Source organism: Ranitomeya variabilis, chromosome 1 (genome assembly GCF_051348905.1).
Source record: "Ranitomeya variabilis isolate aRanVar5 chromosome 1, aRanVar5.hap1, whole genome shotgun sequence".
Lineage (NCBI taxonomy): Eukaryota > Metazoa > Chordata > Amphibia > Anura > Dendrobatidae > Ranitomeya > Ranitomeya variabilis.
Window position 1 is genome coordinate 551,027,809 of NC_135232.1, and position 60,948 is coordinate 551,088,756.

Here is a 60,948-nt window from a genome sequence, read left to right on the forward strand (position 1 = left end):
ACCATCACTGATATATACCTGACAGGAGCCCATACATTCCGATATCATCACTGATATATACCTGACAGGGGCCCATACATTCTGATATCATCACTGATATATACCTGACAGGGGCCCATACATTCCGATACCATCACTGATATATACCTGACAGGGGCCCATACATTCCGATACCATCACTGATATATACGTGACAGGGGCCCGTACATTCCGATACCATCACTAATATATACCTGACAGGAGCCCATACATTCCGATATCATCACTGATATATACCTGACAGGGGCCCGTACATTCTGATATCATCACTGATATATACCTGACAGGGGCCCATACATTCCGATATCATCACTGATATATACCTGACAGGGGCCCATACATTCTGATATCATCAGTAATATATACCTGACAGGGGCCCATACATTCTGATATCATCACTAATATATACCTGACAGGGGCCCATACATTCTGATATCATCACTGATATATACCTGACAGGGGCCCATACATTCCGATACCATCACTGATATATACCTGACAGGAGCCCATACATTCCGATACCATCACTGATATATACCTGACAGGAGCCCATACATTCTGATATCATCACTGATATATACCTGACAGGAGCCCATACATTCTGATATCATCACTGATATATACCTGACAGGAGCCCATACATTCTGATACCATCACTGATATATACCTGACAGGGGCCCATACATTCTGATATCATCACTGATATATACCTGATAGGAGCCCATACATTCTGATATCATCACTGATATATACCTGACAGGGGCCCGTACATTCTGATATCATCACTGATATATACCTGACAGGGGCCCATACATTCTGATATCATCACTGATATATACCTGACAGGGGCCCATACATTCCGATACCATCACTGATATATACCTGACAGGGGCCCGTACATTCCGATATCATCACTGATATATACCTGACAGGGGCCCGTACATTCCGATATCATCACTGATATATACCTGACAGGGGCCCATACATTCCGATACCATCACTGATATATACCTGACAGGGGCCCATACATTCCGATACCATCACTGATATATACCTGACAGGGGCCCGTACATTCCGATACCATCACTAATATATACCTGACAGGAGCCCATACATTCCGATATCATCACTGATATATACCTGACAGGGGCCCATACATTCTGATATCATCACTGATATATACCTGACAGGGGCCCATACATTCCGATACCATCACTGATATATACCTGACAGGGGCCCATACATTCCGATACCATCACTGATATATACCTGACAGGGGCCCATACATTCTGCTACCATCACTAATATATACCTGACAGGGGCCCGTACATTCCGATACCATCACTGATATATACCTGACAGGAGCCCATACATTCCGATACCATCACTGATATATACCTGACAGGGGCCCGTACATTCCGATACCATCACTAATATATACCTGACAGGAGCCCGTACATTCCGATATCATCACTGATATATACCTGACAGGGGCCCGTACATTCCGATATCATCACTGATATATACCTGACAGGGGCCCATACATTCCGATACCATCACTGATATATACCTGACAGGGGCCCATACATTCTGATATCATCACTGATATATACCTGACAGGGGCCCATACATTCTGCTACCATCACTAATATATACCTGACAGGGGCCCATACATTCCGATATCATCACTGATATATACCTGACAGGGGCCCATACATTCTGATACCATCACTAATATATATACCTGACAGGGGCCCATACATTCTGATACCATCACTGATATATACCTGACAGGAGCCCGTACATTCTGATATCATCACTGATATATACCTGACAGGGGCCCATACATTCCGATATCATCACTGATATATACCTGACAGGGGCCCATACATTCTGCTACCATCACTAATATATACCTGACAGGAGCCCATACATTCTGATACCATCACTGATATATACCTGACAGGGGCCCATACATTCTGATATCATCACTGATATATACCTGACAGGGGCCCATACATTCTGCTACCATCACTAATATATACCTGACAGGGGCCCATACATTCCGATATCATCACTGATATATACCTGACAGGGGCCCATACATTCTGATACCATCACTAATATATATACCTGACAGGGGCCCATACATTCTGATACCATCACTGATATATACCTGACAGGAGCCCGTACATTCTGATACCATCACTGATATATACCTGACAGGGGCCCATACATTCTGATACCATCACTGATATATACCTGACAGGGGCCCATACATTCTGATACCATCACTGATATATACCTGACAGGGGCCCGTACATTCTGATATCATCACTGATATATACCTGACAGAGGCCCATACATTCTGATATCATCACTGATATATACCTGACAGAGGCCCATACATTCTGATATCATCACTGATATATACCTGACAGGGGCCCATACATTCTGATACCATCACTAATATACACCTGACAGGGGCCCATACATTCTGATATCATCACTAATATATACCTGACAGGAGCCCATACATTCTGATACCATCACTGATATATACCTGACAGGAGCCCATACATTCTGATACCATCACTGATATATACCTGACAGGAGCCAATACATTCTGATATCATCACTAATATATACCTGACAGGGGCCCGTACATTCTGATATCATCACTGATATATACCTGACAGAGGCCCATACATTCTGATATCATCACTGATATATACCTGACAGAGGCCCATACATTCTGATACCATCACTGATATATACCTGACAGGAGCCAATACATTCTGATATCATCACTAATATATACCTGACAGGGGCCCATACATTCTGATACCATCACTAATATATACCTGACAGGAGCCCGTACATTCTGATACTATCACTGATATATACCTGACAGGGGCCCATACATTCCGATATCATCACTGATATATACCTGACAGGAGCCCATACATTCCGATACCATCACTGATATATACCTGACAGGAGCCCATACATTCTGATATCATCACTGATATATACCTGACAGGAGCCCATACATTCTGATATCATCACTGATATATACCTGATAGGAGCCCATACATTCTGATATCATCACTGATATATACCTGACAGAGGCCCATACATTCTGATACCATCACTGATATATACCTGACAGAGGCCCATACATTCTGATATCATCACTGATATATACCTGATAGGAGCCCATACATTCTGATATCATCACTGATATATACCTGACAGGGGCCCGTACATTCTGATATCATCACTGATATATACCTGACAGGGGCCCGTACATTCTGATACCATCACTGATATATACCTGACAGGGGCCCATACATTCCGATACCATCACTGATATATACCTGACAGGAGCCCATACATTCCGATACCATCACTGATATATACCTGACAGGAGCCCATACATTCTGATATCATCACTGATATATACCTGACAGGAGCCCATACATTCTGATATCATCACTGATATATACCTGACAGGGGCCCATACATTCTGATACCATCACTGATATATACCTGACAGGGGCCCATACATTCCGATACCATCACTGATATATACCTGACAGGGGCCCATACATTCCGATACCATCACTGATATATACCTGACAGGAGCCCATACATTCCGATATCATCACTGATATATACCTGACAGGGGCCCATACATTCTGATATCATCACTGATATATACCTGACAGGGGCCCATACATTCCGATACCATCACTGATATATACCTGACAGGGGCCCATACATTCCGATACCATCACTGATATATACGTGACAGGGGCCCGTACATTCCGATACCATCACTAATATATACCTGACAGGAGCCCATACATTCCGATATCATCACTGATATATACCTGACAGGGGCCCGTACATTCTGATATCATCACTGATATATACCTGACAGGGGCCCATACATTCCGATATCATCACTGATATATACCTGACAGGGGCCCATACATTCTGATATCATCACTGATATATACCTGACAGGAGCCCATACATTCTGATACCATCACTGATATATACCTGACAGGGGCCCATACATTCTGATATCATCACTGATATATACCTGACAGGGGCCCATACATTCTGATATCATCACTGATATATACCTGATAGGAGCCCATACATTCCGATACCATCACTGATATATACCTGACAGGGGCCCATACATTCCGATACCATCACTGATATATACCTGACAGGGGCCCGTACATTCCGATATCATCACTGATATATACCTGACAGAGGCCCATACATTCCGATATCATCACTGATATATACCTGACAGGAGCCCATACATTCTGATATCATCACTGATATATACCTCACAGGGGCCCATACATTCTGATATCATCACTACTGTAATATATACCTCACAGGGGCCCATACATTCTGATATCATCAGTAATATATACCTGACAGGGGCCCACACATTCTGATATCATCACTAATATATATACCTCACAGGGGCCCATACATTCCGATACCATCACTGATATATACCTGACAGGGGCCCATACATTCTGATATCATCACTAATATATATACCTCACAGGGGCCCATACATTCCGATACCATCACTGATATATACCTGACAGGGGCCCATACATTCCGATATCATCACTGATATATACCTGACAGAGGCCCATACATTCCGATATCATCACTGATATATACCTGACAGAGGCCCATACATTCTGATATCATCACTGATATATACCTGACAGGAGCCCGTACATTCTGATATCATCACTGATATATACCTGACAGGAGCCCATACATTCCGATACCATCACTAATATATACCTGACAGGAGCCCATACATTCTGATATCATCACTAATATATACCTGACAGGGGCCCATACATTCTGATATCATCACTGATATATACCTCACAGGGGCCCATACATTCTGATATCATCAGTAATATATACCTGACAGGGGCCCATACATTCTGATATCATCACTGATATATACCTCACAGGGGCCCATACATTCTGATATCATCAGTAATATATACCTGACAGGGGCCCATACATTCTGATATCATCACTAATATATACCTGACAGGGGCCCATACATTCTGATATCATCACTGATATATACCTGACAGGGGCCCATACATTCCGATACCATCACTGATATATACCTGACAGGAGCCCATACATTCCGATACCATCACTGATATATACCTGACAGGAGCCCATACATTCTGATATCATCACTGATATATACCTGACAGGAGCCCATACATTCTGATATCATCACTGATATATACCTGACAGGAGCCCATACATTCTGATACCATCACTGATATATACCTGACAGGGGCCCATACATTCTGATATCATCACTGATATATACCTGATAGGAGCCCATACATTCTGATATCATCACTGATATATACCTGACAGGGGCCCGTACATTCTGATATCATCACTGATATATACCTGACAGGGGCCCATACATTCTGATATCATCACTGATATATACCTGACAGGGGCCCATACATTCCGATACCATCACTGATATATACCTGACAGGGGCCCGTACATTCCGATATCATCACTGATATATACCTGACAGGGGCCCGTACATTCCGATATCATCACTGATATATACCTGACAGGGGCCCATACATTCCGATACCATCACTGATATATACCTGACAGGGGCCCATACATTCCGATACCATCACTGATATATACCTGACAGGGGCCCGTACATTCCGATACCATCACTAATATATACCTGACAGGAGCCCATACATTCCGATATCATCACTGATATATACCTGACAGGGGCCCATACATTCTGATATCATCACTGATATATACCTGACAGGGGCCCATACATTCCGATACCATCACTGATATATACCTGACAGGGGCCCATACATTCCGATACCATCACTGATATATACCTGACAGGGGCCCGTACATTCCGATACCATCACTGATATATACCTGACAGGAGCCCATACATTCCGATATCATCACTGATATATACCTGACAGGGGCCCGTACATTCTGATATCATCACTGATATATACCTGACAGGGGCCCATACATTCCGATATCATCACTGATATATACCTGACAGGGGCCCATACATTCTGATATCATCACTGATATATACCTGACAGAGGCCCATACATTCTGATACCATCACTGATATATACCTGACAGAGGCCCATACATTCTGATATCATCACTGATATATACCTGACAGGAGCCCATACATTCTGATACCATCACTGATATATACCTGACAGGGGCCCATACATTCTGATATCATCACTGATATATACCTGACAGGGGCCCATACATTCTGATATCATCACTGATATATACCTGATAGGAGCCCATACATTCCGATACCATCACTGATATATACCTGACAGGGGCCCATACATTCCGATACCATCACTGATATATACCTGACAGGGGCCCATACATTCCGATACCATCACTGATATATACGTGACAGGGGCCCGTACATTCCGATACCATCACTAATATATACCTGACAGGAGCCCATACATTCCGATATCATCACTGATATATACCTGACAGGGGCCCGTACATTCTGATATCATCACTGATATATACCTGACAGGGGCCCATACATTCCGATATCATCACTGATATATACCTGACAGGGGCCCATACATTCTGATATCATCAGTAATATATACCTGACAGGGGCCCATACATTCTGATATCATCACTAATATATACCTGACAGGGGCCCATACATTCTGATATCATCACTGATATATACCTGACAGGGGCCCATACATTCCGATACCATCACTGATATATACCTGACAGGAGCCCATACATTCCGATACCATCACTGATATATACCTGACAGGAGCCCATACATTCTGATATCATCACTGATATATACCTGACAGGAGCCCATACATTCTGATATCATCACTGATATATACCTGACAGGAGCCCATACATTCTGATACCATCACTGATATATACCTGACAGGGGCCCATACATTCTGATATCATCACTGATATATACCTGATAGGAGCCCATACATTCTGATATCATCACTGATATATACCTGACAGGGGCCCGTACATTCTGATATCATCACTGATATATACCTGACAGGGGCCCATACATTCTGATATCATCACTGATATATACCTGACAGGGGCCCATACATTCCGATACCATCACTGATATATACCTGACAGGGGCCCGTACATTCCGATATCATCACTGATATATACCTGACAGGGGCCCGTACATTCCGATATCATCACTGATATATACCTGACAGGGGCCCATACATTCCGATACCATCACTGATATATACCTGACAGGGGCCCATACATTCCGATACCATCACTGATATATACCTGACAGGGGCCCGTACATTCCGATACCATCACTAATATATACCTGACAGGAGCCCATACATTCCGATATCATCACTGATATATACCTGACAGGGGCCCATACATTCTGATATCATCACTGATATATACCTGACAGGGGCCCATACATTCCGATACCATCACTGATATATACCTGACAGGGGCCCATACATTCCGATACCATCACTGATATATACCTGACAGGGGCCCGTACATTCCGATACCATCACTGATATATACCTGACAGGAGCCCATACATTCCGATACCATCACTGATATATACCTGACAGGGGCCCGTACATTCCGATACCATCACTAATATATACCTGACAGGAGCCCGTACATTCCGATATCATCACTGATATATACCTGACAGGGGCCCGTACATTCCGATATCATCACTGATATATACCTGACAGGGGCCCATACATTCCGATACCATCACTGATATATACCTGACAGGGGCCCATACATTCTGATATCATCACTGATATATACCTGACAGGGGCCCATACATTCTGCTACCATCACTAATATATACCTGACAGGGGCCCATACATTCCGATATCATCACTGATATATACCTGACAGGGGCCCATACATTCTGATACCATCACTAATATATATACCTGACAGGGGCCCATACATTCTGATACCATCACTGATATATACCTGACAGGAGCCCGTACATTCTGATATCATCACTGATATATACCTGACAGGGGCCCATACATTCCGATATCATCACTGATATATACCTGACAGGGGCCCATACATTCTGCTACCATCACTAATATATACCTGACAGGAGCCCATACATTCTGATACCATCACTGATATATACCTGACAGGGGCCCATACATTCTGATATCATCACTGATATATACCTGACAGGGGCCCATACATTCTGCTACCATCACTAATATATACCTGACAGGGGCCCATACATTCCGATATCATCACTGATATATACCTGACAGGGGCCCATACATTCTGATACCATCACTAATATATATACCTGACAGGGGCCCATACATTCTGATACCATCACTGATATATACCTGACAGGAGCCCGTACATTCTGATACCATCACTGATATATACCTGACAGGGGCCCATACATTCTGATACCATCACTGATATATACCTGACAGGGGCCCATACATTCTGATACCATCACTGATATATACCTGACAGGGGCCCGTACATTCTGATATCATCACTGATATATACCTGACAGAGGCCCATACATTCTGATATCATCACTGATATATACCTGACAGAGGCCCATACATTCTGATATCATCACTGATATATACCTGACAGGGGCCCATACATTCTGATACCATCACTAATATACACCTGACAGGGGCCCATACATTCTGATATCATCACTAATATATACCTGACAGGAGCCCATACATTCTGATACCATCACTGATATATACCTGACAGGAGCCCATACATTCTGATACCATCACTGATATATACCTGACAGGAGCCAATACATTCTGATATCATCACTAATATATACCTGACAGGGGCCCGTACATTCTGATATCATCACTGATATATACCTGACAGAGGCCCATACATTCTGATATCATCACTGATATATACCTGACAGAGGCCCATACATTCTGATACCATCACTGATATATACCTGACAGGAGCCAATACATTCTGATATCATCACTAATATATACCTGACAGGGGCCCATACATTCTGATACCATCACTAATATATACCTGACAGGAGCCCGTACATTCTGATACTATCACTGATATATACCTGACAGGGGCCCATACATTCCGATATCATCACTGATATATACCTGACAGGAGCCCATACATTCCGATACCATCACTGATATATACCTGACAGGAGCCCATACATTCTGATATCATCACTGATATATACCTGACAGGAGCCCATACATTCTGATATCATCACTGATATATACCTGATAGGAGCCCATACATTCTGATATCATCACTGATATATACCTGACAGAGGCCCATACATTCTGATACCATCACTGATATATACCTGACAGAGGCCCATACATTCTGATATCATCACTGATATATACCTGATAGGAGCCCATACATTCTGATATCATCACTGATATATACCTGACAGGGGCCCGTACATTCTGATATCATCACTGATATATACCTGACAGGGGCCCGTACATTCTGATACCATCACTGATATATACCTGACAGGGGCCCATACATTCCGATACCATCACTGATATATACCTGACAGGAGCCCATACATTCCGATACCATCACTGATATATACCTGACAGGAGCCCATACATTCTGATATCATCACTGATATATACCTGACAGGAGCCCATACATTCTGATATCATCACTGATATATACCTGACAGGGGCCCATACATTCTGATACCATCACTGATATATACCTGACAGGGGCCCATACATTCCGATACCATCACTGATATATACCTGACAGGGGCCCATACATTCCGATACCATCACTGATATATACCTGACAGGAGCCCATACATTCCGATATCATCACTGATATATACCTGACAGGGGCCCATACATTCTGATATCATCACTGATATATACCTGACAGGGGCCCATACATTCCGATACCATCACTGATATATACCTGACAGGGGCCCATACATTCCGATACCATCACTGATATATACGTGACAGGGGCCCGTACATTCCGATACCATCACTAATATATACCTGACAGGAGCCCATACATTCCGATATCATCACTGATATATACCTGACAGGGGCCCGTACATTCTGATATCATCACTGATATATACCTGACAGGGGCCCATACATTCCGATATCATCACTGATATATACCTGACAGGGGCCCATACATTCTGATATCATCACTGATATATACCTGACAGGAGCCCATACATTCTGATACCATCACTGATATATACCTGACAGGGGCCCATACATTCTGATATCATCACTGATATATACCTGACAGGGGCCCATACATTCTGATATCATCACTGATATATACCTGATAGGAGCCCATACATTCCGATACCATCACTGATATATACCTGACAGGGGCCCATACATTCCGATACCATCACTGATATATACCTGACAGGGGCCCGTACATTCCGATATCATCACTGATATATACCTGACAGAGGCCCATACATTCCGATATCATCACTGATATATACCTGACAGGAGCCCATACATTCTGATATCATCACTGATATATACCTCACAGGGGCCCATACATTCTGATATCATCACTACTGTAATATATACCTCACAGGGGCCCATACATTCTGATATCATCAGTAATATATACCTGACAGGGGCCCACACATTCTGATATCATCACTAATATATATACCTCACAGGGGCCCATACATTCCGATACCATCACTGATATATACCTGACAGGGGCCCATACATTCTGATATCATCACTAATATATATACCTCACAGGGGCCCATACATTCCGATACCATCACTGATATATACCTGACAGGGGCCCATACATTCCGATATCATCACTGATATATACCTGACAGAGGCCCATACATTCCGATATCATCACTGATATATACCTGACAGAGGCCCATACATTCTGATATCATCACTGATATATACCTGACAGGAGCCCGTACATTCTGATATCATCACTGATATATACCTGACAGGAGCCCATACATTCCGATACCATCACTAATATATACCTGACAGGAGCCCATACATTCTGATATCATCACTAATATATACCTGACAGGGGCCCATACATTCTGATATCATCACTGATATATACCTCACAGGGGCCCATACATTCTGATATCATCAGTAATATATACCTGACAGGGGCCCATACATTCTGATATCATCACTGATATATACCTCACAGGGGCCCATACATTCTGATATCATCAGTAATATATACCTGACAGGGGCCCATACATTCTGATATCATCACTAATATATACCTGACAGGGGCCCATACATTCTGATATCATCACTGATATATACCTGACAGGGGCCCATACATTCCGATACCATCACTGATATATACCTGACAGGAGCCCATACATTCCGATACCATCACTGATATATACCTGACAGGAGCCCATACATTCTGATATCATCACTGATATATACCTGACAGGAGCCCATACATTCTGATATCATCACTGATATATACCTGACAGGAGCCCATACATTCTGATACCATCACTGATATATACCTGACAGGGGCCCATACATTCTGATATCATCACTGATATATACCTGATAGGAGCCCATACATTCTGATATCATCACTGATATATACCTGACAGGGGCCCGTACATTCTGATATCATCACTGATATATACCTGACAGGGGCCCATACATTCTGATATCATCACTGATATATACCTGACAGGGGCCCATACATTCCGATACCATCACTGATATATACCTGACAGGGGCCCGTACATTCCGATATCATCACTGATATATACCTGACAGGGGCCCGTACATTCCGATATCATCACTGATATATACCTGACAGGGGCCCATACATTCCGATACCATCACTGATATATACCTGACAGGGGCCCATACATTCCGATACCATCACTGATATATACCTGACAGGGGCCCGTACATTCCGATACCATCACTAATATATACCTGACAGGAGCCCATACATTCCGATATCATCACTGATATATACCTGACAGGGGCCCATACATTCTGATATCATCACTGATATATACCTGACAGGGGCCCATACATTCCGATACCATCACTGATATATACCTGACAGGGGCCCATACATTCCGATACCATCACTGATATATACCTGACAGGGGCCCGTACATTCCGATACCATCACTGATATATACCTGACAGGAGCCCATACATTCCGATATCATCACTGATATATACCTGACAGGGGCCCGTACATTCTGATATCATCACTGATATATACCTGACAGGGGCCCATACATTCCGATATCATCACTGATATATACCTGACAGGGGCCCATACATTCTGATATCATCACTGATATATACCTGACAGAGGCCCATACATTCTGATACCATCACTGATATATACCTGACAGAGGCCCATACATTCTGATATCATCACTGATATATACCTGACAGGAGCCCATACATTCTGATACCATCACTGATATATACCTGACAGGGGCCCATACATTCTGATATCATCACTGATATATACCTGACAGGGGCCCATACATTCTGATATCATCACTGATATATACCTGATAGGAGCCCATACATTCCGATACCATCACTGATATATACCTGACAGGGGCCCATACATTCCGATACCATCACTGATATATACCTGACAGGGGCCCGTACATTCCGATATCATCACTGATATATACCTGACAGAGGCCCATACATTCTGATACCATCACTGATATATACCTGACAGGGGCCCATACATTCCGATATCATCACTGATATATACCTGACAGGAGCCCATACATTCTGATATCATCACTGATATATACCTCACAGGGGCCCATACATTCTGATACCATCACTGATATATACCTGACAGGGGCCCATACATTCCGATATCATCACTGATATATACCTGATAGGAGCCCATACATTCTGATATCATCACTAATATATACCTCACAGAGGCCCATACATTCTGATATCATCACTGATATATACCTGACAGGAGCCCATACATTCTGATATCATCACTGATATATACCTCACAGGGGCCCATACATTCTGATATCATCACTACTGTAATATATACCTCACAGGGGCCCATACATTCTGATATCATCACTAATACATACCTCACAGGGGCCCATACATTCCGATACCATCACTGATATATACCTGACAGGGGCCCATACATTCCGATATCATCACTGATATATACCTGACAGAGGCCCATACATTCTGATATCATCACTGATATATACCTGACAGAGGCCCATACATTCCGATACCATCACTAATATATACCTGACAGGAGCCCATACATTCCGATACCATCACTGATATATACCTGACAGGGGCCCATACATTCTGATATCATCACTGATATATACCTCACAGGGGCCCATACATTCTGATACCATCACTGATATATACCTGACAGGAGCCCATACATTCTGATATCATCACTGATATATACCTCACAGGGGCCCATACATTCTGATACCATCACTGATATATACCTGACAGAGGCCCATACATTCTGCTACCATCACTAATATATACCTGACAGGGGCCCATACATTCTGCTACCATCACTAATATATACCTGACAGAGGCCCATACATTCTGCTACCATCACTAATATATACCTGACAGAGGCCCATACATTCTGCTACCATCACTAATATATACCTGACAGAGGCCCATACATTCTGCTACCATCACTAATATATACCTGACAGGGGCCCATACATTCTGCTACCATCACTGATATATACCTGACAGGGGCCCATACATTCTGCTACCATCACTAATATATACCTGACAGAGGCCCATACATTCTGCTACCATCACTGATATATACCTGACAGGGGCCCATACATTCTGCTACCATCACTAATATATACCTGACAGAGGCCCATACATTCTGCTACCATCACTGATATATACCTGACAGGAGCCCATACATTCTGATACCATCACTGATATATACCTGACAGAGGCCCATACATTCTGATACCATCACTGATATATACCTGACAGAGGCCCATACATTCTGATACCATCACTGATATATACCTGACAGGAGCCCATACATTCCGATACCATCACTGATATATACCTGACAGGGGCCCATACATTCTGATATCATCACTGATATATACCTGACAGGGGCCCATACATTCTGATACCATCACTGATATATACCTGACAGGAGCCCGTACATTCTGATACCATCACTGATATATACCTGACAGGAGCCCATACATTCTGATACCATCACTGATATATACCTGACAGGAGCCCATACATTCTGATACCATCACTGATATATACCTGACAGAGGCCCATACATTCTGATACCATCACTGATATATACCTGACAGAGGCCCATACATTCTGATACCATCACTGATATATACCTGACAGAGGCCCATACATTCCGATACCATCACTGATATATACCTGACAGGGGCCCATACATTCTGATATCATCACTGATATATACCTGACAGGGGCCCATACATTCTGCTACCATCACTAATATATACCTGACAGGGGCCCATACATTCCGATATCATCACTGATATATACCTGACAGGGGCCCATACATTCTGATACCATCACTAATATATATACCTGACAGGGGCCCATACATTCTGATACCATCACTGATATATACCTGACAGGAGCCCGTACATTCTGATATCATCACTGATATATACCTGACAGGGGCCCATACATTCCGATATCATCACTGATATATACCTGACAGGGGCCCATACATTCTGCTACCATCACTAATATATACCTGACAGGAGCCCATACATTCTGATACCATCACTGATATATACCTGACAGGGGCCCATACATTCTGATATCATCACTGATATATACCTGACAGGGGCCCATACATTCTGCTACCATCACTAATATATACCTGACAGGGGCCCATACATTCCGATATCATCACTGATATATACCTGACAGGGGCCCATACATTCTGATACCATCACTAATATATATACCTGACAGGGGCCCATACATTCTGATACCATCACTGATATATACCTGACAGGAGCCCGTACATTCTGATACCATCACTGATATATACCTGACAGGGGCCCATACATTCTGATACCATCACTGATATATACCTGACAGGGGCCCATACATTCTGATACCATCACTGATATATACCTGACAGGGGCCCGTACATTCTGATATCATCACTGATATATACCTGACAGAGGCCCATACATTCTGATATCATCACTGATATATACCTGACAGAGGCCCATACATTCTGATATCATCACTGATATATACCTGACAGGGGCCCATACATTCTGATACCATCACTAATATACACCTGACAGGGGCCCATACATTCTGATATCATCACTAATATATACCTGACAGGAGCCCATACATTCTGATACCATCACTGATATATACCTGACAGGAGCCCATACATTCTGATACCATCACTGATATATACCTGACAGGAGCCAATACATTCTGATATCATCACTAATATATACCTGACAGGGGCCCGTACATTCTGATATCATCACTGATATATACCTGACAGAGGCCCATACATTCTGATATCATCACTGATATATACCTGACAGAGGCCCATACATTCTGATACCATCACTGATATATACCTGACAGGAGCCAATACATTCTGATATCATCACTAATATATACCTGACAGGGGCCCATACATTCTGATACCATCACTAATATATACCTGACAGGAGCCCGTACATTCTGATACTATCACTGATATATACCTGACAGGGGCCCATACATTCCGATATCATCACTGATATATACCTGACAGGAGCCCATACATTCTGATATCATCACTGATATATACCTGATAGGAGCCCATACATTCTGATATCATCACTGATATATACCTGACAGAGGCCCATACATTCTGATACCATCACTGATATATACCTGACAGGGGCCCATACATTCCGATACCATCACTGATATATACCTGACAGGAGCCCATACATTCTGATATCATCACTGATATATACCTGACAGGGGCCCATACATTCTGATACCATCACTGATATATACCTGACAGGGGCCCATACATTCCGATACCATCACTGATATATACCTGACAGGGGCCCATACATTCCGATACCATCACTGATATATACCTGACAGGAGCCCATACATTCCGATATCATCACTGATATATACCTGACAGGGGCCCATACATTCTGATATCATCACTGATATATACCTGACAGGGGCCCATACATTCCGATACCATCACTGATATATACCTGACAGGGGCCCATACATTCCGATACCATCACTGATATATACGTGACAGGGGCCCGTACATTCCGATACCATCACTAATATATACCTGACAGGAGCCCATACATTCCGATATCATCACTGATATATACCTGACAGGGGCCCGTACATTCTGATATCATCACTGATATATACCTGACAGGGGCCCATACATTCCGATATCATCACTGATATATACCTGACAGGGGCCCATACATTCTGATATCATCAGTAATATATACCTGACAGGGGCCCATACATTCTGATATCATCACTAATATATACCTGACAGGGGCCCATACATTCTGATATCATCACTGATATATACCTGACAGGGGCCCATACATTCCGATACCATCACTGATATATACCTGACAGGAGCCCATACATTCCGATACCATCACTGATATATACCTGACAGGAGCCCATACATTCTGATATCATCACTGATATATACCTGACAGGAGCCCATACATTCTGATATCATCACTGATATATACCTGACAGGAGCCCATACATTCTGATACCATCACTGATATATACCTGACAGGGGCCCATACATTCTGATATCATCACTGATATATACCTGATAGGAGCCCATACATTCTGATATCATCACTGATATATACCTGACAGGGGCCCGTACATTCTGATATCATCACTGATATATACCTGACAGGGGCCCATACATTCTGATATCATCACTGATATATACCTGACAGGGGCCCATACATTCCGATACCATCACTGATATATACCTGACAGGGGCCCGTACATTCCGATATCATCACTGATATATACCTGACAGGGGCCCGTACATTCCGATATCATCACTGATATATACCTGACAGGGGCCCATACATTCCGATACCATCACTGATATATACCTGACAGGGGCCCATACATTCCGATACCATCACTGATATATACCTGACAGGGGCCCGTACATTCCGATACCATCACTAATATATACCTGACAGGAGCCCATACATTCCGATATCATCACTGATATATACCTGACAGGGGCCCATACATTCTGATATCATCACTGATATATACCTGACAGGGGCCCATACATTCCGATACCATCACTGATATATACCTGACAGGGGCCCATACATTCCGATACCATCACTGATATATACCTGACAGGGGCCCGTACATTCCGATACCATCACTGATATATACCTGACAGGAGCCCATACATTCCGATACCATCACTGATATATACCTGACAGGGGCCCGTACATTCCGATACCATCACTAATATATACCTGACAGGAGCCCGTACATTCCGATATCATCACTGATATATACCTGACAGGGGCCCGTACATTCCGATATCATCACTGATATATACCTGACAGGGGCCCATACATTCCGATACCATCACTGATATATACCTGACAGGGGCCCATACATTCTGATATCATCACTGATATATACCTGACAGGGGCCCATACATTCTGCTACCATCACTAATATATACCTGACAGGGGCCCATACATTCCGATATCATCACTGATATATACCTGACAGGGGCCCATACATTCTGATACCATCACTAATATATATAGCTGACAGGGGCCCATACATTCTGATACCATCACTGATATATACCTGACAGGAGCCCGTACATTCTGATATCATCACTGATATATACCTGACAGGGGCCCATACATTCCGATATCATCACTGATATATACCTGACAGGGGCCCATACATTCTGCTACCATCACTAATATATACCTGACAGGAGCCCATACATTCTGATACCATCACTGATATATACCTGACAGGGGCCCATACATTCTGATATCATCACTGATATATACCTGACAGGGGCCCATACATTCTGCTACCATCACTAATATATACCTGACAGGGGCCCATACATTCCGATATCATCACTGATATATACCTGACAGGGGCCCATACATTCTGATACCATCACTAATATATATACCTGACAGGGGCCCATACATTCTGATACCATCACTGATATATACCTGACAGGAGCCCGTACATTCTGATACCATCACTGATATATACCTGACAGGGGCCCATACATTCTGATACCATCACTGATATATACCTGACAGAGGCCCATACATTCTGATATCATCACTGATATATACCTGACAGAGGCCCATACATTCTGATACCATCACTAATATACACCTGACAGGGGCCCATACATTCTGATATCATCACTAATATATACCTGACAGGAGCCCATACATTCTGATACCATCACTGATATATACCTGACAGGAGCCCATACATTCTGATACCATCACTGATATATACCTGACAGGAGCCAATACATTCTGATATCATCACTAATATATACCTGACAGGGGCCCGTACATTCTGATATCATCACTGATATATACCTGACAGAGGCCCATACATTCTGATATCATCACTGATATATACCTGACAGAGGCCCATACATTCTGATACCATCACTGATATATACCTGACAGGAGCCAATACATTCTGATATCATCACTAATATATACCTGACAGGGGCCCATACATTCTGATACCATCACTAATATATACCTGACAGGAGCCCGTACATTCTGATACTATCACTGATATATACCTGACAGGGGCCCATACATTCCGATATCATCACTGATATATACCTGACAGGAGCCCATACATTCCGATACCATCACTGATATATACCTGACAGGAGCCCATACATTCTGATATCATCACTGATATATACCTGACAGGAGCCCATACATTCTGATATCATCACTGATATATACCTGACAGGGGCCCATACATTCCGATACCATCACTGATATATACCTGACAGGGGCCCGTACATTCCGATACCATCACTGATATATACCTGACAGGAGCCCATACATTCCGATACCATCACTGATATATACCTGACAGGGGCCCGTACATTCCGATACCATCACTAATATATACCTGACAGGAGCCCGTACATTCCGATATCATCACTGATATATACCTGACAGGGGCCCGTACATTCCGATATCATCACTGATATATACCTGACAGGGGCCCATACATTCCGATACCATCACTGATATATACCTGACAGGGGCCCATACATTCTGATATCATCACTGATATATACCTGACAGGGGCCCATACATTCTGCTACCATCACTAATATATACCTGACAGGGGCCCATACATTCCGATATCATCACTGATATATACCTGACAGGGGCCCATACATTCTGATACCATCACTAATATATATAGCTGACAGGGGCCCATACATTCTGATACCATCACTGATATATACCTGACAGGAGCCCGTACATTCTGATATCATCACTGATATATACCTGACAGGGGCCCATACATTCCGATATCATCACTGATATATACCTGACAGGGGCCCATACATTCTGCTACCATCACTAATATATACCTGACAGGAGCCCATACATTCTGATACCATCACTGATATATACCTGACAGGGGCCCATACATTCTGATATCATCACTGATATATACCTGACAGGGGCCCATACATTCTGCTACCATCACTAATATATACCTGACAGGGGCCCATACATTCCGATATCATCACTGATATATACCTGACAGGGGCCCATACATTCTGATACCATCACTAATATATATACCTGACAGGGGCCCATACATTCTGATACCATCACTGATATATACCTGACAGGAGCCCGTACATTCTGATACCATCACTGATATATACCTGACAGGGGCCCATACATTCTGATACCATCACTGATATATACCTGACAGGGGCCCATACATTCTGATACCATCACTGATATATACCTGACAGGGGCCCGTACATTCTGATATCATCACTGATATATACCTGACAGAGGCCCATACATTCTGATATCATCACTGATATATACCTGACAGAGGCCCATACATTCTGATACCATCACTAATATACACCTGACAGGGGCCCATACATTCTGATATCATCACTAATATATACCTGACAGGAGCCCATACATTCTGATACCATCACTGATATATACCTGACAGGAGCCCATACATTCTGATACCATCACTGATATATACCTGAGAGGAGCCAATACATTCTGATATCATCACTAATATATACCTGACAGGGGCCCGTACATTCTGATATCATCACTGATATATACCTGACAGAGGCCCATACATTCTGATATCATCACTGATATATACCTGACAGAGGCCCATACATTCTGATACCATCACTGATATATACCTGACAGGAGCCAATACATTCTGATATCATCACTAATATATACCTGACAGGGGCCCATACATTCTGATACCATCACTAATATATACCTGACAGGAGCCCGTACATTCTGATACTATCACTGATATATACCTGACAGGGGCCCATACATTCCGATATCATCACTGATATATACCTGACAGGAGCCCATACATTCCGATACCATCACTGATATATACCTGACAGGAGCCCATACATTCTGATATCATCACTGATATATACCTGACAGGAGCCCATACATTCTGATATCATCACTGATATATACCTGATAGGAGCCCATACATTCTGATATCATCACTGATATATACCTGACAGAGGCCCATACATTCTGATACCATCACTGATATATACCTGACAGAGGCCCATACATTCTGATATCATCACTGATATATACCTGATAGGAGCCCATACATTCTGATATCATCACTGATATATACCTGACAGGGGCCCGTACATTCTGATATCATCACTGATATATACCTGACAGGGGCCCGTACATTCTGATACCATCACTGATATATACCTGACAGGGGCCCATACATTCCGATACCATCACTGATATATACCTGACAGGAGCCCATACATTCCGATACCATCACTGATATATACCTGACAGGAGCCCATACATTCTGATATCATCACTGATATATACCTGACAGGAGCCCATACATTCTGATATCATCACTGATATATACCTGACAGGGGCCCATACATTCTGATACCATCACTGATATATACCTGACAGGGGCCCATACATTCCGATACCATCACTGATATATACCTGACAGGGGCCCATACATTCCGATACCATCACTGATATATACCTGACAGGAGCCCATACATTCCGATATCATCACTGATATATACCTGACAGGGGCCCATACATTCTGATATCATCACTGATATATACCTGACAGGGGCCCATACATTCCGATACCATCACTGATATATACCTGACAGGGGCCCATACATTCCGATACCATCACTGATATATACGTGACAGGGGCCCGTACATTCCGATACCATCACTAATATATACCTGACAGGAGCCCATACATTCCGATATCATCACTGATATATACCTGACAGGGGCCCGTACATTCTGATATCATCACTGATATATACCTGACAGGGGCCCATACATTCCGATATCATCACTGATATATACCTGACAGGGGCCCATACATTCTGATATCATCACTGATATATACCTGACAGGAGCCCATACATTCTGATACCATCACTGATATATACCTGACAGGGGCCCATACATTCTGATATCATCACTGATATATACCTGACAGGGGCCCATACATTCTGATATCATCACTGATATATACCTGATAGGAGCCCATACATTCCGATACCATCACTGATATATACCTGACAGGGGCCCATACATTCCGATACCATCACTGATATATACCTGACAGGGGCCCGTACATTCCGATATCATCACTGATATATACCTGACAGAGGCCCATACATTCCGATATCATCACTGATATATACCTGACAGGAGCCCATACATTCTGATATCATCACTGATATATACCTCACAGGGGCCCATACATTCTGATATCATCACTACTGTAATATATACCTCACAGGGGCCCATACATTCTGATATCATCAGTAATATATACCTGACAGGGGCCCACACATTCTGATATCATCACTAATATATATACCTCACAGGGGCCCATACATTCCGATACCATCACTGATATATACCTGACAGGGGCCCATACATTCTGATATCATCACTAATATATATACCTCACAGGGGCCCATACATTCCGATACCATCACTGATATATACCTGACAGGGGCCCATACATTCCGATATCATCACTGATATATACCTGACAGAGGCCCATACATTCCGATATCATCACTGATATATACCTGACAGAGGCCCATACATTCTGATATCATCACTGATATATACCTGACAGGAGCCCGTACATTCTGATATCATCACTGATATATACCTGACAGGAGCCCATACATTCCGATACCATCACTAATATATACCTGACAGGAGCCCATACATTCTGATATCATCACTAATATATACCTGACAGGGGCCCATACATTCTGATATCATCACTGATATATACCTCACAGGGGCCCATACATTCTGATATCATCAGTAATATATACCTGACAGGGGCCCATACATTCTGATATCATCACTGATATATACCTCACAGGGGCCCATACATTCTGATATCATCAGTAATATATACCTGACAGGGGCCCATACATTCTGATATCATCACTAATATATACCTGACAGGGGCCCATACATTCTGATATCATCACTGATATATACCTGACAGGGGCCCATACATTCCGATACCATCACTGATATATACCTGACAGGAGCCCATACATTCCGATACCATCACTGATATATACCTGACAGGAGCCCATACATTCTGATATCATCACTGATATATACCTGACAGGAGCCCATACATTCTGATATCATCACTGATATATACCTGACAGGAGCCCATACATTCTGATACCATCACTGATATATACCTGACAGGGGCCCATACATTCTGATATCATCACTGATATATACCTGATAGGAGCCCATACATTCTGATATCATCACTGATATATACCTGACAGGGGCCCGTACATTCTGATATCATCACTGATATATACCTGACAGGGGCCCATACATTCTGATATCATCACTGATATATACCTGACAGGGGCCCATACATTCCGATACCATCACTGATATATACCTGACAGGGGCCCGTACATTCCGATATCATCACTGATATATACCTGACAGGGGCCCGTACATTCCGATATCATCACTGATATATACCTGACAGGGGCCCATACATTCCGATACCATCACTGATATATACCTGACAGGGGCCCATACATTCCGATACCATCACTGATATATACCTGACAGGGGCCCGTACATTCCGATACCATCACTAATATATACCTGACAGGAGCCCATACATTCCGATATCATCACTGATATATACCTGACAGGGGCCCATACATTCTGATATCATCACTGATATATACCTGACAGGGGCCCATACATTCCGATACCATCACTGATATATACCTGACAGGGGCCCATACATTCCGATACCATCACTGATATATACCTGACAGGGGCCCGTACATTCCGATACCATCACTGATATATACCTGACAGGAGCCCATACATTCCGATATCATCACTGATATATACCTGACAGGGGCCCGTACATTCTGATATCATCACTGATATATACCTGACAGGGGCCCATACATTCCGATATCATCACTGATATATACCTGACAGGGGCCCATACATTCTGATATCATCACTGATATATACCTGACAGAGGCCCATACATTCTGATACCATCACTGATATATACCTGACAGAGGCCCATACATTCTGATATCATCACTGATATATACCTGACAGGAGCCCATACATTCTGATACCATCACTGATATATACCTGACAGGGGCCCATACATTCTGATATCATCACTGATATATACCTGACAGGGGCCCATACATTCTGATATCATCACTGATATATACCTGATAGGAGCCCATACATTCCGATACCATCACTGATATATACCTGACAGGGGCCCATACATTCCGATACCATCACTGATATATACCTGACAGGGGCCCGTACATTCCGATATCATCACTGATATATACCTGACAGAGGCCCATACATTCTGATACCATCACTGATATATACCTGACAGGGGCCCATACATTCCGATATCATCACTGATATATACCTGACAGGAGCCCATACATTCTGATATCATCACTGATATATACCTCACAGGGGCCCATACATTCTGATACCATCACTGATATATACCTGACAGGGGCCCATACATTCCGATATCATCACTGATATATACCTGATAGGAGCCCATACATTCTGATATCATCACTAATATATACCTCACAGAGGCCCATACATTCTGATATCATCACTGATATATACCTGACAGGAGCCCATACATTCTGATATCATCACTGATATATACCTCACAGGGGCCCATACATTCTGATATCATCACTACTGTAATATATACCTCACAGGGGCCCATACATTCTGATATCATCACTAATATATACCTCACAGGGGCCCATACATTCCGATACCATCACTGATATATACCTGACAGGGGCCCATACATTCCGATATCATCACTGATATATACCTGACAGAGGCCCATACATTCTGATATCATCACTGATATATACCTGACAGAGGCCCATACATTCCGATACCATCACTAATATATACCTGACAGGAGCCCATACATTCCGATACCATCACTGATATATACCTGACAGGGGCCCATACATTCTGATATCATCACTGATATATACCTCACAGGGGCCCATACATTCTGATACCATCACTGATATATACCTGACAGGAGCCCATACATTCTGATATCATCACTGATATATACCTCACAGGGGCCTGTTGTGAATTTGGATTCTGGGCTCCCCCGGTGGCCGCTTGTGGAATTGGACTTGTCATCCTCTTTCCTGTTTCACCTGGTTCCATCAGTAGTGGGTGTCGCTATTTAAGCTCATTTCTCTGGTGGTTTCTTGCCGGTCAACAATGTTATCTGATGCCTCTCAGTGCTTGTTCCTGCTTCTAGACAACTACTAGATAAGTTGGACTTTTGTCCATGTTTTGTTTTGCCTATTTGTTCCAGTTCACAGCTGAAGTTTTGTTACTGTGTCTGGAAAGCTCTCGTTGATCAGGGATTGCTACTCTGGCGTTATGAGTTAATGCCAGAGTTTAAGGTAATCTCTGGATGGTGTTTTGTTAGTGTTTTTCTGCTGACCATGAAAGTATACTATCTGTCTTCTGCTATCTAGTAAGTGGACCTCAAATTTGCTAAGACTATTTTCCTGCTGCGTTTGTTGTTTCATCTGAACTCACCGTCATTATATGTGGGGGGCTACTGTCTTCTTTGGAATATTTCTCTAGAGGTGAGCCAGGTCTTATATTTCCCTCTGCTAGCTATTTAGGTCTTAGGCCAGAGCTGGGCATCTAGCGATAAATAGGAAATGCTACCTGGCTATTTCTAGTTGCGCGGCAGGCTTAGTTCATGGTCAGTATAGTTCCATCTTCCGAGAGCTTGTCCCTCTATAGGCTTGCTATGATCTCTGCCTGCAGAGATCATGACAGTTTGACCGGCCAATAAAGTGTTAAAGACCCAGGTTGAGAAAGGAGAGTTATAAGAAGTCTGCTGGAATTTTTTTTTTTTTTTTCCTCCAGTCTGCCTTGCTGCAGTCTTTTTTCTCTCTCTCCTCCTAATCTCTGTGTGCACCTGACAATAATGGATCTCCAGAGTGTAACTGCGGGTTTGAATAATCTCATCACGAAAGTACAAAATTTACAAGATTTTGTGGTACATGCTCCGGTATCTGAGCCGAGAATTCCTTTGCCGGAGTTCTTCACAGGGAATAGAGCTAGCTTCCAGAATTTCCGAAATAATTGTAAGCTTTATTTGTCCCTGAAGTCTCGTTCAGCTGGAGACCCTGCTCAGCAGGTTAGGATTGTGATTTCCTTGCTCAGGGGTGACCCTCAAGATTGGGCCTTCTCATTGCCAGCAGGGGATCCTGCGTTACGCGATGTGGATGCGTTTTTTCTGGCCTTGGGCTTGCTTTATGAGGAACCTCATTTGGAACTTCAGGCAGAAAAAACTTTGATGGCACTATCTCAGGGGCAAGACGAAGCTGAAGTTTTCTGCCAAAAATTCCGTAAATGGTCTGTGCTTACTCAGTGGAATGAGTGCGCCTTGGCGGCAACTTTCAGAGAAGGTCTCTCTGATGCCGTTAAGGATGTTATGGTGGGGTTCCCTTTGCCTGCAGGTCTGAATGAGTCCATGACAATGGCTATACAGATTGATAGGCGTCTGCGGGAGCGCAAACCGGTGCACCATCTGGCGGTGTCTATGGAAAAGACGCCAGAAAGTATGCAGTGTGATAGAATTCTGTCCAGGAGCGAGCGACAGAATTTTAGACGGAAGAATGGATTGTGTTTCTATTGTGGGGATTCTACTCATGTTATATCAGCATGCTCTAGGCGTACAAAGAAGCTTGATAAGTCTGTTTCCATTGGCACCATTCAGTCTAAGTTTATTTTGTCTGTAACCCTGATTTGTTCTTTGTCATCCATTGCCACGGACGCCTATGTTGACTCTGGCGCCGCTCTGAGTCTTATGGATTGGTCCTTTGCCAATCGTTGTGGTTTTGATTTAGAGCCTTTGGAGACTCTTATTCCTCTGAAGGGGATTGACTCCACCCCATTGGCTAATAATAAACCACAATACTGGACACAAGTAACCATGCGTATCAATCCGGATCACCAGGAGATTATTCGTTTCCTGGTGCTGTATAATTTACATGACGATTTGGTACTGGGATTGCCATGGTTGCAGTCTCACAACCCAGTCTTGGACTGGAGAGCAATGTCTGTGTTGAGCTGGGGATGTAAGGGTATTCATGGGGACGTACCTTTGGTTTCTATTTCGTCGTCCATTCCCTCTGAAGTCCCTGAGTTCCTCTCTGATTATCAAGACGTCTTTGACGAACCCAAGCTTGGGTCGTTACCTCCGCACCGTGAGTGCGATTGTGCCATAGATTTGATACCGGGTTGTAAATATCCAAAGGGTCGTTTGTTTAATTTGTCTGTGCCGGAACATGCTGCTATGCGGGAATATATAAAGGAGTCTTTGGAAAAGGGACATATTCGTCCATCTTCTTCTCCCTTGGGAGCTGGGTTTTTCTTTGTCTCAAAAAAAGACGGCTCTTTGAGACCATGTATTGATTATCGGCTTCTGAATAAGATCACTGTTAAGTATCAATACCCATTGCCATTGCTTACTGATTTGTTTGCTCGTATAGAGGGTGCTAAGTGGTTCTCTAAAATTGATCTTCGTGGGGCGTATAATTTGGTGCGGATCAGGCAGGGGGATGAGTGGAAGACCGCATTTAATACGCCCGAGGGCCACTTTGAGTATTTGGTCATGCCTTTTGGTCTTTCTAATGCCCCTTCAGTTTTCCAGTCTTTTATGCATGATATTTTCCGCGATTTTCTGGATAAATTTATGATAATATATCTGGATGATATTCTGATTTTTTCTGATGACTGGGACTCTCATGTCCAGCAGGTCAGGAGAGTTTTTCAGGTTCTGCGGTCTAATTCTTTATGTGTGAAGGGGTCTAAGTGCGTTTTTGGGGTCCAGAAAATTTCCTTTTTGGGGTATATTTTTTCTCCCTCTTCCATTGAGATGGATCCCGTCAAGGTGCAAGCTATTTGTGACTGGACTCAGCCCTCCTCTCTTAAGGGTCTTCAGAGATTTTTGGGCTTTGCCAACTTTTACCGCCGATTTATTGCTGGTTTTTCGGATGTCGTTAAACCACTGACTGATTTGACCAGACAAGGCGCTGATGTTGCTAATTGGTCCCCTCATGCTGTAGAGGCCTTTCAGGAGCTTAAGCGCCGTTTTGCCTCTGCCCCTGTGTTGCGTCAGCCTGATGTGAATCTGCCTTTTCAGGTTGAGGTTGACGCTTCGGAGATCGGAGCTGGGGCAGTGTTGTCGCAGAAAGGTTCCGACTGCTCCGTCATTAGGCCTTGTGCCTTCTTTTCTCGCAAATTTTCGCCCGCAGAGCGGAATTATGATGTTGGGAATCGGGAGCTTTTGGCCATGAAGTGGGCGTTTGAGGAGTGGCGCCATTGGCTCGAGGGGGCTAGGCATCAGGTGGTGGTATTGACTGACCACAAAAATTTGATTTATCTTGAGACTGCCAGACGCCTGAATCCTAGACAGGCGCGCTGGTCTTTATTTTTTTCTCGCTTTAATTTTGTGGTGTCATACCTACCGGGTTCTAAGAATGTTAAGGCAGATGCCCTTTCTAGGAGTTTTGACCCGGACTCTCCTGGTAATTCTGAACCCACAGGTATCCTTAGGGAGGGAGTAATTTTGTCGGCCGTTTCTCCTGATCTGCGGCGGTCCTTGCAAGAGTTTCAGGCGGATAGACCGGATCGTTGTCCGCCTGATAGACTGTTTGTTCCGGATGATTGGACCAGCAGAGTCATCTCTGAGGTACATTCTTCTGCATTGGCAGGTCATCCCGGAATTTTTGGTACCAGGGATTTGGTGGCAAGATCCTTCTGGTGGCCTTCCCTGTCACGAGATGTGCGAGTCTTTGTGCAGTCATGTGACGTTTGTGCTCGGGCCAAGTCTTGTAGTTCTCGGGCTAGCGGACTGCTGTTGCCCTTGCCTATTCCTAAGAGGCCTTGGACACACATCTCGATGGATTTTATTTCAGATCTGCCTGTTTCCCAGAAGATGTCTGTCATCTGGGTGGTCTGTGACCGTTTCTCTAAAATGGTCCATTTGGTTCCTCTGCCCAAGTTGCCTTCTTCTTCTGAGTTGGTTCCTCTGTTTTTTCAGAATGTTGTCCGATTGCACGGTATTCCTGAGAATATTGTTTCTGACAGAGGTACCCAATTTGTGTCTAGATTTTGGCGGGCATTCTGTGCTAGGATGGGCATAGATTTGTCTTTTTCATCTGCTTTTCACCCTCAGACTAATGGCCAGACCGAGCGGACTAATCAGACCCTTGAGACATATCTGAGGTGTTTTGTCTCTGCTGACCAGGATGATTGGGTTGCTTTTTTGCCATTGGCAGAGTTCGCCCTCAATAATCGGGCCAGTTCTTCCACCTTGGTGTCCCCGTTTTTCTGTAATTCGGGGTTTCACCCTCGATTTTCCTCCGGTCAGGTGGAATCCTCGGATTGTCCTGGAGTGGATGCGGTGGTGGAGAGATTGCATCACATCTGGGGGCAGGTTATGGACAATTTGAAGTTGTCCCAGGAGAAGACTCAGCGTTTTGCCAACCGTCATCGTCGTGTTGGTTCTCGGCTTTGTGTTGGAGATTTAGTGTGGTTGTCTTCTCGTTTTGTCCCTATGAGGGTCTCTTCTCCTAAGTTTAAACCTCGGTTCATCGGCCCTTATAGAATATTGGAGATTCTTAATCCTGTTTCTTTCCGTTTGGACCTCCCTGCGTCCTTTTCCATTCATAACGTTTTTCATCGGTCGTTATTGCGCAGGTATGAGGTACCTGTTGTACCTTCAGTTGAGCCTCCTGCTCCGGTGTTGGTTGAGGGTGAGTTGGAGTACGTTGTGGAGAAAATTTTGGACTCTCGTGTTTCCAGACGGAAACTCCAGTATCTGGTCAACTGGAAGGGTTACGGCCAGGAGGATAATTCTTGGGTCAATGCATCTGATGTTCATGCTTCTGATCTTGTTCGTGCCTTCCATAGGGCTCATCCTGGTCGCCCTGGTGGATCTGGTGAGGGTTCGGTGCCCCCTCCTTGAGGGGGGGGTACTGTTGTGAATTTGGATTCTGGGCTCCCCCGGTGGCCGCTTGTGGAATTGGACTTGTCATCCTCTTTCCTGTTTCACCTGGTTCCATCAGTAGTGGGTGTCGCTATTTAAGCTCATTTCTCTGGTGGTTTCTTGCCGGTCAACAATGTTATCTGATGCCTCTCAGTGCTTGTTCCTGCTTCTAGACAACTACTAGATAAGTTGGACTTTTGTCCATGTTTTGTTTTGCCTATTTGTTCCAGTTCACAGCTGAAGTTTTGTTACTGTGTCTGGAAAGCTCTCGTTGATCAGGGATTGCTACTCTGGCGTTATGAGTTAATGCCAGAGTTTAAGGTAATCTCTGGATGGTGTTTTGTTAGTGTTTTTCTGCTGACCATGAAAGTATACTATCTGTCTTCTGCTATCTAGTAAGTGGACCTCAAATTTGCTAAGACTATTTTCCTGCTGCGTTTGTTGTTTCATCTGAACTCACCGTCATTATATGTGGGGGGCTACTGTCTTCTTTGGAATATTTCTCTAGAGGTGAGCCAGGTCTTATATTTCCCTCTGCTAGCTATTTAGGTCTTAGGCCAGAGCTGGGCATCTAGCGATAAATAGGAAATGCTACCTGGCTATTTCTAGTTGCGCGGCAGGCTTAGTTCATGGTCAGTATAGTTCCATCTTCCGAGAGCTTGTCCCTCTATAGGCTTGCTATGATCTCTGCCTGCAGAGATCATGACAGGGGCCCATACATTCTGATACCATCACTGATATATACCTGACAGAGGCCCATACATTCTGCTACCATCACTAATATATACCTGACAGGGGCCCATACATTCTGCTACCATCACTAATATATACCTGACAGAGGCCCATACATTCTGCTACCATCACTAATATATACCTGACAGAGGCCCATACATTCTGCTACCATCACTAATATATACCTGACAGAGGCCCATACATTCTGCTACCATCACTAATATATACCTGACAGGGGCCCATACATTCTGCTACCATCACTGATATATACCTGACAGGGGCCCATACATTCTGCTACCATCACTAATATATACCTGACAGAGGCCCATACATTCTGCTACCATCACTGATATATACCTGACAGGGGCCCATACATTCTGCTACCATCACTAATATATACCTGACAGAGGCCCATACATTCTGCTACCATCACTGATATATACCTGACAGGAGCCCATACATTCTGATACCATCACTGATATATACCTGACAGAGGCCCATACATTCTGATACCATCACTGATATATACCTGACAGAGGCCCATACATTCTGATACCATCACTGATATATACCTGACAGGAGCCCATACATTCCGATACCATCACTGATATATACCTGACAGAGGCCCATACATTCTGCTACCATCACTAATATATACCTGACAGAGGCCCATACATTCTGCTACCATCACTAATATATACCTGACAGAGGCCCATACATTCTGCTACCATCACTAATATATACCTGACAGGGGCCCATACATTCTGCTACCATCACTGATATATACCTGACAGGGGCCCATACATTCTGCTACCATCACTAATATATACCTGACAGAGGCCCATACATTCTGCTACCATCACTGATATATACCTGACAGGGGCCCATACATTCTGCTACCATCACTAATATATACCTGACAGAGGCCCATACATTCTGCTACCATCACTGATATATACCTGACAGGAGCCCATACATTCTGATACCATCACTGATATATACCTGACAGAGGCCCATACATTCTGATACCATCACTGATATATACCTGACAGAGGCCCATACATTCTGATACCATCACTGATATATACCTGACAGGAGCCCATACATTCCGATACCATCACTGATATATACCTGACAGGAGCCCATACATTCTGATACCATCACTGATATATACCTGACAGGAGCCCATACATTCTGATACCATCACTGATATATACCTGACAGAGGCCCATACATTCTGATACCATCACTGATATATACCTGACAGAGGCCCATACATTCTGATACCATCACTGATATATACCTGACAGAGGCCCATACATTCCGATACCATCACTGATATATACCTGACAGGGGCCCATACATTCTGATATCATCACTGATATATACCTGACAGGGGCCCATACATTCTGCTACCATCACTAATATATACCTGACAGGGGCCCATACATTCCGATATCATCACTGATATATACCTGACAGGGGCCCATACATTCTGATACCATCACTAATATATATACCTGACAGGGGCCCATACATTCTGATACCATCACTGATATATACCTGACAGGAGCCCGTACATTCTGATATCATCACTGATATATACCTGACAGGGGCCCATACATTCCGATATCATCACTGATATATACCTGACAGGGGCCCATACATTCTGCTACCATCACTAATATATACCTGACAGGAGCCCATACATTCTGATACCATCACTGATATATACCTGACAGGGGCCCATACATTCTGATATCATCACTGATATATACCTGACAGGGGCCCATACATTCTGCTACCATCACTAATATATACCTGACAGGGGCCCATACATTCCGATATCATCACTGATATATACCTGACAGGGGCCCATACATTCTGATACCATCACTAATATATATACCTGACAGGGGCCCATACATTCTGATACCATCACTGATATATACCTGACAGGAGCCCGTACATTCTGATACCATCACTGATATATACCTGACAGGGGCCCATACATTCTGATACCATCACTGATATATACCTGACAGGGGCCCATACATTCTGATATCATCACTAATATATACCTGACAGGAGTCCATACATTCTGATACCATCACTGATATATACCTGACAGGGGCCCATACATTCCGATACCATCACTGATATATACCTGACAGGGGCCCGTACATTCCGATATCATCACTGATATATACCTCACAGGGGCCCATACATTCTGATATCATCACTACTGTAATATATACCTCACAGGGGCCCATACATTCTGATATCATCAGTAATATATACCTGACAGGGGCCCACACATTCTGATATCATCACTAATATATATACCTCACAGGGGCCCATACATTCCGATACCATCACTGATATATACCTGACAGGAGCCCGTACATTCTGATACCATCACTGATATATACCTGACAGGGGCCCATACATTCCGATACCATCACTGATATATACCTGACAGGGCCCCGTACATTCCGATATCATCACTGATATATACCTGACAGAGGCCCATACATTCCGATATCATCACTGATATATACCTGACAGGAGCCCATACATTCTGATATCATCACTGATATATACCTCACAGGGGCCCATACATTCTGATATCATCACTACTGTAATATATACCTCACAGGGGCCCATACATTCTGATATCATCAGTAATATATACCTGACAGGGGCCCACACATTCTGATATCATCACTAATATATATACCTCACAGGGGCCCATACATTCCGATACCATCACTGATATATACCTGACAGGGGCCCATACATTCTGATATCATCACTAATATATATACCTCACAGGGGCCCATACATTCCGATACCATCACTGATATATACCTGACAGGGGCCCATACATTCCGATATCATCACTGATATATACCTGACAGAGGCCCATACATTCCGATATCATCACTGATATATACCTGACAGAGGCCCATACATTCTGATATCATCACTGATATATACCTGACAGGAGCCCGTACATTCTGATATCATCACTGATATATACCTGACAGGAGCCCATACATTCCGATACCATCACTAATATATACCTGACAGGGGCCCATACATTCTGATACCATCACTAATATATATACCTGACAGGAGCCCATACATTCTGATATCATCACTAATATATATACCTGACGGGGCCCATACATTCTGATATCATCACTGATATATACCTGACAGGAGCCCGTACATTCTGATATCATCACTGATATATACCTGACAGGAGCCCATACATTCCGATACCATCACTAATATATATACCTGACGGGGCCCATACATTCTGATATCATCACTGATATATACCTGACAGGAGCCCATACATTCTGATATCATCAGTAATATATACCTGACAGGGGCCCATACATTCTGATATCATCACTAATATATACCTGACAGGGGCCCATACATTCTGATATCATCACTGATATATACCTCACAGGGGCCCATACATTCTGATATCATCAGTAATATATACCTGACAGGGGCCCATACATTCTGATATCATCACTAATATATACCTGACAGGGGCCCATACATTCTGATATCATCACTGATATATACCTCACAGGGGCCCATACATTCTGATATCATCAGTAATATATACCTGACAGGGGCCCATACATTCTGATATCATCACTAATATATACCTGACAGGGGCCCATACATTCTGATACCATCACTGATATATACCTGACAGGAGCCCATACATTCCGATACCATCACTGATATATACCTGACAGGAGCCCATACATTCCGATACCATCACTGATATATACCTGACAGGGGCCCATACATTCTGATATCATCACTAATATACACCTGACAGGGGCCCATACATTCTGATATCATCACTAATATATACCTGACAGGGGCCCGTACATTCTAGTATTTTCACCAGTGAAGCAGGTAGACTGTGTGGGCTGCAGTCGGGATCTGGAATGAGCATATACATTGTTATTTCTTGATTATTAGAAACTATAATTAATGACTATAAATACAATCACTTTATTATTGAAGCTTACACATTCTCATGTCCTCACTAATAAACATCTATTCTACTGACTTAAATCTATATCTGGAAGGACCCCAGACTAGCATTTTCACCTAGAACAAGCTAGAATGTATGGGCTGCAATGGGAACCTGGAAGGAGCAGATACTTCTAGATACAACCATTACATTACAGTCATAATGAGCCTCAGGTACTTCCTGTATTATCCCCCAGAGCTGCATTCACTAGCATACAGCTTAGATGACTGTCGAGAAGAGAACTACATTTCCCGGCAGTGCTTGCGCAGAGACTAGGAAATGAAGGTGATTGGATAAACGTGTCCACCAAAGAGAGCGGCCGTTGTTGGAGAGCAGCTTCCCAGTGACAATACGGCAAGATGGTGCTGGAGAGTACTATGGTGTGGTGAGTGCCGGGAGCCGGCAGCAGGAGTACCGGAGGAGGGCATGGAGTGGGCTGGAAGAGATGGAGTACAGTCCGGGAGCAGAACGGGGTCCATGATGAGACAGAGTAGACAGTGCCCGGCACAAATCCCTGAGTCATCCCGGCAGCCTGTTAGCGCTGGGGGAGGCGGCAGCTGAGGGTCGGGACTGTTGCAGTGAGTGGAAAAGGGTAGAGAGGCTAATGCTAGCGGACTGCAAACTACAGCGACCAATCAGAACGCGATTTGTTATTTATTTATTTTGGTGTAGAGGAAATTATCTATAGCTCCCAATTGATTGTTGTAAGGTAGCACAAATACCCCTCCCCCACTACCTCTCCTCTCCTCCTGGTGAGTGTGTGACCCCCTCGTCCTGCCTCTCCTCTCCTCCTGGTGAGTGTGTGACCCCCTCGTCCTGCCTCTCCTCTCCTCCTGGTGGGTGTGTGATCCCCTCGTCCTGCCTCTCCTCCTGGTGGGTGTGTGACCCCCTCGTCCTGCCTCTCCTGTCCTCCTGGTGGGTGTGTGACCCCCTCGTCCTGCCTCTCCTCTCCTCCTGGTGAGTGTGTGACCCCCTCGTCCTGCCTCTCCTGTCCTCCTGGTGGGTGTGTGACCCCCTCGTCCTGCCTCTCCTGTCCTCCTGGTGGGTGTGTGACCCCCTCGTCCTGCCTCTCCTCTCCTCCTGGTGAGTGTGTGACCCCCTCCTCCTGCCTCTCCTGTCCTCCTGGTGGGTGTGTGACCCCCTCGTACTGCCTCTCCTCTCCTCCTGGTGAGTGTGTGATCCCCTCGTCCTGCCTCTCCTCTCCTCCTGGTGGGTGTGTGATCCTCTCGTCCTGCCTCTCCTCTCCTCCTGGTGAGTGTGTGATTCCCCTCGTACTGCCTCTCCTCTCCTCCTGGTGAGTGTGTGATCCCCTCGTCCTGCCTCTCCTCTCCTCCTGGTGGGTGTGTGATCCTCTCGTCCTGCCTCTCCTCTCCTCCTGGTGAGTGTGTGATCCCCTCGTCCTGCCTCTCCTCTCCTCCTGGTGGGTGTGTGATCCTCTCGTCCTGCCTCTCCTCTCCTCCTGGTGAGTGTGTGATTCCCCTCGTACTGCCTCTCCTCTCCTCCTGGTGAGTGTGTGATCCCCTCGTCCTGCCTCTCCTCTCCTCCTGGTGGGTGTGTGATCCTCTCGTCCTGCCTCTCCTCTCCTCCTGGTGAGTGTGTGACCCCCTCGTCCTGCCTCTCCTCTCCTCCTGGTGGGTGTGTGATCCTCTCGTCCTGCCTCTCCTCTCCTCCTGGTGAGTGTGTGATTCCCCTCGTACTGCCTCTCCTCTCCTCCTGGTGAGTGTGTGATCCCCTCGTCCTGCCTCTCCTCTCCTCCTGGTGGGTGTGTGATCCTCTCGTCCTGCCTCTCCTCTCCTCCTGGTGAGTGTGTGACCCCCTCGTCCTGCCTCTCCTCTCCTCCTGGTGAGTGTGTGACCCCCTCGTCCTGCCTCTCCTCTCCTCCTGGTGAGTGTGTGATCCCCTCGTTCTGCCTCTCCTGTCCTCCTGGTGAGTGTGTGACCCCTCGTCCTGCCTCTCCTCTCCTCCAGGTGAGTGTGTGACCCCTCGTCCTGCCTCTCCTGTCCTCCAGGTGAGTGTGTGACCCCTCGTCCTGCCTCTCCTCTCCTCCAGGTGAGTGTGTGACCCCTCATCCTGCCTCTCCTCTCCTCCTGGTGAGTGTGTGACCCCTCGTCCTGCCTCTCCTCTCCTCCTGGTGAGTGTGTGACCCCGTCGTCCTGCCTCTCCTCTCCTCCTGGTGAGTGTGTGATCCCCTCGTTCTGCCTCTCCTGTCCTCCTGGTGAGTGTGTGACCCCCTCGTCCTGCCTCTCCTCTCCTCCTGGTGAGTGTGTGACCCCTCGTCCTGCCTCTCCTCTCCTCCTGGTGAGTGTGTGATCCCCTCGTCCTGCCTCTCCTGTCCTCCTGGTGGGTGTGTGACCCCCTCGTCCTGCCTCTCCTGTCCTCCTGGTGGGTGTGTGATCCCCTCGTCCTGCCTCTCCTGTCCTCCTGGTGGGTGTGTGACCCCCTCGTCCTGCCTCTCCTGTCCTCTTGGTGGGTGTGTGACCCCCTCGTCCTGCCTCTCCTGTCCTCCTGGTGGGTGTGTGACCCCCTCGTCCTGCCTCTCCTGTCCTCCTGGTGGGTGTGTGACCCCCTCGTCCTGCCTCTCCTGTCCTCCTGGTGGGTGTGTGACCCCCTCGTCCTGCCTCTCCTCTCCTCCTGGTGAGTGTGTGATCCCCTCGTCCTGCCTCTCCTCTCCTCCTGGTGAGTGTGTGATCCCCTCGTCCTGCCTCTCCTGTCCTCCTGGTGGGTGTGTGACACCCTCGTCCTGCCTCTCCTCTCCTCCTGGTGAGTGTGTGATCCCCTCGTCCTGCCTCTCCTGTCCTCCTGGTGGGTGTGTGATCCCCTCGTCCTGCCTCTCCTGTCCTCCTGGTGGGTGTGTGATCCCCTCGTCCTGCCTCTCCTGTCCTCCTGGTGGGTGTGTGACCCCCTCGTCCTGCCTCTCCTGTCCTCCTGGTGGGTGTGTGACCCCCTCGTCCTGCCTCTCCTGTCCTCCTGGTGGGTGTGTGACCCCCTCATCCTGCCTCTCCTGTCCTCCTGGTGGGTGTGTGACCCCCTCGTCCTGCCTCTCCTCTCCTCCTGGTGGGTGTGTGATCCCCTCGTCCTGCCTCTCCTCTCCTCCTGGTGGGTGTGTGATCCCCTCGTCCTGCCTCTCTTGTCCTCCTGGTGGGTGTGTGACCCCCTCGTCCTGCCTCTCCTGTCCTCCTGGTGGGTGTGTGATCCCCTCGTCCTGCCTCTCCTGTCCTCCTGGTGGGTGTGTGACCCCCTCGTCCTGCCTCTCCTGTCCTCTTGGTGGGTGTGTGACCCCCTCGTCCTGCCTCTCCTGTCCTCCTGGTGGGTGTGTGACCCCCTCGTCCTGCCTCTCCTGTCCTCCTGGTGGGTGTGTGACCCCCTCGTCCTGCCTCTCCTGTCCTCCTGGTGGGTGTGTGACCCCCTCGTCCTGCCTCTCCTCTCCTCCTGGTGAGTGTGTGATCCCCTCGTCCTGCCTCTCCTCTCCTCCTGGTGAGTGTGTGATCCCCTCGTCCTGCCTCTCCTGTCCTCCTGGTGGGTGTGTGACCCCCTCGTCCTGCCTCTCCTCTCCTCCTGGTGAGTGTGTGATCCCCTCGTCCTGCCTCTCCTGTCCTCCTGGTGGGTGTGTGATCCCCTCGTCCTGCCTCTCCTGTCCTCCTGGTGGGTGTGTGATCCCCTCGTCCTGCCTCTCCTGTCCTCCTGGTGGGTGTGTGACCCCCTCGTCCTGCCTCTCCTGTCCTCCTGGTGGGTGTGTGACCCCCTCGTCCTGCCTCTCCTGTCCTCCTGGTGGGTGTGTGACCCCCTCGTCCTGCCTCTCCTGTCCTCCTGGTGGGTGTGTGACCCCCTCGTCCTGCCTCTCCTCTCCTCCTGGTGGGTGTGTGACCCCCTCGTCCTGCCTCTCCTCTCCTCCTGGTGGGTGTGTGATCCCCTCGTCCTGCCTCTCTTGTCCTCCTGGTGGGTGTGTGACCCCCTCGTCCTGCCTCTCCTGTCCTCCTGGTGGGTGTGTGACCCCCTCGTCCTGCCTCTCCTGTCCTCCTGGTGGGTGTGTCACCCCCTCGTCCTGCCTCTCCTGTCCTCCTGGTGGGTGTGTGACCCCCTCGTCCTGCCTCTCCTGTCCTCCTGGTGGGTGTGTGACCCCCTCGTCCTGCCTCTCCTGTCCTCCTGGTGGGTGTGTCACCCCCTCGTCCTGCCTCTCCTGTCCTCCTGGTGGGTGTGTGACCCCCTCGTCCTGCCTCTTCTCCTGACATCATTTTCAGGTTCCTCACTTCACCTTTTGGCTTGCAGTGTGGATAACAGTGAATATATGAGAAATGGCGACTTTCTTCCGACAAGGCTGCAGGCGCAGCAGGACGCTGTGAACATTGTGTGTCACTCCAAGACTCGCAGTAACCCCGAGAACAATGTGGGGCTCATCACTCTCGCCAAGTAAGTGCCGCCCTCACTCAGCTCAGTCCACTGTGATGTGCCCCACATTTCGCTTTATATGTCACAGGGGGAGGGGCTTGGCCTGTATACCAGCCTGTGTGTGTGTGTCACTGGGGGAGGGACTTGGCCTGTATACCGGCCTGTGTGTGTGTGTCACTGGGGGAGGGACTTGGCCTTTATACCAGTCTGTGTGTGTGTCACTGGGGGAGGGACTTGGCCTGTATACCAGCCTGTGTTTGTGTGTCACTGGGGAGGGGCTTGGCCTGTATACTAGCCTGTGTGTGTGTCACTGGGGGAGGGACTTGGCCTGTATACCAGCCTGTGTTTGTGTGTCACTGGGGAGGGGCTTGGCCTGTATACCAACCTGTGTGTGTGTCACTGGGGGAGGGACTTGGCCTGTATACCAGCCTGTGTGTGTGTCACTGGGGGAGGGGCTTGGCCTGTATACCAGCGTGTGTCACTGGGGGAGGGGCTTGGCCTGTATACCAGCCTGTGTGTGTCACTGGGGGAGGGGCTTGGCCTGTATACCAGCCTGTGTATGTGTCACTGGGGGAGGGGCTTGGCCTGTATACTAGCCTGTGTGTGTCACTGGGGGAGGGGCTTGGCCTGTATACCAGCCTGTGTGTGTCACTGGGGGAGGGGCTTGGCCTGTATACCAGCCTGTGTATGTGTCACTGGGGGAGGGACTTGGCCTGTATACCAGCCTGTGTGTGTCACTGGGGGAGGGGCTTGGCCTGTATACCGGCCTGTGTGTGTGTCACTGGGGGAGGGGCTTGGCCTGTATACCAGCCTGTGTGTCACTGGGGGAGGGGCTTGGCCTGTATACCAGCCTGTGTGTGTGTGTCACTGGGGGAGGGGCTTGGCCTGTATACCAGCCTGTGTGTGTCACTGGGGGAGGGGCTTGGCCTGTATACCGGCCTGTGTGTGTGTCACTGGGGGAGGGGCTTGGCCTGTATACCAGCCTGTGTGTGTGTCACTGGGGGAGGGACTTGGCCTGTATACCAGCCTGTGTGTGTGTGTGTGTGTGTCACTGGGGGAGGGACTTGGCCTGTATACCAGCCTGTGTGTGTGTGTGTCACTGGGGGAGGGGCTTGGCCTGTATACCAGCCTGTGTGTGTGTGTGTCACTGGGGAGGGGCTTGGCCTGTATACCAGCCTGTGTGTGTGTCACTGGGGGAGGGGCTTGGCCTGTATACCAGCCTGTGTATGTGTCACTGGGGGAGGGACTTGGCCTGTATACCAGCCTGTGTTTGTGTGTCACTGGGGAGGGGCTTGGCCTGTATACTAGCCTGTGTGTGTGTCACTGGGGGAGGGACTTGGCCTGTATACCACCCTGTGTGTGTGTCACTGGGGGAGGGGCTTGGCCTGTATACCAGCCTGTGTATGTGTCACTGGGGGAGGGGCTTGGCCTGTATACTAGCCTGTGTGTGTGTGTCACTGGGGGAGGGGCTTGGCCTGTATACCAGCCTGTGTATGTGTCACTGGGGGAGGGGCTTGGCCTGTATACCAGCCTGTGTATGTGTCACTGGGGGAGGGACTTGGCCTGTATACCAGCCTGTGTGTGTGTGTCACTGGGGGAGGGGCTTGGCCTGTATACCAGCCTGTGTGTGTGTCACTGGGGGAGGGGCTTGGCCTGTATACCAGCCTGTGTATGTGTCACTGGGGGAGGGACTTGGCCTGTATACCAGCCTGTGTGTGTGTGTGTCACTGGGGGAGGGACTTGGCCTGTATACTAGCCTGTGTGTGTGTGTGTCGCTGGGGGAGGGACTTGGCCTGTATACCAGCCTGTGTGTGTGTGTCACTGGGGGAGGGACTTGGCCTGTATACCAGCCTGTGTGTGTGTGTCACTGGGGGAGGGACTTGGCCTGTATACCAGCCTGTGTGTGTGTGTCACTGGGGGAGGGACTTGGCCTGTATACCGGCCTGTGTGTGTGTGTCACTGGGGGAGGGGCTTGGCCTGTATACCAACCTGTGTGTTTGTCACTGGGGGAGGGGCTTGGCCTGTATACCAGCCTGTGTGTGTGTGTCACTGGGGGAGGGACTTGGCCTGTATACCAGCCTGTGTGTGTGTGTCACTGGGGGAGGGGCTTGACCTGTATACCGGCCTGTGTGTGTGTGTCACTGGGGGAGGGGCTTGGCCTGTATACCAACCTGTGTGTTTGTCACTGGGGGAGGGGCTTGGCCTGTATACCAGCCTGTGTGTCACTGGGGGAGGGGCTTGGCATCTGTCCCAGCCTGTGTCACTGGGGGAGGGGCTTGGCCTGTATACCAGCCTGTGTGTGTGTCACTGGGGGAGGGGCTTGGCCTGTATACCAGCCTGTGTGTGTGTGTCACTGGGGGAGGGGCTTGGCCTGTATACCAGCCTGTGTGTGTGTGTCACTGGGGGAGGGACTTGGCCTGTATACCAGCCTGTGTGCGTGTGTCACTGGGGGAGGGGCTTGGCCTGTATACCGGCCTGTGTGTGTGTCACTGGGGGAGGGGCTTGGCCTGTATACCGGCCTGTGTGTGTGTCACTGGGGGAGGGGCTTGGCCTGTATACCGGCCTGTGTGTGTGTCACTGGGGGAGGGGCTTGGCATCTGTCCCAGCCTGTGTCACTGGGGGAGGGGCTTGGCCTGTATACGAGCCTGTGTGTGTGTCACTGGGGGAGGGGCTTGGCCTGTATACTAGCTTGTGTGTGTGTGTCACTGTGGGAGGGGCTTGGCCTGTATACCGGCCTTTGTGTGTGTCACTGGGGGAGGGACTTGGCCTGTATACCGGCCTGTGTGTGTGTGTCACTGGGGGAGGGACTTGGCCTGTATACCGGCCTGTGTGTGTGTGTGTCACTGGGGGAGGGGCTTGGCCTGTATACCGGCCTGTGTGTGTGTCACTGGGGGAGGGGCTTGGCCTGTATACTAGCCTGTTTGTGTGTCACTGGGGGAGGGACTTGGCCTGTATACCAGTCTGTGTATGTATCACTCGGGGAGGGCCTTGGCCTGTATACCATCCTGTATACAGGCATAAGTCAGGAAGGGGCACTTCAGACGCTCTCGGTTCAGCTGCAGAGTGTTACGCACTCCAGGATCAGGCTGCGGTACCTTCCCCGGGATTGGGCTTCATTCTAACCCTTTCTTGCAGTAACTGCGAGGTGCTCACCACCCTCACCCCGGACACAGGCAGAATCCTCTCCAAGCTTCACTCCGTACAGCCAGTGGGTAAAATCAGCTTCTGCACAGGGATCCGCATCGCACATGTAAGTCTTGGGGCCTCTGGGGGGTGCCGCTGTTCTACTGCTGGAAACCGAGTGATTGTGCCTTCTTTCAACAGCTGGCTCTGAAGCACCGCCAGGGGAAGAACCACAAAATGAGGATCATTGCCTTTGTGGGCAGCCCGGTGGAGGATAACGAGAAGGATGTAGGTTGCCCTCTGAGGGGCAGAGGCTACTGCTGCTCTGTTATCATCTTCTTCAGCTGATCTGTTTGTAATGAGGAGATGACATGTCAGAGCTGTGCTGGGGGTGGGAGTAGAGAAGGGGTTCTGCATATTAACACCCTTTGTGTCCTGCAGTTGGTGAAGATGGCCAAGCGTCTGAAGAAGGAGAAGGTCAGCGTAGATATCATCAACTTTGGAGAGGAGGTGAGGGGGGCACTGCGGCTGAGAAAGCGAGCGCCTGGGAGGAAGCGAGTGCTGGTGAGCCAATGCATGGAAGGAAGCGAGTGCTGGGGAAGCAGTGCAAGGCAGGAGGCGAGTTTTGTGCAGCTAGTGCGAGTAAGAAGGTGAGGGTTGAGGAGGCGAGTGTCAGGGAGGCAGCGCAGAGGAGAAAGTGAGTGTCAGGGAGGCTGTGCGGGGGAGGACGCAAGTGAGGGAGGGGCCGTGCGAGGGAGAAGGCGAGGGCCGGGGAGGCGACGCGAGGGAGGAGGCGAGGGCCTGGGAGGTGGCGCAAGGAAGGAGGTGGCGCGAGGGCCAGGGGGGAGGCGAGTGCTGGGGGGCAGAGCTCGGGACAAAGTGAATGCTGGGGGACAGTGTGTGGGAGGAAGCAAGTGCAGAGGGGATGTGCTGGGGGAGAATCTAGTGCTGAGGTGTCAGCGCGGGGGAGGAGTTGAGTGCAGGAGGGGCGGTGCTAGGATGGAGGCGAGGGTTGGGGCAATGCTGGGGTCTGTGGGGAGGAAGTGAGAGCTGGGGGGTCAATTCTAGGGGTCAGTGTGGGGGATGAGGCGTGAACTGGGGGGCAGTGTGAGGAAGAAGGCGAGTACTGGAGGCTGTGCTAGGGAGGAATCGAGTGCTGAGGTGGCAGTGCTGGGGAGGAGGCTAGTGCTGACAGGCATTGTGGGAGGAAATGAGAGCTGGGGGGCAATGCTGGGGTTCACTGGGGGAGGAGGCAAGTGCTGGGGAGGAGACTAGTGCTGAGCGCGGCTGTGCGATGGAGGAGGCGAGTGCAGAGGGGTGATGTGCTGTGGCTCTGCAGTGGAGTGGGTAAGTGCTCTAGGTCAGTGTGGGTAAGGAGGTGATCACTCGGGAGCAGTGGGGGGAGACTAGTGCTGAACAGGCAGTGCGAGGGAGGAAGAGAGCTCAGAAGGGGCAGTGCGAGGGAGGAAGCGAGCTTTGAAGGGGCAGTGCGAGGGAGGAAGCGAGCTCTGAAGGGGCAGTGCGAGGGAGGAAGCGAGCTCTGAAGGGGCAGTGCGAGGGAGGAAGCGAGCTCTGAAGGGGCAGTGCGAGGGAGGAAGCGAGCTCTGAAGGGGCAGTGCGAGGGAGGAAGCGAGCTCTGAAGGGGCAGTGCGAGGGAGGAAGCGAGCTCTGAAGGGGCAGTGCGAGGGAGGAAGCGAGCTCTGAAGGGGCAGTGCGAGGGAGGAAGCGAGCTCTGAAGGGGCAGTGTGAGGGAGGAAGCGAGCTCTGAAGGGGCAGTGCGAAGGAGGAAGCGAGCTCTGAAGGGGCAGTGCGAGGGAGGAAGCGAGCTCTGAAGGGGCAGTGCGAGGGAGGAAGCGAGCTCTGAAGGGGCAGTGCGAGGGAGGAAGCGAGCTCTGAAGGGGCAGTGCGAGGGAGGAAGCGAGCTCTGAAGGGGCAGTGCGAGGGAGGAAGCGAGCTCTGAAGGGGCAGTGCGAGGGAGGAAGCGAGCTCTGAAGGGGCAGTGCGAGGGAGGAAGCGAGCTCTGAAGGGGCAGTGCGAGGGAGGAAGCGAGCTCTGAAGGGGCAGTGCGAGGGAGGAAGCGAGCTCTGAAGGGGCAGTGCGAGGGAGGAAGCGAGCTCTGAAGGGGCAGTGCGAGGGAGGAAGCGAGCTCTGAAGGGGCAGTGCGAGGGAGGAAGCGAGCTCTGAAGGGGCAGTGCGAGGGAGGAAGCGAGTACTGGGGCAGTATTGGTGAGGTGAGTACTTGGCAAGCTGTGCTAGTGGAGGCGAGTGCTAGGGTGGCAATCCGAGCAAGGAGGTGAGGGCCAGGGGGAGGCAGTGCGAGCAAGGAGGCGAGGGCCAGGGGGAGGCAGTGTGGGGAATGAAGTGAATGCTGGGGGTCAGTTTGGGGGGCGCAGACGAGTGCTGGGGGTAGCAGTGTGGGAGAGGAGGCGATTCCTGGGGAGGAGGTGAATGCTGTAGGTCAGTATGGGGAATGAACCGAGTGCAGAGGGGCAGTGTGGGGGATGAGGTGAATGCTGGGGGGGCTGTGCTCAGGCGGAGGTGAGTGCTTAGGGATCAGTGCGGAGAAGGAAGCAAATGCCTAGGTGCTATGCTGAGATGGCAGTGTGGGAGGGGAGGAGGTAAGCGCAGGAGTTGCAGTGCGGAGGGGGAACCAAGTGCAGAGGAGCAGTGTGGGGGATGAGACGAATGCTGAGGGGGCTGTGCTTGGGCGGAGGCGAGTGCTAGGGATCAGTGTGCAGGAGGAATCAAATGCAGGTGCTATGCTGAGGTGGCAGTGCGGGAGGGGAGTCTGTCATGGAAATCCAAGTCGCTGATTGGTCGTGGCAAAACAGCCACGACCAATCAGCGACGGCCACAGTCCGGCGGCAAAATGGCTGCTCCTTCCTCCCCGCAGTCAGTCCTGCTCCATAATCCCCTCCAGTCAGTGGTCACAGGGTTAATGCAAGCGTTAACGGACCGCGGTGTAACACACTCCGTTACCGCTGCTATTAACACTGTGTGACCAACTTTTTACTATTGATGCTGTGTATGCAGCATCAATAGTAAAAAGATCTAATGTTACAAATAATAATAATAAAAAAAAAAGGTTATTCTCACCTTCCGTCGCGCGCTGTCCTCGGCTGTGCAAGCGGCAGGTTCTGGTGCCAAAGATGCTATGCGAGAAGGACCTGCCATGACGTCACGGTCATGTGACCGCGACGTCATCACAGGTCCTGCGCTCATGCCAACCCTGGGACCGGATCCTGCCGCGTGCAACGCATACAGGCGCTAGGACTTCAAGGGGCCTTCGGAAGGTGAGTATATGTTTATTTTTTATTTTAAGTCTTTTTTAACCCCGCATATAGTGCCCACATTTCTATATACTACGTGGGCTGTGTTACATACTGCGTGAGTTCTGTTATATACTACATCTCTGTGCTATACACTATGTAGCTGGGCAATATACTAAATCGCTGTGCTTTATACTACGTAACCTGTGTTTTATACTCCATGCGCGGTGTTATATACTACGTGGCTGTGCAATATACTACGTGCTCTGTATTATATACTACATGGCTATGCAATATACTACGTGACTGTGCAATATACTACGTGCTCTGTGTTATATACTACATGGCTGTGCTATATACTACGTGCGCTGTGTTAAATACTACGTGGCTCTGTTATATACTACGTAGCTATGTTATATACTACGTCGGTTGTGTGTTATACTACTTTACTGTGCAATATAGTACATGGCCTGTGCTATATACCACCTACATATTCTAGAATACCCGATGCGCTAGAATCAGGCCACCATCTGGTATATATATATATATAAGATGGTGGCCCGATTCTAACGCATCGGGTATTCTAGAATATGTATGTAGTTTATTTATGAAGATTTTAGAATAATACATTGAATACACAGGATTCGGCCGGCTGCGACCAATTAGCGAAGCGTGGTTCAAATCCCGCGCCAATTCGCGGACGGACTGCGCCTGTCGCTGATTGTTCGCGGCCGGCCACATAGTATATAACAGCCCACATAGTATATTGCACAGCCACGTAGTATATACCACAGCCCACTGAGTTTATAGCACAGCCACGTAGTATATAACACAGCCCACATAGCATATAACAGCCCACGTAGCGACGTAGCATATAACACAGCTCACGTAGTATATAACAGCCCACGCACGCAGAGTATAACCCAGGCCAGGTAGTATATAAAAGCCCACGTAGTGTATTGCACAGCCCACGTAGTGTATTGCACAGTCCACGTAGTGTATTGCACAGCCCATGTAGTATATTATAATAATAATAATAATAATCTTTATTTATATAGCGCCAACATATTCCGCAGCGCTTTACAGTTTAACAGTTTCAAACACAACAGTCATAGGTAACAATGTTAACAATACAGTAATAAAGCAAAATAAGACAAAATAAGACGACCCTGCTCGTGAGAGCTTACAATCTACAATGAGGTGGGGAGATACAAAGTACAGGTGTGTATTTACAATGATGGTCCAGCCATCTTCAGGGTAGGGGGGTAGATGGAGATAGTGAATGGGCTACACACACACACAAACATAAAATGAGTTTGATTAGGGAACGTGATAGGCCGCTCTGAACAAATGTGTTTTGAGCGAGCGCCTAAAACTATGCAAGTTGTGGATGGTCCTAATTTCTTGGGGTAGAGCATTCCAGAGGATTGGCGCAGCACGGGAGAAGTCTTGGAGTCGGGAGTGGGAGGTACGGATTAGTGCAGAGGTTAGTCGAAAGTCGTTTGCAGAGCGCAGTGGTCGGCTAGACCGATAGACAGAAATGAGGGAGGAGATGAAAGGGGGTGCCGCACTGTGGAGAGCTTTGTGGGTGAGAACAAGTACTTTGAATTGTATCCTGTAATGAATGGGCAGCCAGTGAAACGACTGGCGAAGAGCGGACACGTCCGAGTAACGATTAGCCAGATGGACGACCCTGGCTGCTGCATTAAGGATAGACTGGAGAGGGGAAAGTCGTGTGAGGGGGAGGCCAATTAATAGAGCGTTACAGTAGTCCAGGCGGGAGTTTTTGTTGTCTCCATGGTGAGAAAAGGGCGGATTCTAGAGATGTTCTTTAGGTGTAAGCGGCACGAGCGGGCAAGAGATTGTAGATGGGAGGTGAAGGAGAGATCGGAGTCAAACATATCACCCAGACAGCGTGCCTGCTGCCGGGGTGTTATTATGGTTCCACCCACGGAGAGAGAAATGTCAGATTTAGGGAGGTTAGTAGAAGGCGGGAGCAGAAGAAGATTAGTTTTGGAGAGGTTGAGTTTCAGATAGAGAGCGGACATGATGTCAGAGACTGCGGACAGACAGTCAGTGGCGTTCTATAGTACAGTGGGGGTAAGGTCAGGGGCTGACGTGTATAGTTGTGTGTCATCAGCATAAAGATGGTACTGAAAGCCAAATCTGCAATGTGGGCATGATATCCCTGTTATTAAAATAAAAAATAGTTATATACTCACCTTCCGTTGGCCCCCGGATCCAGGCGAAGCGTTTACCGATGCTCCTCGCGCGCTTCGGTCCCAAGAGTGCATTGCGGTCTCGTGAGATGATGACGTAGCGGTCTCCCACGTAGTATATTGCACAGCGATGTAGTATACAGCACAGAGCCACGTAGTATATTGGCCAGTCACGTAGTATATTGCCCAGCCACGTATGTCACAGGTTAAAAAAATAAACATATACTCACCTTCCGAGGGCCCCTTCTAGTCCTGTCGCCTCATTCTCGCGCAGGACCTGTGATGACGTTGCGGTCACGTAGCTGCGCAATATACTACGTGACTGGCCAATATACTACGTGGCTGGGCAATATACTACGTGGCTCTGTGCTGTATTCTACATCGCTGTGCAATATACTACGTGGGCTGGGCAATATACTACGTGGGCTGGGCATGCATAATCTAGAATACCCGATACGTTAGAATCGGGCCACCATCTAGTGAATATATATATATATATATATATTTTTATAGTTTTGTTATTCGATTGTTTTATGCCCGATTTAATCTTTTGTACACCTTGCACAATATGTTAACAAATATGGGAGAATTCCTTAGCTAATATGGCGCCGCTGTTCTCAGAACTGCTCTGCGCAGACACGGACCATAATACTATGGGTCCTGTGAATAGACATCACTGACATGCGCAGTAGATGTATGAGGACTCTGAAGACTAGGCGCACATGGAAAAACATAATTGTAAGTGTGCTCTAATCATGTTTCATAAGAGAGGGACACCTGAATTTGCTTAATTGATTGGTTAGTAAATTTTATCTATATCACGCTGCACCTTATGTTTTTTATACATAAACAGTGTATTTGAATAAATTAGCTTAATATGCACGCATGCACTTTGCTGATCACAGATCACGAATGCACCATTGTCTAAGGTTTTATTATTACTGTTAAGGAATTTTACTAATGAGCGATGTATGTGTTTCCTATAAAAGTCTGCTTTACTTGTATGTTCACTGTTTGAGAAAGGATATTACATCTGAAACGTTGCCATGCCGTTCAGGCATTAAAGTCCACTTTTTTTCTATTTTTTTTTTGTGCTGTTAGATATATATAATATCTCATCAAAACTATGAATTAACACATGTGGAATTATATACTTAACAAAAAAGTGTGAAACAACTGAAATTATGTCTTATATTCTAGGTTCTTCAAAGTAGCCACCTTTTGCTTTGATGACTGTTTTGCACACTCTTGGCATTCTCTTGATGAGCTTCAAGAGGTAGTCACCGGGAATGGTCTTCCAACAGTCCTTGAAGGAGTTCCCAGAGATGCTTAGCACTTGTTAGCCCTTTTGCCTTCACTCTGCGGTCCAGCTCACCCCAAACCATCTCGATTGGGTTCAGGTCTGTTGACTGTGGATAACCTAAAAAAAACTACCTGAAAATATCACTAATAACACACAGTTTCTAAAACCAAATATTTTATTATGATAATATAAGGACACTAAACAAAACAAAACACAGAAATCCGGAGGAGGCACAAAGTATGATTTACAAAAATTGGTGCAGAGGCAATTTGCTATAGCATTCAATATAATATATAGTACTTGATAAAGCCCTTGCCTCCAATTCACATATCCATGTAAACATGAGCCATGGTAAGAACCAGCCAGTAAAAGTACATACCAATAGTGCATTCAAATCTCATGGGTTTATTATCCACTTCTCTAGATGATGTGAAATATAAAGTGCATAGTGCACAGTGCTAGTGGCACTTAATGCCAATATTCAATGTAGGGTAAAAAAAACCCTATATAATACCTATCCCACATCCTCTAAGAGATATAGTCAATTAAAGGTGCAAAGTGCATGTAAAGGATCTTATCAATGCTCATGATACCGTTCCTGTGCCTGAACCCCGCACTCCAACGCGCGTTTCGCCCGTAGCTTCTTCAGGGAGTGGTCACTCCCTGAAGAAGCTACGGGCGAAACGCGCGTTGGAGTGCGGGGTTCAGGCACAGGAACGGTATCATGAGCATTGATAAGATCCTTTACATGCACTTTGCACCTTTAATTGACTATATCTCTTAGAGGATGTGGGATAGGTAGATCTCAAATTTGGACTCATCAGACCAAAGCACAGATTTCCACTGGTCTAATGTCCATTCCTGTTCTTTAGCCCAAACAAGTCTCTTCTGCTTGTTGCCTGTCCTTAGCAGTGGTTTCCTAGCAGCTGTTTCACCATGAAGGCCTGCTACACAAAGTCTCCTCTTAACAGTTGTTGTAGAGATGTGTCTGCTGCTAGAACTCTGTGTGGCATTGACCTGGTCTCTAAGGCTACGTTCACATTTGCGTTGTGCGCCGCAGCGTCGGCGCCGCAGCGCACAACGCAAACAAAAACGCGGCAAAACGCACGCTAAAACGCTGCGTTTTGCGCCGCATGCGTCCTTTTTGGCCGAAAGTTGGACGCAAAAAAAATGCAACTTGAAGCGTTTCTTGCGTCCAACGCTTGCGGCCATGCGGCGCAAAACGCAGCACAACGCATGTCCATGCGCCCCCATGTTAAATATAGGGGCGCATGACGCATGCGGCGCCGCTGCGGTGCCCGACGCTGCGGCGCTGACCGCAAATGTGAACGTAGCCTAATCTGAGCTGGTGTTAACCTGTGATTTCTGAGGCTGGTGACTCGGATAAACTTATCCTCAGAAGCAGAGGTGACTCTTGGTCTTCCTTTCCTGGGGAGGTCCTCATGTGAGCCAGTTTCTTTGTAGCACTTGATGGTTTTTGCCACTGCACTTGGGGACACTTTCAAAGTTTTCCCAATTTTTCAGACTTTCTTTCTTAAAGTAATGATGGCCACTCGTTTTTCTTAGCTGCTTTTATCTTGCCATAATACAAATTCTAACAGTCTATTCAGTAGGACTATGAGCTGTGTATCCACCAGACTTCTGCACAACACAACTGATGGTCCCAACCCCATTTATAAGGCAAGAAATCCCACTTATTAAACCTGACAGGGCACACCTGTGAAGTGAAAACCATTCCTGGTGACTACCTCTTGAAGCTCATCAAGAGAATGCGAAGAGTGTGCAAAGCAGTCATCAAATCAAAAGGTGGCTACTTTGAAGAACCTAGAATATAAGACATAATTTCAGTTGTTTCGCACTTTTTTAAGTATATAATTCCACATGTGTTAATTCATAGTTTTGATGCCTTCAGTGTGAATTTACAATTTTTATAGTCATCAAAATACAGAAAAATCTTTAAATGAGAAGGTGTGTTCAAACTTTTGCCCGTGTGTTCGATGAGTGGTGGCAGCGTGTATGAGCGGGTGTGTGGCCTGGGTCAGTGTGTGATTTATGCTCCCATTACAGCATAGGACAGAAGTTGAATGCTGGACTAAGAGTGGGGAGATAGATTAATCCTTGCAAGGCACAACCCCAAGTCACGTGCTGACAGCGGGCACGTAACAAATTAGTGGCAGCACGGAGTAAAGGGATCTGTGACACATACCAATACATATTTCACTACAGAGGTGATTGCTGATGGGGTAGTGTGGGGGAGATGGCGAGTGCTGTTGGTCAGTGCGAGGAATACGGCGAGTGCTGGGGGTGTAGGGATTGTGAGGAGGCGAGTGCTGGGGGTCAGTGCAAGGGAGGAGGCGAGTGCGGGGGAGGAGGCGAGTGGGAGGTCGTGAGTGCAGGGGTGACACTTAGGGGGAGAAGTGGAGTGCTGGGGGGATACACATGAACACAGCTCTGCTTCTCTTTAGGAATCCAATACAGAGAAGTTGACGGCCTTCATCAACACACTGAACGGGAAGGACGGCACAGGGTCACATCTGGTCACTGTACCCCCGGGGCCCAGCTTGGCGGACGCTCTCATCAGCTCACCCATCCTGGCAGGAGAAGGGGGTGCCATGCTTGGACTGGGTGCCAGTGACTTTGAGTTTGGTGTTGATCCTAGTGCTGACCCAGAACTTGCGCTGGTGAGTGCTGATTGCAGGATGGCAGCTTTGTCATGTGTGCGCCCTCGATGACCTGGGTAATAACCGGCATCTGTGCCCACAGGCTTTACGCGTGTCAATGGAGGAGCAGAGACAACGGCAGGAAGAGGAGGCTAGGAGAGCAGCCGCTGCATCAGCTGCTGAAGCCGGCATCACCTCCACAGTGGGCGATGGTGAGGGATGGTGGGATGTTGTGGGCGGTGGTCTCATGGACACACTAGAGCCCACTAATTGTGTTCTATGTCTAGACTCAGATGAGGCTCTGCTGAAGATGACGATTGGACAGCAGGAGGGAGGCCGCAGCGGACTGCCTGACTTCAGCAGCATGACGGAGGACGAGCAGATTGCGTATGCTATGCAGATGTCCCTACAAGGAGCCGGTGCGTGTGGGTGGTGCATAGACAGCATAACAGCCGTGGTGTATAATATTGTGTCTCCAGTATACAGCATGGGCGTGACTAGTCTCCACCCGCTCATGCGATCAGTCTCCTCTATTCCTCGGAGATGTAAATCGCAGGGGTGTGACCCATCTCCCCTCTCTTTGTGCCGTATACAGCAGGCATGTGACCTATTTCCCCTCTTCTTCGGAGCTGTAGATCGCAGGGGTGTGACCTGTCTCCTTGCCCCCTTGGAGCTGTATACTGTAGGGGTGTGACCAGTCTCCCGCCGGCCCGGGCTGTATACTGCAAGGGTGTGACCCGTTCCCTGCCCCCTTTCGTGCTGTATATTGCAGGGGTGACCCATCTCCCCTCCTCGGACCTGTATAGCATAGGGGTGTGACCCGTCTCCCCTTCTCCTCGGAGCTGTATACTATAGGGGTGTGACTCGTCTCCTCTCGTCCTCGGAGCTGTATACCATAGGGGTGTGACCCATTTCCCCTATGCAACCCGACTCACCGCCCCCTTCATGCTGTAATTCCGCAGGGGTGTGACCAGTCTTCTCTCTTTCCCATATACATCAGGCATGCGACCCATCTCCCCTCCTCGGAGCTCTATACCGCTGGGGTGTGACTTGTCTCCACGGATCTGTATACTGTAGGGGTGTGACCCGTCTGTTCGCTCCTCTGTGCTGTGTACCGTAGGGGTGTGACCCTTGTATACTATGGGGTATGTCCTGTTCCCCCTCCTCCTTGGAGGCATGTACTGCAGGGGTGTGACCTATTTTTTTCCTCCTCAGAGCTGCATGCTGCAAGGGTGTGACCCGTCTCCCTTCCCTCTCTGTGCTGTAAACCACAGGGGTATGACCTGTTCCCCTCCTCCTCTGGGCTGTATACTGCAGGGGTGTGACCTATTTCCCCTCCCCCTTGGAGCAATTTACCGCAGGGATTTGACCCATCTTCTTTCTACCGTAGAGTTCGGTCAGACGGAGCAGGGTGATTTGGACAGTAGTGCCATGGAGATCCCAGAGCCAACAAAGGTAACCACCTAGCCCACTGCGGTCCATGTGTGGGTGTCATGGAGTGTCCGCTCCTGTGCCCACACCTCCACTGTCTCTCTCACAGGAGGAAGATGACTATGACGTCATGCAAGACCCTGAATTCCTGCAGAGCGTCCTGGAAAACCTGCCGGGCGTGGACCCCAATAATGAAGCCATCCGCAATGCCATGGGTTCTCTGGCCTCCCAGGCCTCCAAAGACAGCAAGAAAGACAAAAAGGAGGAGGAGAAGAAGTAACGTGGTCATAGCTGGGGTCCGGCTCCAATAATAAATGACGATTCACAGAGGTGGCCCTTACATGGAGCAGGGATATTGGGGTGGTAGATGTGTTGAGGCCCCTCTGCCTTGTATAAAGTGTTCTTTGCACCTTCCAGGGTTACAGGCTTGCTGATACTAGTAGTACAGCAAATGGCTGCAGGTTGTGGATGCTGCTGGCGTCGGTCACATGTTCTGCCGCCATGTTTGTATTCTGATCTGACATAACAAATAAAAGCTTCAATAGCAAATCGCCATCACCCCATGAACTCAGCTGGCTGAGACTCCGCCCCTTCCCCAGTCACAGCATGTCTCTTTCTGGTCAACAGCCAATCAAAGACACTGAGCCCACAGAGCGTGCAATCATTTATTAATACACGGTAGATGGCAGGTCGGAAGAGGTCTGAGGTTGATGTGTGCATGCTCTGCACCCACAGGGGAGATTTAAGGGGCAGTCCAGGCACCCTGCCTGTGTTACCTCAGCCCTAACCCTGTAACTGACAACCACCATGTAAGTCCTGTGCAGGTAGTCACAGCCCTGCCCCATTTTATATAACAGCCTCCCATATTTGTGGTTGTGGCGGATGTGCATGCTGTGGCCTCTCCCGCTAATAAATGTGGGAGCAGAGTAGCCGCCCCATCACAGCAGTGAATTATGGAAAGATTGTGGGTGTATGGTGGGCTCCGTAATTAGGCCCACAATCCTGGGGCTTGTACAGGTCATCTGATCAAACCCCGATGCCGGCTTAGCTTGGGAGGGGGGGTGGGGATATGATGGACAAAGGGTGATGTGGGGGGGGGGGGAAGATGGGAGTTGGAGATATTCTGGGTGTTGGGGGATACACAGTATTGTGGGAGGGATATGCTAGGTGTGGGACGGGTAGGCTTCATAATGGGTGTTGTGGGAGGCATAGGCTTGGGTGTTGTGAGAGGTGTCAGGAAAATATGAATTATTTTCATTGTTCTGGGGACACAACCAGAGCTGGCCTACTACTCCTCCGACCATTGGTTTCTGTAGGAGCAAATCCTACACAAGGGCCTGGATGTGCTCTTTCTTCAAAGCTAGATGGGAACTATGAGGCCATCAAGCAGGCCTTAATACGGAAGTACCAATTGACCGTAGAAAGTTCTGGAACCTCCAACGTGGACCACAGGACAACTACAGCAATGTGGTGGATGGGCTCAGAACCCACTTTGAGCAGTGGGTCCAAGGACTGTCAGTGACCACCTTTGAGCAGCTAAAGGACCAGATGGTGAAAGACCAGTTCCTACATCTTTGTCCGGCTGAGGTGCGACAGATCATGATGGACCGGGAGCCAAAAGAGGCCGATAAACCAGCGCAGATTGTTGACATCTACGAGGCCAATCGTAAACCGGAGGTGCGGAAATCGGTCATCACCAGCGGGATAGGGGGTAAGCCATCGAACACCATCCCTGGCCCTGCCAGCTGACCCTCCGGAGGCCTTGTTCCCTTTGCCAACTCAAGGCCTACTACATCTGATCTCCGCAAGTGTTGTTTCTGCAGCCGGACTGGACACCTCAGCGCCACTTGTCCGGAGAAGCAGATGAAGAGCCCCCCATCCGAGGCCCCAGGGACTAATGCAGCAGTTATTTTTGTGGGAGGGAATTGGTGTCCCTGAAAATATTATCCCAGGGAAAACCTCCTGGTTACAGCAGTATATTACTGTGGTGACAGCTTCTGGTAACAGCAGTATATTACTGTAGTGACTGCTTATGGTGACAGCAGTACATTACTGTAGTGACATCTGGGGACAGCAGTACATTACTGTAGTGACAGCTCCTGAAGACAGCAGTATATTACTGTGTTGATGTCTCTCGATGACAGCGGTATATTACTGTGTTGATGGCTCTAGGTGACAGCAGTGTATTACTGTAGTTACAGCTCCTGGTGACAGCAATATATTACTGTAGTGACAGCTCCTGGTGACAGCAGTGTATTACTATAGTGACAGCAGTATATTTCTGTAGTGACGGTTCCAGAGACAGCACTATATTCCTGTAGTGACGGCTCCTAGTGACATCAGTATATTACTGTAGTGACGGCTCCTGGTGACAGCAGTGTATTACTTTAGCGACAGCTCATGGTGACAGCAGTATATTACTGTAATGACTGCTCCCGATGACGGCAGTGTATTACTACAGTGACAGCTCCTGGTGACAGCAGAGTATTTCTGTAGTGACAGCTCCTGGTGACAGCAGTATATTACTGTAGTGACGGATCCAGTGACAGCAGTGTATTACTATAGTGACAGCTCCTGGTGACAGTAGTGTATTACTGTAGTGACAGCTCCTGGTGACAGCCGTGTATTACTATAGTGACAGCAGTATATTACTGTAGTGATGGTTCCAGTGACAGCGGTGTATTACTATAGTGACGGCTCCTGGTGACAGCAGTATATTACTGTAGTGACTGTTCCAGTGACAGCGGTGTATTACTGGCACCTGGTGACAGCAGTATATTACTGTAGTGACAGCAGTATATTTCTGTAGTGACGGTTCCAGTGACAACAGTATAGTACTGTAGTGTCGGCTCCTGGTGACAGCAGTATATTACTGTAGTGACGGTTCCAGTGACAGCAGTATATTACTGTAGTGACAGCTTCTGATGACAGCAGTATATTACTGTAGTGACGGTTCTAGTGACAGCAGTGTATTACTATAGTGACGGTTCCTGGTGACAGCAGTATATTACTGTAGTGACGGTTCCAGTGACAGCAGTAAATTACTGTAGTGACGGCTCCTGGTGACAGCAGAATATTACTGTAGTGACAGCCGTATATTACTGTAGTGACAGTTCCAGTGACAGCAGTGAATTACTGTAGTGATGGTTCCAGTGACAGCAGTATATTACTGTGGTGATAACAGTATATTACTGTAGTGACGGTTCCAGTGACAGCAGTATATTACTGTAGTGATGGCTCCTGGTGACTGCAGTGTATTACTGTAGTGACGGTTCCAGTGACAGCGGTGTATTACTGTAGTGACGGCTCCTGGTGACAGCAGTGTATTACTGTAGTGACGGTTCCAGTGACAGCAGTATATTACTGTAGTGACGGTTCCATTGACAGCAGTGTATTACTGTAGTGACGGTTCCAGTGACAGCAGTGTATTACTGTAGTGACGGTTCCAGTGACAGCAGTGCAGTACTGTAGTGACGGTTCCAGTGAGAGCAGTATATTACTGTAGTGACGGTTCCAGTGACAGCAGTGCATTACTGTAGTGACTGTTCTTGGTGAGAGCAGTATATTACTGTAGTGACGGCTGTCATGATATTGTATGAAATATGATATAAGTGTAGTTTCTCTTGTTAGCCCAGGCTGTGGGCTAAAAACCCTCCTTCCCTTTCACTCAGGCAAGAGCTCGCCTTGTCAATGTATGTGGGGGTGTTTTATTGAAGGAAGGTATTTACGACTGGCATAGCTGCAGTGAAAAAAAAAAATTGTGCTAGCAGAAACTGGTCTGATCTCCCTTTTAATCCATGAGGGTCTTTGTTCTGTTTTAGTAAGATATTGGGCCAACCATTTAAGCTAGAAAAATACTACGTCCAGTTTGTGAATCTTCATCGACGCATCTATCCATCACTGCAAGCATGAGCTTCTAACTCCATCAGGTAAAAAATAGGGATTTCTCTGTAATTATGCATTACAAATAGGACATATTTGATCTCATTAGAATGCCAACGTTAATACGAGATGAATGCTGGGTGTGTTATGGTTCTGACATGTTCTGGAGTGGAGTTATAGGCATTAGACAAATTTAGGTTGAATTTACGAAGACTGAAGAGAGAGGAGGGTCTGGATAAGCCAGCCCTTTTGGTGATGTCACCGAGCTACACTTTATAAGTTTCTACCTTCACCCCAGCCTAGAGTCTGTCTGCTGGAGTCTGTGTGAGGCTGATCTTACTTCAGAACCCTGATGAATTGGGACATTTGGGAACTCCGCCCACTAGCCTGGTTGCCTCAAATGATCTGAACACATGTAAGTGTTATTTCTCATTTATCCCCTGTTATTTTTATAATTACCTTTGTACATATTTGCAATTGTCTCATTTTGTAACATCCTTGTAATATTTTTATATAAACACTGCCTTAAACTTTTCGGAGTAAAATATATAAATTACTAGTTCGTTCTTCCTGTTCTAAAATTTACCCTAAGTCTTCTGAAGGGAATTACGCTACTGTTTTGGGTTAGCTTCGGACCCGTTTAATCGAAGCTGGTGGCAGCAATACCGTGCACTGTGCCTTTGGAAGTCGTTGTAGCGACGGCGCCATTGATAATTATTGTTCCTGCCTGAGCGGGAGTAGTTACATCGCCTCGCTGCAGCGTGCCCAATAGCCGGTACATTGCAGGCAGCCTTTCTGGCGACTAATTATCCTAGGTGCAGTACCTAATCTGACCTGAGGGTAAAGGGGGCGCCAGAGAGCTGCAGGTTTCAAGTGGAACTGTAAGCTGGATAAACATAAATCCTTGCAGTTCGTGGTATATTGAAGAGCAGTGGGATACCTAAAATGAGCCCCTGCTGTAAACTAAGAGGTCAATAGCCTTATGTGTGTTTTTCATCACATTGTAGCAGTGGAGGGATATCTAAGATAAGCCCCCCTGCACAGGTGATAGCCGTCTGTTGGCCTAAAGTCACCCCGATCCGTGACGTAGGGGTGACGGTCACGGTGTGAATCCGTGACGTATTGGTGGCAGAGGTGCGGAGTCGTGACAAATTGGTGGCAAGGCGGTGGGATATTAGAGCATTAGTGATTTGGTTTGAGCGATCATTCCTCTCACTAAAAACTTGCAAAGTTCTTGCGAGGACTCTGCGCAAATAAGTTTGGAGAACGAACTCAGTGTTTATTAGTCCTGAGACAATTGTGTACTGGTAATTATCCCTTCTCTTCGTTTTTCTGTCCTAGTTTTTATTTGGCAACCATGGTTGGGCTGGGAGAAACCTTTTATGAGCAGCAGACCAGAGACACCCTTATTGCCTTATGCAAGTCACAGCACATTGACTTTGCAGGCAAAAACAAAGCCCAACTGGTCGCAGTTCTGGTGCAATGGGAAGCCGCTCTAGACCACTCTCAGAGCCCAGTGGCTGCAGAAGCCAGCACAAGCGAACATGGTGCTGCAGCAGAGGTTCAACCACTGAATACGGGCCCGACTAGCAACCAGGGCGAATTGGACCCCCATCTGCTGGCGGCCTTGAAAGAATTCCCCACTGACGACCATGAGGGATGTCGGCAGCTGATTCAGCAATAACGGCAGGAGGCCGAGGCCCGAGCTGAGCGAGAGGCCCAGCGAGCCGAGCGGCAAGCGGAGCGGGAGGCTGAGAGCCGAGCGCCAAGCCCAGCGAGAACATGAACGGGAGATGCTCCGGCAGGGGGTGATGCCTTCCACTGCCCAGAGCCGTGAGCCCAGCAGCGCTCAGATACCGAAGCCCCGGCCCGACCACTTTCCTGTTATGGAAAAGGACGGGGACTTGGACACTTTTCTGCGGGCATTTGAGAAAGCCTGCAGACAGTACCGGCTGCCTACAGATGAATGGGCCCGATACCTGACACCAGGGCTGAGAGGCAAAGCTCTGGAGGCGTTTGCTGCCCTCCCTTAAGAACAAGATGGTGACTATGAGGCCATCAAGCAGGCCCTTATAGCCAAGTACCAGCTTACTCCTGAGGTGTACCGTAGAAAGTTCCGGAACCTCCAACGTGGCCCACATGACAGCTACGGCGATGTGGTGCATGGACTGGGGACCCACTTTGACCAGTGGACCCAAGGACTGTCAGTGACCACCTTTGCACAGCTGCGAGACCTGATGATCAAAGACCAGTTCTTGCATCTTTGCCCAGCTGAGGTGCGACAGTTCGTGATGGACAGAGAGCCCAAAGACGTGACGAAAGCAGCGCAGATTGCCGATGCCTATGAGGCCAACCGTAGATCGGAAGTGCGGAAGCCAGTCACCACCAGCTGGAGAGGGGGTAAGCCTGCAACCAACGCCAGTACCCCTGCCAGCCAACCCACCAGAGGTCCTGTCCCCGTGGCCAACAGCATCAGACCTACCACCGAACCCCGCCAGTGTTACTTCTGCAACCGGACTGGTCATATCAGTCCCTACTGTCCAGACAAGCCGAAGAAACCCCCATCCAAGGACCCCGGGCCTAATGCAGCAGTTCTTTTGGTGGGTGGTGTGGCTGGGAGGGGGTGTGACAACGTACAGCACGTCACCGTGGGAGGCCATGTTGCTACAGGCCTCAAGGACACCGGGGCTGAACGAACTCTCATCCGACCCGAACTGGTGGCCCCTGAAGAAATCATTCCGGGGAAAACCCTAACTGTCACTGGGATTGGGGGCATCAGCTGTCCCTTGCCAATGGCCAGGGTTTATATTGATTGGGGTGAAGGAAGTGGGGCTGTCTGATAATTTGCCCACTGATGTTTTGTTGGGGACTGATTTGAGGAGGATGGTTGCATACTACGTCCCTGACACCCCTCCCCAATCTGCTAATAAGGGTAACGTTAACCCTGATGATGATGATGATGGGAAATCGCATGTTACCTGACCATGCTTTATCTTATAATGATGCACCTGATAACCATTTTTTCCCTAGGAGTGATGGTGAAAATGTTGTACCTGTGCCAACTGAACTTGATAATGATTTTTCTGTGAAAGTTGATGTGTCCATAGGTACAGGAGTGCTCAGCCATGTCGCTCTGCGGAGTGAGACGGCTGAGGAACCCCTAGCAGGGGCAAGTGTCGGTGCTACAGGAAATGGTGAGATACATGGGAACCGTGAGGAAGGTGATGCCATGCAATTGACCAGTGCCACCGAGGAAGGTAACTGGCCCATAAGTAGCAATGCTCCTGAGGTAATGAGGGTAGATGAGCAGGTAGAGCCCATAGCAGCGTCGGCTGATGGGTCGGTAGAAATCCCTGGGGAGACAGCCTACGTAGCTGCTGTCTCCCGCAGTCAGAGTGCCCGGAACGCAGATAACTGTCTGCCTTCCGGACCCTCCTCAGTCATCACTGTGACTGAACCAGAGGTGGACCCAGAGCAGGTTCTAGAGGGTTCCCGTGGGGAAGGGACCCTGACGTCGCTTCTGGCTTCCCCTAGCCAGGAGTTTCAGGCCGCTCTGTGTTATGATCCGGTGACTTTGGAGCTGCATGAACTTTCTCTGGAGT

At 47.5% G+C, this 60,948-nt stretch overlaps 1 protein-coding gene across 1 annotated transcript; it reads left to right on the forward strand.

The window, feature by feature from the left end:
• Positions 1-35,316: 35,316 nt before the first annotated feature.
• On the forward strand, positions 35,317-54,017 carry PSMD4 (proteasome 26S subunit ubiquitin receptor, non-ATPase 4). The gene is made up of 10 exons (XM_077255689.1): positions 35,317-35,458; positions 39,340-39,480; positions 42,595-42,709; positions 42,784-42,870; positions 43,024-43,092; positions 51,839-52,054; positions 52,137-52,245; positions 52,321-52,452; positions 53,424-53,488; positions 53,574-54,017. Exons 1-10 carry the CDS (start codon positions 35,433-35,435, stop codon positions 53,742-53,744), a joined length of 1,131 nt encoding a protein of 376 aa, XP_077111804.1. The 5' UTR covers positions 35,317-35,432; the 3' UTR covers positions 53,745-54,017.
• Positions 54,018-60,948: the final 6,931 nt, after the last annotated feature.

Coding starts and splice junctions, on each gene's coding strand:
- PSMD4 (XM_077255689.1), top strand. CDS start 35,433: ATGGTGCTGGAGAGTACTATGGTGTG. Junction 43,093..51,838: donor TCATCAACTTTGGAGAGGAG/GTGAGGGGGGCA, acceptor GCTTCTCTTTAG/GAATCCAATACAGAGAAGTT. Junction 52,453..53,423: donor GATGTCCCTACAAGGAGCCG/GTGCGTGTGGGT, acceptor TTTCTACCGTAG/AGTTCGGTCAGACGGAGCAG.